The 69,008-nt window shown below is 46.4% G+C and overlaps 6 protein-coding genes across 6 annotated transcripts in view; 3 read left to right on the top strand and 3 right to left on the bottom strand.

The window, feature by feature from the left end:
• Positions 1–4,804: 4,804 nt before the first annotated feature.
• LOC103114355 (interferon lambda-1-like) lies at positions 4,805–7,961 on the bottom strand. The gene is made up of 5 exons (XM_007524026.1): positions 7,791–7,961; positions 7,468–7,545; positions 5,205–5,348; positions 5,019–5,102; positions 4,805–4,918 (listed from the first exon to the last, which is right to left on the bottom strand). The coding sequence occupies exons 1-5, from the start codon at positions 7,959–7,961 to the stop codon at positions 4,805–4,807; spliced, it is 591 nt and encodes a 196-aa protein (XP_007524088.1).
• Positions 7,962–33,354: 25,393 nt separating this feature from the next.
• LOC103114327 (interferon lambda-3-like) lies at positions 33,355–34,450 on the bottom strand. The gene is made up of 5 exons (XM_060186482.1): positions 34,265–34,450; positions 34,048–34,125; positions 33,727–33,870; positions 33,552–33,635; positions 33,355–33,450 (listed from the first exon to the last, which is right to left on the bottom strand). Exons 1-5 carry the CDS (start codon positions 34,448–34,450, stop codon positions 33,355–33,357), a joined length of 588 nt encoding a protein of 195 aa, XP_060042465.1.
• Positions 34,451–37,784: 3,334 nt separating this feature from the next.
• On the bottom strand, positions 37,785–39,675 carry LOC103114354 (interferon lambda-4-like). Its single transcript, XM_007524025.1, has 6 exons — positions 39,648–39,675; positions 39,115–39,302; positions 38,594–38,665; positions 38,373–38,516; positions 38,051–38,125; positions 37,785–37,883 (listed from the first exon to the last, which is right to left on the bottom strand). The coding sequence occupies exons 1-6, from the start codon at positions 39,673–39,675 to the stop codon at positions 37,785–37,787; spliced, it is 606 nt and encodes a 201-aa protein (XP_007524087.1).
• Positions 39,676–45,925: 6,250 nt separating this feature from the next.
• Positions 45,926–47,805, top strand: LOC103114353 (interferon lambda-4-like). The gene is made up of 6 exons (XM_007524024.1): positions 45,926–45,938; positions 46,284–46,471; positions 46,925–46,996; positions 47,074–47,217; positions 47,465–47,539; positions 47,707–47,805. The coding sequence occupies exons 1-6, from the start codon at positions 45,926–45,928 to the stop codon at positions 47,803–47,805; spliced, it is 591 nt and encodes a 196-aa protein (XP_007524086.1).
• Positions 47,806–49,714: 1,909 nt separating this feature from the next.
• Positions 49,715–50,808, top strand: LOC103114326 (interferon lambda-3-like). The gene is made up of 5 exons (XM_016188529.1): positions 49,715–49,900; positions 50,038–50,115; positions 50,293–50,436; positions 50,529–50,612; positions 50,713–50,808. The coding sequence occupies exons 1-5, from the start codon at positions 49,715–49,717 to the stop codon at positions 50,806–50,808; spliced, it is 588 nt and encodes a 195-aa protein (XP_016044015.1).
• A 15,705-nt stretch (positions 50,809–66,513) lies between these two features.
• SYCN (syncollin) overlaps positions 66,514–69,008 on the top strand; it is a 3,065-nt gene continuing 570 nt past the window's right edge. The window contains exon 1 of the mRNA XM_007523976.2: positions 66,514–67,259. Coding sequence (XP_007524038.2) covers positions 66,865–67,259 — 395 coding nt within the window. The 5' untranslated portion in view covers positions 66,514–66,864. The remainder of the gene's footprint in view (positions 67,260–69,008) is intronic.

The following is a 69,008-nucleotide window of genomic DNA, read 5'->3' as shown; positions in this document are numbered from 1 at the left end:
AATAAAGTGATAATAGTTGACATGTAGTGAGTGCTTACTATGTGCCAAGCACTTGTCACTGAACCTCACAGCTACTCTAGGGCATCTGCACTGTTGGCACATTTTTACAGATGATAAATTTAGGTGGTTTTTAAAGCAGAGCCCTGCTCAGCTCTGGCTTGTGCTGCTGGGGCTTGAACCTGGGACCTCAGAGCCCCAGGCATCCAGTTGTTGCAGAACGCACAGATGAAGGCATTTGATGCTGAGAAAAATAACTTGCCCAAGGGCACAGAAGTAGAAGGTGACAAAAGCAGGCGGGGAGCCCAACTTCAGAGACTTCAAAATGCTTTATTTGTTTATTGTGCATAGAGACAGAAATTGAGAGGAAAAGGGGAGACAGGGAGGGAGACTTGGAACACTGATTCACCACTTGTGAAGCTCCCCTCCTTGTTGGTGGGGGCCAGGGAGAGGCTTGAACCCTGGTTCTTGGGGATTGTGACCTGTGTGCTCTACCAGTTGTGCCACCGCCTGACCCCTCAACTTCTGAATCTTAAGTGCTGCATCCACTGCTGAGCAGTGAGTGAATGTGGGTCCACATGCAGGGGTGCTAAGCCAGCAGCTCATCTCTCTCATCAAACAGCTGTGCCAGGGAGCTGTCCAAGGTCCTCAATTAATAGAAAACAAGCAGGGAGAAATGAATTGTTACTTGCTCACCGCCCCTCCTCCCACCCTCCCCCCCCCCCCCGAAGACATAGTGGAGGTGGCAATTTGGCCTAAGTATCTGTCTTAGTTGCTCTAGTGCCTGAGGTGGAGATGGGGTCTGCTGGGGAACAGAAGGTGCGGGCCAGAAGCGTCTCGGGTGAGGCTGGTGGGGAAGTTGATGTCTATGTGGGGTGCCCTGGTCATGTTGGCGATGGGGGGCGGGGGGTGAGGGGTGGGGGAGAAGTGCAGTGAAAACTCCTTCCTGATCTTAGGGAAGAAGGAAGAAGGCTTCATGCCAGTTAGGGGCCCCCTGAGGCCTGGGGAGGAGGAGAGGAGGACTGAAATAGAAACAGAGCAGGAGGGAGGGGGATAGATCTGGGCAGACAAGGTGGGAGGCAGCAAGGACAGAAGCAATGGAGAATCACAGGCCAGGAGGCTCCCTCACCCAGTGGCCCAGCCTCACTTTGCTGTCTCAGCCATCACGACTCCTTCCTGCTCACCAAGGGCTTCCCACACAGGGCCCCAGTGCTTATGAGCCCTCCGCGGTGCATGAACAGAAAGCAGGCAGCCCCACGCCTGGCACACAACACTTACAAAATGGAGTTACTCAGAAAAGGAGCAGGATTGCATATCTGTCTTAGCTGCAGTAGACACGAGCAATGTGGGCATTCTCTAGTCTAGATGAGGGAGTGTAAGTTCAGGAGGTTAAGGAGTTTGGATCATATGACCAGGATGGAAAGTTTACTCCTCACAGCCTCCTGATCCCATCTATGTCCCCATCTGATTGCACTATCTTTGGTTCAGTCCATAAAACTTACTCTTTCCTCCCTCCCTTCCATCCTTTATGTTGGTGTGAGATTGGGGTGGGGGTTGAACCAGAGACTTTGAAGCCTCAGACATAAGAGTCTCTGCATAACCATTTATGCTATACAGAAACCCCCCCCCAAAAAAAAACAAAACCAAAATTTCCTTTTTTTCTTTTTACCAGAGCATTGTTCAGCTCTGGCTTATGGTGGTGCAGGGGGTTGAACCTGGGACTTTGGAGCTTATATCCTAGAGGTGAAGAGAACAAAGAAACCAGTAATGAGTGTCTGGTGGGTAAAAAAGTGCCATGTAAAGAATGAAAATGGTAAAAAAAAAGAATGAACATGGTGGGCCCTGGGATGTGGCACAGTGGATAGTGTTGGACTCTTGGGCCTGCAGTCCTGAGTTCTATCCTCAGCAGTGCATGTACCAGAGTGGTGTTCTGGTGTACTCTCTCTCCCTCCTCTCTCAGTTAATGCTTTAATTTAATTTAATTAATTAATTAATTTGATACAGAGAGAGTGATAACAGAGCACTGTCCAGTTCTGGCTAATGGTAGTGCTGAGGATTGAACCTGGGGCCTTGGAACTTTAGGCATGAGAGTCTTTTGCAGAAGCATTTTACTATCTCCCTAGCGCCCCCCCTTTTTTTTTTTTTAAAAAAAGAGAGCATGGGTGGAGGGTAGATAGCATAATGGTTATGCAAACGGACTCTTATGCCTGAGGCTCCAACATCCCAGGTTCAAACCCCCACACCACCATAAGCCAGAACTGAACAGTGTTCTGGTCAAAAGCAAAAAAAAGAGGGCTTGATACAGAGAAAGAGAGGAGAGACACCATAGCAACGCCTCACTGCTTATGAATTGGGATGCATGCTGAGCACATGCTGGAGCAGATTCTAGAATAACTCCTTCCATCATCAGTTACTATTTCTTTTTTACCTCCCACTTCTTTACCACTCATGAAGCGTCCCGCTTCAGGTGGGGAGCAGGGGCTTGAACCCCGCTCCTTGCATGTAGTACTATGTGTGCTTAACCAGGTGTTCCAATACCCCCCCAACCCCCCCTCTTTACTAATTAGTTTGATTTTGAATTATGGAAACTTCTAGATGTGAGGGTTGGGGTGCTGAACTCAAGTTCTGGCCCCCAAAATCTGGATGTGTAACAAGACTTTTTTCGTTCATCAGGGTTATTGCTATCAGTGTTATTATTGCTATCAGTGTTATTATTGCTATCAGTGGGACTAGGGCAATAAGAATTGGGTAAGTTTGCTAAAAGGGACCTTGGGGAAAAAATTCTTTGCTACTGATTTGGGGGAAAAACTGTTCTGATGATTTTCATTACATGTCATGATAAACAATTTACTTCATTTATTTAAAAATATTTATTTTGGAGACCGGGCAGTAGCACACTGGTTTAAGCACACATATTATCATGTGCAAGGACCCAGGTTGGAGTCCCCACTCCCCACCTACAGGGAGAAGCTTCAGGAGTGGTGAAGCAGACCTGTAGGTGTCTTTCTCTCTCTCTCTCCCTCTCTCTCTCTCTCCCTAGATCTCTCAATTTTTCTCTCTGTCCTGTCAAATATAATAGAAAGGAAAAGAAAAAAAAAGGTTGCCAGGAGCAGTGGATTTATAGTACCAACACCAAGCCCCATCAATAACCCTGCTGGCAATAATTTTTTATTAATTTTTAATTTTTATTTTTTTCTTAAATATTTATTTTTATTTATTCCTTTTTTTGCCCTTGTTGTGTTATTGTTGTAGTTATTATTGTTGTCATTGGATAGGACAGAGAGAAATGGAAAGAGGAGGGGAGGACAGAGAGGGGGAGAGAAAGAGAGACACCTGCGGACCTGCTTCACCGCCCGTGAAGTGACCTCCCCTGTAGGTGGGGAGCTGAGGGCTTGAACTAGGATCCTTATGCTGGTCCTTGGGCTTTGCGCCTCCTGCACTTAACCTGCTGCGCTACCGCCCAACTCCCTATTTTTAAAGATTTATTTATGGGGCTGGGCAGTGGAATACCCAGTAGAGCATACACTTTATGTGTGAGGACCCAGGTTCAAGCCCCTGACCCCCACCTCCAGGGGGGAAGCTTCAAGAGTAGAGTAACAGTGCTGGAAATGTCTCTCTTTCTTCCCCCTTCCCCTCTCAATACTTCTCTGTCCTTCCAGATAAAGTAAAGGAAAGGGGGAGGCAAAAAAGTGGCTGTTGGGAATGGTGGATCATTGTGTAGGCATTGCATCCCAGAGATAACCCTGGTGGCAAGAAGAGAGAAGAGAGTGAGGGAGAGAGAGAGAGAAGGGAGAGAGAATCAATGGATGCAGTGAGCCTTGCAGTCAGGAAGCCCCAGCAAAGCCACTGTGGAAAAACAACAGAGCTGGCAAAATAGCTCACCAAGACCTTGCTATGTACAGGTCCCAGGTTCCAGCTTGGTCCCCACTGGCTTGGAGGAAACTTTGGTGTCAAGGTCTTTTCTCTCTCCAGATCTGAAAAAGTCAGCCCAGAGCAGTGCAAACCCGGTGACAAATAGAAAGAAAATAATCTATCCCCTAATCATTAAGTGATGCAGAACCGTCCGTGGAGAAATAGAGATGTTGTTCACAGAGGTTGAGAGATAAGCCCATGTATGAATGGACATACACGTGCAGCTGTATTGCAGTTGAGTCAGGCTGTGAGCATGCCAACACCCACCTCTGCAGTTCATCTAAGTTCTGGGCGGATGCTCCCTCGGATACACACACACACACACACACACACACACACACACACGATCACGAGAGAACAGGTACCACCCGTCCAGGCTCCTGCCCGCACCCACAGATGTCCCCTCTCAGACTCAGACCTGTGACCACGTGCTCACGCAAGAATTCATGTACTATAGGCGGCTCCCACTCTTTACTGTTTATTTGTGCATAGAAAAAGGTAGAAAAATAAACATTTCTTTGGGGCTGCAGTTCCATAAATAGAGGGTGAGGGGAAAATAACTTAAGGTTGGGAGTTGTACGGTAGCGCAGCAGGTTAAGCGCAGGTGGCGCAGGGCGCAAGGACTGGTGTAAGGATCCCGGTTCGAGCCCCTCCCATCTCCACCTGCATGGGGGGTCGCTTCACAACTGGTGAAGCAGGTCTGCAGGTGTCTATTTTTCTCTCCCCCTCTCTGTCTTCCCCTTCCTCTCTATTTCTCTCTGTCGACATCAATAACAATAATAACTATAACAATAAAAACAAGGGCAACAAAAAAGGAATAAATAAATATTAAAACAATAACTTAAGGTTATTTGACTTGGTGCATAAATAAGGTGGGTTGGAAGCTGGGGCTAGGTCAGGGTCGGGGTCTCAAGACACACTGGTCCCCAGATGCGACACATTTCAGGTCCTGTAACAGGAGGTGGAAGAGGTGGAATGTAACCGAGGCCAGGATACAGTCTGCGGTCTCCTGTGAGAGAAGAGGAAGTGAGGGAGAGGCTTCCAGGGCTGGCAACCCCCCCAGATCCCCTGATGGGCCCTGATGTCCCACCTCTGTCAGGGTCACTCACCTTCTTTGGAGCCTCCTGGAGCCTGTGCAGCCAGTGGTGGAGGCGTCCCCGGGGCCTGATGCCTGCTTTGGGCTGAGCAGGGAGCTGTGGGCACAAGAGAGGGTGTGATACAGGGTCCAGGGGGGAGTGGGGAGGCCACACATGCCCAGACCCCACAGACCCAGGACCCGGGCACCTGGGACTCACACAGGCCTGCAGCTGGGAGTGAATCTGGCTCAGGGTGCTCAGAGGCTGGTCCAGTACGGGCCCTAGGGGGGACTCAGTCAGGTTCTCCAGTACCTTCAGGACCAAAGTCAGCTCTGCTTCCAAGGCCACGGGGCGCTCCCATACCTGGGGAGAGGTGAGAATGAACAGGTGAGATGTCAGGTGAGGGGGCCAGGTGGTGGCACACCTGGTTAAGCTATCACAAAAGGACCCAGGTTCAAGCCTCTGGTCTACCTGCAGGGGGAACGCTTCACGAGTGGTGAAGTAGAGCAGTAGATGTCTCTCTCCCTCTCTATCACCCCCACCCCTCTCAATTTCTCTCTGACTCCAACTAATGATAGATAAAAATTAAAAATTAGAGAAACTAAAAAAAATCAAAAAAAGAGAGAAAGTCCAGTTGATGGAGACAGGGGGTGGGGACAGGAGTGGGATGGGATAGGAGGGACAGAGGAAGGACAGAGATGAGGATAGAGAGGAGGCTGAAAGCGGGCATAATGGTTATACAAAGAGACTCTCATGCCTGAGTCTCTGAAATTCCAGGTTCAGTCCCCTACAACACCACAAGCCAGAACTAGTAAAATAAATAAATAAATAAACAAACAAATAAATAAATAAATATAGAGACAGGAGGCCAAAAGATAAGAGGACAGACAGGTCAGAGGATTGGTGAAAGGTGGCTTATGGGGGTTACAGAGATATGAAGAGACAGGCAGGGGCTGGGCTGAAAGAGAACGGGTTTCAGGAGGTGGGTGGGAAGAGCATGTGAGGAATGTGGGTGAAAGGGGGGGCAGACAGCAGTACAAGATCAGTAGAGAAAAAGCTGAGGAGGGACCTGGGCCCATTGAGTGATGGGAAGTCAGGTGACAGGGAGGAGTGTGTTCCAGCAGACAGTGGCAAGTTAGGACAAGGGGCAGCACAGAAGGCAGGCTGACCAGGGAGGGAACTAAGGCAGGACTAGGGAAGACTATGGATGAGAGAGCTGAGGAGAGGACTCACCATGCCTGGGGCCCCAGAGGTCCCGGGTTAAATCCCCAGCACCACCACTAGCCACAGCTGAGCAGTGCTCTGGTCACCCTCTGCCTTTCCCGTATGCTAAAATAACTCCATCTTCAAAAAGAAAAAGATCAAGTACTTGTTAAGTGATTTTTAACAAGCACTTGAAAAGGAGGAGAGAGAGTGAAAAGAGAAGAGGAGAAGAGAGGAGAGGAGTAAGGGAGATGATAAAGGACCCAGGAGGACCCAGAGGTGGTGCTGTAAACAAAGCATGAGGTTCCAAGTTCAATCCCTGGCATCATATGTGCCACAGTGATGTTTTGATGCCTACTCTCTCTCTTATAAAGTTTAAATCTGGGTGGGAATACCTAGTTAAGTGCATGTATCAGCATGACCAAGGACCCAGGTTCTATTCCCCAGAAGTCTGCAGGTGTCTCTCTTTCTCTCTCTCTCTCTTCTTTATCTTTTATCTATCCCCTCTCAATCTCTGTCTTTTCCAAAAAAAAAAAAAAATCTTAAATGGGGCTGAGGAGATAGCATAATGGTTCTGCCTGAGGTCCCAAGGTCCCAGGTTCAATTCCCAGCACCATCACTTCTCGGCCTTTTGGCTAAGATCAAGTGCAATTCCCAGCACCACCATAAGCCAGAGCTGAGCAGTGCTCTGAAGTCTCCCCCCACCTCCTCTCTGTATTTCTCACTGAAATAAAATAAGTAAAATATTTAAAAACACACACTGAGCTAAGCCAAGGAGATAGCACAGTGGCTATACAGAGGACATATGCTAGTGGCTCCAGGGTCCCAGGTTCAATCCCTGGCATCACCATAAATCAGAGCTGAGGAATGCCCTGGGATTTCTCTTTGTATCTCTTGCATTTCTGTATTTCTCTCTCATTAAAGTAAATTAGTAAATTAAATATTTACAAAGAAGCTTTACAAAAAAGAGGGGTCATGCGGTGGTGTACCTTGTGCACAATAGTACACAAGGGTCCAGGTTCAAGCCCTGGTCCCTGCCTGGAAGGGAGAAACTTCACAAGTGGTGAAACAGTGCTGCAGCGGTCTCTCTCTCTCTCTCTCCTTTGAGGGGGAGAAAAAGAAACCCAGGGGGAGACAAGGATAAGGGAGAAGTTGAGGAAAGTCAGAGGCATAGGACAGGCAAGGAGAGATAAGAGAAGAACTGGCAGGTGTAATAAAGAAGGAGAGGGACCACACAAGGGGACAGGTAAGGACAAGCACAACCTTGCTTCCAACTCACCTGTAGCAGCCTCAGGTTCCAGTCCTTGGGGAAGAGGGAGGTGTTACAGTTCCATCTGTTCCGCATGAGCCGTTCTTCCTAGAGAGCAAGGGCGAAAGTTAGTGCCCACTAGGGGTGCTGGAGGCTGGCTCAGGGCAGCAAGGTTGTAGGCTGGCCTGGCAGGTGGGCTTGAGTTTAACCTACAATAGAAAAGCTGGAAGGTAATCAGAGCTCAGAAAGGAGAGGCAGCTCAAGACAAGAGCAGAGAGACTAACTCACGGCAGAAGGACAGGGGGACGGGCTGGCCCATGGCAGGAAAGAGACGTCGCCTACAAGAGACTCACCAAAGCATCCTTGGCTTTCTTGAATGCCTCCAGCTCCCTCGGAGGCAGAGATCGGAATCTGTGAATGTAACAGCCCCTTTTGGTTGTGATGGGCTTGGATGTGGGGACCAGGCTGGTTGTGGCCAAGCCCAGGCCCAGGGTCAGAAGCATCAGAAACCAGGTTGTCGCCATGGCCAAATGTAGACTGCTTCACAAGCTGCATGGCTGGGCTTTTAAACCAGATACACTGGGGAATCCTGGCTGATGTATGTAAAGTGAGAGGGGAGAAAAAAACCCAAACAAAAAACAAAACGGCAAATGGAAAGCACAATCTCTTCTTCTGACAGGGTGGGGCCACCTGCTGAGCCAGGTGAGTTCATATATATGGGCGGAGCCAGGTAAACCCAGTGCTATGGAAACAAAAAGGAAAGTAAAACCAAAATTCCACCAGGATGGACTAAAACAGTCCTGGAGCCCAGTTTTAGACTGTCTGGGACCTGGACAGCCCCCTGATGGAGGCCAGTGGGCAGATCGGGGAGAAACCCACCCAGGATTGTACTGACATGGCAGAGGGGACACTCCTTGCTGGTTCCAGCATGTCCCATGAACTTTCATTCTATTCTCCAAACAGTCTCATGAGTAGTGGTTTGTTCCCCTCCACTGCACACTGCCCCCCCCATCCTGGCTGATGTATGTCAAGCAGGGAAGACCAGGGTTTTCCTTCCTTCCTTCCTTCCTTCCTTTCTTCCTTCCTTCCTTCCTTCCTCCTCCACTTCCCTCTACTCCTCCTCCTCTTCCCCCACTCCTCCTCCCTTTTTCTTTCTCTTCCTATGTATCTCTTTCATTAAAAATATATAAGAGTAAAAATAAGACTAGAGACCTCATTGCTCACAAAAACAAAAGAGAAGATGGGGCCCTCTGCTGCCCACACATCCAGATCTCCTTTCTCTCCCCCTGGACAGTGGAAAGGGTAGGAGGCTTCTCACTGACTGAGCCAGAGCACCTGCAGGGACCTTGGGGCAGCCTGAAGAGAAGATGGTGAGGAGGATTTCTAGAAGGCTGGCAGAGTTTGGGGCGGCAGTTCTCGTTACCCCCTGCAATAATAATAATTGAGTAGCCAGAAAGAAATTGCTCTGATGTTACAGGCACTTCATATTTTTGTAGGTGGGGAGCTGGGGGCTCAAACCGTGATCCTTACGCCGGTCCTTGCACTTTGCGCCACGTGTGCTTAACCTGTTGCAGCTACCTCCCTGCTCCCGGCCCCAGAACCATTCTTAAAATAGCTCAAAGTATACCTATGCCACACAACTCAGCAATTACACTCCTGGCATGCATCCTTGAGAAATAGAGATGTATGTTCACACAAAAATTGGACACGTGTTCATAAAAGTTTGAATAGGCCATTAAAAATTATTCAAGACTACCTGACTACCTAGTGTGATTACTTTGTAATAGCCACAAACTAGAAGCAATCCATACTTTCTTCAGTGGGTGAATGGTGAACTCTTCCATTGTTGACACATCTGCACAAACAAATGCTCCTTGGCAACAAATAGGAATGAAGTAGTAGTGATACACACAACCTGGATGGATTTTTAAGGGCATTGTGCTGAATGAAGAACATTCATCTTAGAGGTTACATGCTATATGATTCCATTTCTATAACATTGTTAAAATGACAAAATTATAGAGTCAGAGAGCAGATTAGTAGTTGTCAAGGGTAACGGAAGAAGAGGGAGGGCACTTGGGCGTTTCTTTGTGGCGAGGAAACAATTCTGTGTCTCGATTGTGGTGTTTATACGTGTGATAAAATGTCACCAAATGAGACACAAAGACATGCAAAAAGAATGAGTGCAAGTGAGCGCTGGAGAAGTCCCAGGAAGATCTGTAGTCTAGCTAATTGTATTGTGACAATGTCAATTTCCTAGTTTTGAGAGTGTGATAATTATGCAATAGGGGGTACAGGGAATCTCTCTGGAGTATTTTTGCAACTTCTAGTAAGTCTGTAGTAATTTTAAATGAAAAAAATAATTTAAGTTGTTAAAAAATGGGCTGAGAGAAATAGAAAAAATTCCCTGTGTATTTTTCTATTCAGCTGATAGTCCTTCCTAGCTTTTTGACCTTTCCTGCCACCTCTCCCTTTCTTTCTCCATTCCTCTTAGATAACCTTTGTGAACTCACAGCTTTCTTTGTTTAATGCGGATTCCCCCACACATATTCTTCTTTCTGATTTTACAAAAGTGATCTCGGGCTGTCAATCATCTGGGATCCATTTGCCTGCAATTTGTTTTTCTCGCTTTGTAGTGCTCCCTGGAAACCAGATCAGGGACCAGATCATGGGGAAGGGATGCATGACACAGGCTGCCAGCTTGGAATGGAAGGAGTAAAGTCAGGGGTCTGTGAGCTGGGTCTCAGCCCCTATTTTGATGCTCAGTGGTCCCGGAGGTGCAGGTGTGAGTCCTTGAATTCTCTGAGTCTCTCCCACTGCCAGGAGGGGCTTGGGTCCTAGGAGGCAAGCACAGGGCTGCATCCTCATGGACAGAAGGTGGGAGATGAGCAGAAAGTGGCACTTGGGCTGACCAGGGGGTGGAGGGGATAAACTGACTCCACCTGCCTGTCTCACAATCAGATCCCACCTCCACTGACTTCCCATATTTCTTAGATTTCTGCTGACATGACCCATCCTGGTTCATTTTTTCTCTGTCTCTATCCAATAAATGAATAAATTAAAAAAATTGGGCTGTCAGAAAAGTTATGACATTTTTATGCTTGTATTTAAAATTTTTTTATTATCTTTATTTATGTACAGAGACAGCCAGAAATTGAGAGGAAAGAGGGAGATAGAGAGGGAGAGAGACAGACACCCGCAGCACTGCTTCATCACTCACAAAGGTTTCCCCTGCAGGTGGGGACTGGGGGCTTGAACCTGGGTCCTTGTGCACTGTAATGTGTGCACTCAACCAGTTGCACCACCACCCAGCCCCACTATGTTTTTCTATATAAAAATGCATCACGACGGGAGTCAGGCGGTAGCGCAGTGGGTTAAGCGCACATGGTGCAAAGTACAAGGACTGGCTCAAGGATCCCGGTTCCAGGCCCCAAATCCCCACCTGTAGGGTAGTTGCTTCACAGGTGGTGAAACAGGTCTACAGGTATCTATCTTTCCCCCTCTCTGTCTTCCCCTCCTCTCTCCATTTCTCTCTGTCCTATCTAACAATGACGACATCAATAACAACAACAATAAAACAACAAGGACAACAAAAAGGAATGAATGAATAAATAAATATTTAAAAAATGCATCACGACACACCAGTGTTAAAAAAAAAGTAAAAAAGGAAAGAAAGAAGGAAGGAAGGAAGGAAAAAAGAAAGGAGTTGGAACATGGGAGAGAGTTTACTGGAATTTTAGAGGACAGATGTATGGCCCTAGGGTGCCAGAAAAAAGATAATGGATTTGAATGAGTGTTTCAAACATACCCATGATATTTCATGGCAGTGGTGCATGAACTCTGCCAAGTGCTTTTGCCTATAATTACATAGGTTCCCCATTATGATCCTAAGTGGTGAATATTCTTTTTTCTCTTCCTGGCAATGAAATTGGGATTTTACTGTAAGTATCAAGTCATCCTTGAGCTCTTTCACTTTCTCCGATTCTGTCTCATACACACATCTCTTTCTTTACAGTTCATCAGAAACTACTTTCAGAATGTGTCCAAACTCATCTATTATCTGGTATTGGGGAAGATTATGCTTAGTGAAGTAAGTAAGGAGGTAAAGGACAACTATAGAATGTTTTTTTTTTTTTAATTTTGTTTTTCCTTAAAATTTTTTTTTTCCTTTATTGGGGGATTAATGTTTTGCAAAGAATGGTTTCTCTCATATGCGGAACATAGAGAATTGAACACACAAATGTGAAAGAAAAAAAATCAATTCATAACTAAGACTGTGAGAGAACTGTGGTAGTTATCTAAGGGGGTGGGGGTTGGGACAGAGACTGTTGGGGGCCAGAGCAGTGAGAAATTAGACTCCTAATAGAAAACAAATGACAACAAACACAAGCAAGAAAAGGTTCTTCAGTAGGGACCAAAAAGAAGTTTGGACAACAACAAAAAGCCGTAGTCTACATGTGGATAATCCAAATCCCATTTAGGATTGGGGGGGATCTAGGACGGGGGTGGTGTGGGCTGGAGTGGGACTGAGAAAGGGAGTGAGGAAAGAGGAATCCTCACAGGATGCACCATAGCAGTGAAGGGCTTTAGGGGAATGGTGTGTGTGGGGGTGTGCAGCTCACCTGAGACTCTGGGGTGAGCCTGGGAGCTACCATTGCATCTTCTCTCTCTCTCTCTCCCTCTGTCCCTCCCTCCCTTTCTCCTTCTCTCTCTCTTTTTAAGATGTGATTTGTTTATTAATGAGAAAGATAGGAAGAGAGAGAGAGTGCCAGACATCAGTCTGGTACATGTGTTGCTGAGGATTGAACTCAAGATCTCATGCCTGAGAATCTAATGCTTTGGCCACTGCGCCAACTCCCGGACCACCATTGCATCCCAAGGTAAACCCAGGAACCTGGAGAACACAGAAGGAAAACAGCTCTGGGTGAGATCTACCCTAGCATTTAGTCTCCCTGACTGTGGATTTTAAGTTCAAAAACTAGATTCATAAATTTCTGCCAAGAGTTAAAGGTACATAAATAAAAACAAACTCACCCATTGTCTCCCCTGGCACCTTCCCATCCTGGTACTGTCTCTGGTCACCTGTTGCCTGAACTATTACAGTGTCTTCCTCCCTGGTCATCCACCCCTCCACCCCATCTCAATCAAGAGATTATACCCCCCCTAGCCCCACCCCAACTGAGACCACGAACTCTGCTGGCTTCATTTCACTCAGAATCAAATCCAAGTTCCTTCCTGTGCCTTACAAAACGCTCTGAGGTCTATCCCCTCCAGACTTTGTAACCGCATCTCCTTTTCTCCCCATCCTCTCCCACATGGCCTCTTTGCTCTTGAACTAGCGTCTTTCCTGCCTGTATCTTTCAGTGTTCTTAGTTGCAAACGGCAGAATCCACACTGGTTGGTTTAGCACTAAAGGCATGCAGTTAAGCAGCCTGGGAGTTGGCACAATGGATAAAATGTTGGACTCTAACAACAGATGAGTGGCTGAGCAAGTTGTGGTCTATATACACAATGGAATACTACTCAGCTGTAAAAAATGGTGACTTCACCATTTTCAGCCCATCTTGGATGGACCTTGAAAAAATCATGTTGAGTGAAATAAGTCAGAAACAGAAGGATGAATATGGGATGATATCACTCTCAGGCAGAAGTTGAAAAACAAGATCAGAAAAGAAAACACAAGTAGAACCTGAAATAGAATTGGCATATTGCACCCAAGTAAAAGACTCTGGGGTGGGTGGGTGGGGAGCATATAGGTCCATGAAGGATGATAAATGACATAGTGGGGGTTGTATTGTTAAATGGGAAACTGAGGAATGTTATGCATGTACAAACTATTGTATTTACTGTTGAATGTAAAACATTAATTCCTCAATAAAGAAATAATTTAAAAAAAATGTTGGACTCTCAAGCATGAGGTTCCAGGTTCAATCCCTCACAACACCATCAGCCAACTGACCAGGGCTCCGGTAAACAAAACCCAACAAACAAACAAAACAACAACAACCCAGAGACTTCTGGTTTGGTGACAATCACCTGACAAGCTTTTTTGCTAACAGTTTTTTTTTCTTTTAAGAGAAAAGTATTGGGGGCGGCAGGCTACAGCACACCTAGTTAAGTGCACACACTACAGTGTGTAAGTTCAAGCCCCTGGTCCCCACCTGAAGGTGGAAAGCTACATGAGTATTGAAGCAGGGCTGCAGGTATCTCTCTATCTCTCCATCTCCCTATACCCTTTCAATTTCTCTCTGTCTCTGTCCAACAATAAATAAATTAAATAAAAAAGTAATCACAATCATTAAAAAGAATGAATAGTATTATAGAAAACAGGATATCAATGAGTACAATGAAGCTATTATCAATCTGGAATCACAACTATACATAAGATCAAAAGTAAAGGAAAAAGGGTTTCAATACAGTTAATAAGTCCTTGTCAGGTCTATGGTGTCAGCTTCAAATGGTATACAGCTGAGCTTCCTTCTTTTCTTTCCTTCCTCCCTCCCTCCCTTCTTCCCTTCCTTCCTTCCTTCCTTCCTTCCTTCTTTGATAAAGACAGAAATTGAGAGGGAAGGGGGAGCAAACAAGGAGAGAGCCACCTACAGCACTGTTTCACCTCTAGTGAAGCTTCCCCTCCCCCAGATGGGGACCAGGGGTTTGAACCCAGGTCCTTGAACATGATAATGTATGCACTTTACTGAGTCAAGCACAGCCTGACTCTGAGTATACAGCTTTAACCATCAAAAATCACTACAGTTGCTAACAGGTTTATCACGCTATAGTTCACACATGTGAAGTGTAACCTTTTATGGACTTTTAATGTATTCACAGAGTTTGAAGCTATCCACATTATTAATTTTAGAACATGCTTTTATCACCCCCACCCTAAAAGAAACACTTTGGTGGAAAGTGTGTTGACTTAGACACACTATATATGGGTATAAAATTATGCCCATGAAATCTTATAATTTAAAAAAATACAGTTAGATCACTAATTAAAAAAATGTCTTCTGGGGGCTGGGTGGTAGCGCAGCGGGTTAAGCGCACGTGGCACAAAGCTCAAGGACTGGCTAAGGATCCCGGTTCCAGTCCCTGGCTCCCCACCTGCAGGAGGGTCGCTTCGCAGGTGGTGAAGCAGGTCTGCAGGTGTCCCACATTCTATTTGATTCACCAGCTGGTGGTCCTTTGGGTTTTTTCCACTCAGTGACTATTATGAGCAGCACTACTCTGAACATTCATGTATATTTAAAATACATTATTTATTTATTTTAATGGGAGAGATACAGAGAGAAAGGAACAGAGAAATACCAGAGCACTGCTCAGCTCATGCTTAAGGTGCTTCTAGGAATTGAACCTGGGACCTTTGAGCTCAGAGAGTCTTGCAGAACCACTTGGCTGTCTCCCCAGCTCTTGTGTACATTGTGTGTGTGTATGTGGTTGTATTTTCATTTTTCTTTCTTTTTTAAAAAAATTTTTATAAGAAGGAAACATTGACTAAGCCATAGGATAAAGGGGTACAACTCCACACAATTCCCACCACCAGAACTCTGTATCCTGTCCCCTCCCCTGATAGCTTTCCTATTCTTTAACCCTCTGGGAGTATGGACCTAAGGTCACTGTGGGATGCAGAAGGTTGAAGGTTTGGCTTCTGTAATTGCTTCCCCGCTGAACATGGGCGTTGACAGCCTGCCTCTCTCTTTCCATAGTGGGGAAGGGCTCTGGGGGAATCAGAGCTCCAGGACATATTGGTGGGGTTGTCTGTCCAGGGAAGTCTGGTTGGCATCATACTAGCATCTGGAACCTGGTGGTTGAAAAGAGAGTTAACATACAAAGCCAAACAAATTGTTGACCAATCGTGGAACTAAAGGCTGGAATAGTGCAGATGAAGAGTGGGGGGCTCTCCATTCTGTAGATTGCTCGTAGGCATATTTTAATTATATTTCAAAGGGCCTGTGGATATACTAGTGTTTTTTTTTTTTTTTGCCTGAGCCTGAAATCTGATATGCAGGTGGATCCTATTTATTGTTTGGGGATGTGATGTCATGGCTGTCAGAAGGACCAGAAAGCTGCATCAGGGAAGAGAATAGCACCCAAATATGGGAAAGATATATAAATATTGTTGACTGTAAACCCCATTTGATGTGATCTGGGGCCCATATTCAGCTTAGGAGCCTATGTGACCTCTGCATCCCTCTAGATCTGAGCTCACATTCTGTGGTCATGAGTAGGAACATTCCAAGCTGCCCCAATATCAGGACCCATCTACCTCAGGTGTAGCACAGAGTATGTTGTCCATCCTCCCTTCAGAGGATGGAATATTTTCTATCATTGTTGATCCAAGTTGAGGGCAAGGTCCTATGGGGGCCCACAAAGGAGTCTATTGTGTTGTTCCTGATAGGAATGACTGGTAACAATGGAGAGAGGGATTTATTCGAGGTTTAGGCCTGTTTGGGAATCTCAGGACTCCCCGAATAGGGCCCCAGCTGGTGGAATGGCCTGATAGTAACTAAAGAGTCATCATTAAAGTGTGCCAGTCTCTTGCGCTTATTCAGCTTTTGCAGTCCTTGCTTTGATGAGGTTAGCTTCAGAGTGAGTGAGAGAACTGTAATAGGAAGTAGGTGAGGAGAGTATCTAAGTCTAAGTAAACACTGTTTCATTATGAACTTTATACTGACTCACTACAGACTATTGTGTATTTTTGCTTTCAGGTATATATTTTGCCCAAATTTATGGATGTGAACATATGCTCTATCTTACAGGACCTGGTCTATATTTAGGTTTTGGGATTTTGTTAGGAAGTTAACCTCCTGGAATAGAATTTGAGAATACTGTGAAAGAAAAGGTCTTACCCAAGTAATGAGGGTGAAGGGTTGGTATTCCATGCCTGACATCTCTGGACACAGTCTGAAGTGAAGCATGCCGAGGTGGTACTCATTGTGTTGATTAGGTTGGGATCGGTGAATGAAGTATCATTTGGTATGAATTGAGAGAAGCATGCAGGAAAGTGAGCCCCACCCTAGAGGTTCCAGGACTGGGGGAAATATAGGCTCTAAAGAGGAAGTGGGAGGTTCCTGCTATCTTAGGGTTTAAGAAGACAATAGATAGTTATGGGTATAATCACATTATTTGGCAATTGGGCTAACTTTGAAATATCCCTTTGTTAGGATTTGCTGTACCATACACACCATCACCATAATTTATGTCCTTTGACATTATTTGTATATAGCTGTGGTATTTTCATTTTTCTTGGGTATTGTAGCTCACTGTGTTGTCCCCCCCCACCCCAGGGGGTTAAGAAAGTAAGGATGACTTGCTGGTTTCTATGGGAAATAATAAACAAATAATAAATTTCACAGAAATATTTTCCCTCTCATATAAGAATCATCTATCCCTAAGTTTAACTGATTGTAAACAACTTCATGTGCAAAATACCTCCACAGAAACACTTAGATTGTGGTGAATTGGATAATCTGAAACTATACTCTGGCCAAGTTGATATTTAATGGTAGTCATCCATCAAGGTATAATTTACATGCCATGAACTGTACTACCATATTTAAAATGCACCAGTGATGAGACTAGACATCTGTGTACACTTGCATATTTCTTCCCCTAGGCTCTTTGTCATTGGAAATTACTTTACATTTTCTAGGATTTCTTAGTCCTTCCTTGTGGCTGAGTGGCTGATGCTCAATGAAGTGAAACAACTTGCCAAAGGTCACACAACTAGGAGGTGTGGATGCCATGAGTCCACTAATCAATCTATTCAAGTCTCCCTGGTGAAGAATCTGGAACCAGAGACTGTTAGTTCTTTTTTTTTTTTTTAAATCCCTTTTAAAAATTAATTAATTAATTAATTCCCTTTTGTTGCCCTTGTTGTTTTGTTGTTGTAGTTATTGATGTCATTATTGTTGGATAGGACAGAGAGAAATGGAGAGAGGAAGGGAAGACAGAGAGGGGGAGAGAAAGATAGACACCTGCAGATCTGCTTCACTCCCTGTGAAGCGACTCCCCTGCAGGTGAGGAGCGGGGAGGGGGGGGGGGCTTGAACCCGGATCCTTAAGCCAGTCGTTGCCTTTGGCGCCACCTGTGCTTTACCTGCTGCGCTACCGCCCGACTCCCGACTGTTAGTTCTCTGAGGCCTAAGTTGCCTGGATCCTGTAGGATTTTTTAAAAAATTGTTTGCTAATTTATTTATTTTATTTAAAATTTTTACATTTCTTTACTTTCAGTTAAGAGACCGAGAGACATCGAGGGGGAGGGGAAGATAGAGAGGAAGGGAAGAAAGAGATACCAGCATCAATGCTTCATCATTTTTTAAAAATAATTATTTATTCCCTTTTGTTGCCCTTGTTGTTTTATTGTTGTAGTTATTATTGTTGTTGTCGTTGTTGGATAGGACAGAGAAAAAATGGAGAGAGGAGGGGAAGACAGAGAGGAGGAGAGAAAGATAGACACCTGCAGACCTGCTTCGCCACCTGTGAAGCGACTCCCCTGCAGGTGGGGAGCCGGGGTTGGAACCGGGATCCTTATGCCGGTCCTTGTGCTTTGCGCCACATTCACTTAACCCGCTGCGCTACAGCCCGACTCCCGCTTCATCATTTTAAAGCTTCCTCCAGTGCAGGTATGGACCGAGGGCTTGAATCCAGGTCTTTGTGCATTGTAACATGTGCGCTTAACCAGGGGCATTTATTTATTTATTTATTTATTTATTTATTTATTCATTCATTCATTCATTCATTCATTCACTTTATTGGATAGAGACAGAGAGAACACCTGCAGTACTGCTTAAGCACTCAAGCCTCTCCTCGGCAGGTGGAGAGAGGGGTGGTGGTGGTGGGGGTCTTTGCTCATGATACCATGTGCTATACCAGATGTGCCAATGCCTGGCGGGATCCTGTAGGAATCCTGATTTCATTCTTAGTTTTTCCTGGGGACCTACCTTCAGGACAAGGAACTTCAATAAGTGAATAAGGAATATGTCTCTTTGTGTGTTTCCCCAAGTCACTTCCTTTATCTTTGCTTCCCTGCTTCACTTATCTGTAACAAATGGGAGATGGAAGCAACAGTGATTTATTATTTCTCAAGATTCTGAGAGTTGGCAGAACTGTTCTTCTCCTGTGCTTACTCAGGAGTCTGTAGCGAGCTGGTGGGCTAGTCTGGAGCTGAGATCTTTTTCCTGGTGGCTTTTCATCAGTTCAACAGTCAAGGCTGGGATCCTTGCATTCCCAAAAACTTATGTCTGACATAAAGGCACTTCCTCCCCAGCTTCTGTGTCAACACCCTATTGGTCAAAGCTAATCACGTGACCAAAGTCCCAATTCGTATGGGGTTTCCAGGTGGTGTAATTTATGTGGATTGCCTGGGTGATTCCACCCCACTGGCCCAGGGCTCTCTTTGTCAGATGAGCCGACACATAGCCTGTGACCTTCTGGTGACTCAATTACTTTATGCCTCAGTGTCCTCCTCTGCAAAATGGGAGAATTATTAATCTAGTTCCTAGTATCGTCATGATGATTACATAAAGCAACACGTGCGAAATGTTTAAATCAGTGCCTGGCGTATCAATAATACTCAATAAAAGTCATTGTCATCCCCCCATATCGCTCTCCACCCCCCACTCCCCCCTTCAACTCTATCTGATATGCTGCTGTTCCTGACTGCTCTCATGTCCTTTGTGAGTTACATTTGATTGCTAGGACAGAGATAGCTGCAAGACTGAGGTTTATTCTCCACCCCACTGACCCCACTGCCTCGCCCCACTCAAATCTAGAATGATGGGTTTGACAGGGTCAGCACCCCGGAAAACTCTCTTCAAGGAAGAAGAATTCTGGGAGTGGGTCTTGGCATCCTGGGCAGATCTAAATTGGAAACTCTGATTATTGTTTTCATTATGTACATGGTAATGATGCCGTGTAATCGGAGATGAACAGTCCCTGTTCCCAGATTAGATACAGATGAACAGGAAATGAGGTGGACAAAGTTATGGGTCATCAAATACATAAAGTTTTAGGAAAAATTCTTAATAATACTTACCTCCTCTTATGAAATATGTTAAAACTCTACGTAAAATACTATCTGCTAAGCCTATTACTCAGAAATGCATCACCCCATAAAGTACATTACTGCGTAAAACCGCAAGGCCATCTAATCAAGAAATGAGTTTTACTTTCTGTTTCAGATATTGTTTATGTAAGGCTGAAAGATATATAAGTTCTCACAGGCTGAATAAAAATTGAGCTCAGATTCATCCACCAACAGTGTGGTGTATTCTGTTCTCCCCTGTGCCGACTCCTGACCCACCTGGTGGTCACCTTCGGAGTTCCCTGATCCTTCCTGCTGCTCTTCTGCTTGAGTGGTCCGTCGCACCCCACCTCTCCTCCCATGCAGCTGGTACTGCAGCTCCTCAGGGTCATCAGGGATAACCAGGCGTCTTTTGGCCTTCTGCTCTGTCAATCCAAGCCTGTGGATTCCGTTCTCAAGATCCTATCTTGACTCACTGTGGCTGCTGGAGCCCAATTCACATTTAAAGCAGAGATTAGATGAAAGCAGGAAAGGGTAGAGAGGACACACGCCGGCTCCACTGACTGTACCCCTCCCCCCATTTTCTTGAGTTGAAGCCATCCTTGCTCATGTGAAATTCCTCTGCTCCAGGGCTGGCTTTCTCATTCATATAGAGAAGCAGAGAGAGGGGGAGAGACACCACAGTATGGGAGCTTCCTTTCTTGCCCTGGCACCTCCCATGCTGGGCTAGCATTTCAAGCTGTGCTCTGTGCATGTCCAGGCACAAGTGAAGACTCTTTGGATCCTCTGCCTGTTCTCTTTAAGAAACCCTCTTGGAGAGGGCTGGGCGGTAGTGCAGCAGGTTAAGCACGCATAGTGCTAAGCTCAAGGACTGGTATAAGGATCCCAGTTCGATCCCCGGCTCCACACCTGCAGGGGCATTGCTTCACAGGTGGTGAAGCAGGTCTGCAGGTGTCTATCTTTCTCTCTCCCTCTCTGTCTTCCCCTCCTCTCTCTATTTCTCTCTGTCCTACCAAACAACAGTAATGGCAACAAAATGGGAAAATCCAGGAGCAGTGGATTCATAGTGCAGGCACTGAGCAATAACCCTGGAGGCAAAAAAAAAAAAAAAAAAAGAAAAAAGAAACCCTCCTGGATGGCATGGTGGCTAAAGTACTGAACTTGTAAGCCTGAACTCCCAAGTTTGATCCCACCACATATACCAAAGTGCTTTCTTTTCTTTTCTTTTCTTTTCTTTTCTTTTCTTTCTTTTTCTCCATCATATTCTTCTGGCAACTTCCACTCAGTGACTTCAGGCTTTTTGTTGTTGTTGTTGTTTGTTTGTTTGTTTTAGTTATCCTAAGAGACTGGTAAATATATCTCTTAACTAAGTACATTGACACCTGTAGTTCAATCAAGGTTCGTTTTTCATGTATTTTTATTGTCACCAGAGTTATTGCTGAGGCCTGAAGCCAGCACAGTGAATTTACTACTCCTGGTGGATATATAGGTTTTTTAAAAATTATTTATTTATTTATCCCCTTTTACTGCCCTTGTTGTTTTCTTGTTGTAGTTATTGTTGTTGATGATGTCGTTGTTGTTGGATAGGACAGAGAGAAATGGAGAGAGGAGGGGAAGACAGAGAGGAGGAGAGAAAGATAGACACCTGCGGACTTGCTTCACCGCCTGTGAAGCGACTCCCCTGCAGGTGGGGAGCTGGGGGCTTGAACCTGGATCCTTAGGCTGGTCCTTGCACTTAGCGCCACGTGCACTTGGCCCACTGCACTACCGCCCAACTCCTGGATATATAGTTTTTTTTGATAGAGACACAGAGAGAAATTGAGAGGGAAGGAGGGGATAAAGAGGGAGAGAGCTAGAGAGAGAGACAGAGAGACAGGGGGCAGGGGCTGAGTGGTAGTGTACTTGGCTGAGCGCGCATATTACAGGTTCAAGCTCCTGATCCCATCTGGGGGGTGCTTCATGAGCTATGAAGCAGTGCTGCAGGTCAATCTTTTTTCTCTCTCACTCTCTTGTCATCTCTATTGTCCATTTCCCTCTCAAACTTTCCCATGTGTCTATCCAAAATAAAAAAAATAATAAAAATAAATAAAAAGGAAAGAAAGACACCCGCAGTAGTACTTCACCATTTGTGAAGCTTCCTTCCTGCAGGTGGGGAGTAGGGGCTCGAACCTGGGTCCATGAGCATGGTAACTTGTGTGCTCCACTAGGTACTATATCCTGCTCCTTAGTTCTGTTATTAAAGAAGTGGAGAATGGATACAGTCTGGGTCACTATCTGACTTTTCCACACACCTAGGGTCAGATGATGAGGGTGCCTGTGTGGAGAATAACAGAAATGTCAGGTTGAGAAACATTTTCCACAAGAATGTCAGTTCTGAGTGCAAAGATGTTGGGTGCTTTGTTTATCGTTAGAACAAAATGCTCTGTTTATAATAGGCAGTCCACAAGTGTTGAATAAATATATTTCTGACCAGCACTCTTAAGGAACAGGAAAAAGGAAAAAAAAAAATCTTAAAACTGTTTGGAACATGGGAGAAATACTTGTTGATTTCATCCACTTTTTTTTTTTTAATTTTGAAGAATTGTACTTCTCAAGAAAAGTCGTACAATGGCCACTCATCTGCCCTTCATCTAGATTCACCAGTGTTAACATTTGGCCTCTCTTTCTTTTCCTCTCCCACTTGAAAGGAAGTTGCAGATGTGACGGTTCTCAACAAATTGAGTCCCTAAGTCTCTGAAGAGTTTCTCTGAATCACCTGAAGACAAGGTCACTCTCCTACCAAATTGCAAACTTCCAACTTGTAGCTTGAAGTTAGCACTATCAGTGTTAATGCTATGTAAAATGTACTCTGCAGTCAAATGGACTCACTTGTATTTAATAGCTTTGATAATTAGAAATTATTTTTAAAGCCAGGATCCAATCCAATGAAGGATTGTGCATTACATTTAGATGTCAATGTTCTATCTTTAGTTTGAGGAGGGCGCAGTTTCAGTTGGTGGAATCTTTAGGGCATCAACTCAAAAGGAAGATAATGGGGAGTCCGCGGTAGCGCAATGGGTTGGGTGCAGGTGGCGCAAAGCACAAGGACTGGCTGAAGGATCCCGGTTCGAGCCCCCGGATCCCCACCTGCAGGGGAATCGCTTCACAAGCGGTGAAGCAGGTCTGCAGGTGTCTATCTTTCTCTCCTCCTCTTTGTCTTCCCCTCCTCTCTCCATTTCTCTCTGTCCTATCCAACAACAACGACATCAATCATAACTACAACAATAAAATGACGAGGGCAACAAAAGGGAATAAATAATAAATAAAAAATATTTTTAAAAATTTTTTAAAAAAAGGAAGATAATGTTGGGTTACCTCCTTTTGGGTAGCTGGGTTAGGACAGTCTGCCAGATTTCTCCATTGCAAATGTTTCTTTCTTTCTTTCTTTCTTTCTTTCTTTCTTTCTTTCTTTCTTTCTTTCTTTTTTTTTTTTTTTAACCAGAGCACTGTTCAGCTCTGGCTTATGGTGGTGGTGGTGGGGGGATTGAATTTGGGACTTTGGAGCCTCAGGCATGAGTCTGTTTGCATAACCATGATGCTATCTACCCTACTCCCTCTTTCCTCCCTTCTAATGATTACATTTATGGGGTGATATTAGAGCCTGTATGAATATCATCTTTTCCAACAATTTTATAAAAATTTATTTATTTATTTATTTATTTTTGCCTCTAGGGTTATTGCTGGGGCATGGTGTCTGCACCACGAATCCACTGCTCCTGTAGGCCATTTTTCCCTTCCCCCTTGTTGTCGTTGTTTATCATTTTTGTTGTTATTGCTGTCGTTGCTGGATAGGACCGAGAGAAATTGAGAGAGGAGGGGAAGACAGAGATGGGAAGAGAAAGAGAGACACCTAAAGACCTGCTTCACCACTCGTGAAGCAACTCCTCTGCAGGTGGGGGTCTGGGGGCTCAAACCAGGATCTTTAAGCCATGTTTTTTAAATTTTTTAAAGTTTAATTAATTAATTCCCTTTTGTTGCCCTTGTTGTTTTTTATTGTTGTAGTTATTATTATTGTTGTAGTCGTTGTTGGATAGGACAGAGAGAAATGGAGAGTGGAGGGGAAGACAGAGAGGGGGAGAGAAAGATAGACACCTGCAGACCTGCTTCACCACCTGTGAAGCGACTCCCCTGCAGGTGGGGAGCCGGGGCTCAAACCAGGATCCTTACACCGGGTCTTTGTGCTTTGCACCACCTGTGCTTACCCACTGCGCTACAGCCTGACTCCCCATGTTTTTATATTTTTAAAGATTTTATTTATTTATTCATTCATGAGAATGATAGGAGGAGAGAAAGAACCAGACATCACTTTGGTACATGTGCTGGGGATTGAACTGGGGACCTCAGTGCTTTATCCACTGTGCCACCTCCTGGACCACAAAAATATTTTTATCTATTTATTGGATAAAGACAGAGAGAAACTGGGCAAGAAAGATAGTAATAGTTATGCAAAAAGACTTTCATGCCTGAGGCTACAAAGTCCCAGGTTCCATCTCCTATACCACCACAAGCCAGAGCTGACCAGTGCACTAGTAAAAGAAAAAAATAAAATAAAAAAGACAGAAATTGAGAGGGAGGGGAAGTTACAGAAGCAGAGAGAGACATCTGCAGCACAGCTTCACCAATTTTTAATCCCCTCCCCTCTCTTAATAGATAGGGACTGGGGGCTTGAGCTGGGGTTCTTGCTTCACTACAACATGCGCACTCAAGCGGGTGTGCTACTGTCTGACCTCTCTCCAACAACTTTTTACACAAAAGTATTATCACCCATTGATGATCCTAATCTGAGTCAACTGTTCCACTGGTGATTACAAAAATGCCTCAAAGGTTTTTAAAAGGATTACTTTATTTTATATGAGCTAGAGAGAGAGTTTTATATGAGAGAGGGAGAAAAAAAGAAGAGAAAGATGTCAGAGCACCACTTCAGTACATCCAATGCCAGGGCTCGAACTGGGAGCCTCAGGCATGCACATCTTGTGCTCTATCAGCTGATGTATCTCCTCAGCTGCAAAGCTTTTGGAATGTCAACTATGGATCTTGTACAAACAACTCAGATTTTTCATTAAGACAGAAATATTTTCAATACTCTGGTATCATTTAACATCAATATAGAAATAACCTCTCTTTTTTCTTGAATTATTTTTGTAGCTAGATTTTTCCACAGTTTGATTCTATTTATTTGCCTGTTTCTTTCCTTGTTCCAGTTGGCTTTTCCTTCTCTTGATTCAGAAGCCCTTGGAAAGACTGACCAAGAGTTCCTATTCTCTCGTGTTTGGAGAAATCTTGAAGCTCTAGTGGGCTATGAAATTTGAGAACCATGGACAGGAGGTGCTGATGATGATAACCATCATTTGAGGGGTAGACATTCTTCTAAGTGACTTATGTGTATTAGATAAGTTTGTATTTTTTACATCCTTATGAGCTGGGTGCTATTTTTGTTCTTATCTCAGAGGGAAATGAGGTACAATGATGTTAGATGATTTGATCAAAGTCACTTACATAGTAAGTGAAGATCTGGGGCCTGAATGAGCCCAGTAATCTCACTCCAGGTTACCTATCTGATTCCCCTCTCCTTTAACAAAGAAGCTTCACAAAGAGGAAGGCTTTGAAGTGGCTGACAGATATCTTGCAAAACGACAGATATTCATATCAGCCTAGGTTCATTTGTTGAAGAAACCTCCCTGTAGTCATTCGAAATAGCAAGGAGTTTAACAGTAAAAATTAGACACTAACTGTGATGGTTAATTTTATGTCAACTAGATTGGGTCATTTTGTGTGGTTCTTTTTTGTCAGACGTTATACTAAATGTTTCTAGAAATGTGTTTTTGGATTATATTAGCATTTAAATCAGTGCAAGCTGAGTAAAGCAGATTGCCATTGTGGTTGGACTTCATCCAGTGACTTGAAGACCTGAGTAGAATAATAGACGACTTCTGCTGAACCAGAGGAAATTCTGCCAGCAGTCTTCGGGCTTGAACTGTAACATTGCTGGCCCATCCTATGGATTCCACAGTCTTTCTTTCTTTTTATAGTTTTTTTTAAAAAAGATTTATTTATTTATTCCCTTTTGTTGCCCTTGTTGTTTTATTGTTGTTGTTATTGATGTCATTGTTGTTGGATAGGACAGAGAGAAATGGAGAGAGGAGGAGAAGACAGAGAGGGGGAGAGAAAGAACAGATACCTGCAGACCTGCTTCACCGCCTGTGAAGCGACTCCCCTGCAGGTGGGGAACTGGGGGGCTGGAAACGGGATCCTTAAGCCAGTCCTTGCGCTTTGCGTCACGTGCACTTAACCTAATGAATGAGCTACTGCCCGACTCTTGGAATCCACAACCTTAAGATGCTATGCATTAGAATTTAATCTCTCTCACTCTACAATAGATCCTCAGATAAGGTTATTAATGAGTTCTTAAAAAAATTTTATTATGTTAGTGACAGAGAGAAATAGGGCAAGAGAAGGTGTGTGAGTGTGTGTGTGTGTGTGAGAGAGAGAGAGAGAGATATTTGCAACACTGCTCCACTGTTTATGAAGCTTCCCCCCCTGCAGGTGGGGAAGGGGCTTAACTCTGGGTCCTCATATAACGTAACATATATGTGCTCAACTGGGTGTACCACCACCTGACCCCCAGTAATGAGTTAATTAATTAATTTTAATGAAAATGATAGATATATAGATAGATTGGAGCACTGATCAGCACTGGCTTATGCTGGTGTTGGGGACTGGATTTGGGACCTCAGAGCCTCAGGCATGAGTCTTTTGCATAACCACTATGCTGTCTCCCCAGGCTATTTCTTATTTATGACGTTATTTATTTAATTAATTTTTTTTAACCGGAGCAGTGCTCATCTTTGGCTTAAAGTGGTGTTGGGAATTAAATAGGTTCTTGAAAAACTATAATATTAAAGGAAATGATGTATTTTGGAACCTTTTTTTTTTTTAAACCGGAGAACTGCTCAGCTTTGGCTTAAAGCAGTGCTGGAAATTGAACCTGGACTTTGGTGCCTCAGGCATGAAAGCACTTTTGCATAACCATTATGCTGCTCTTACCCATTCTACTGAAACCAATTTTGCCACAGACTAAGCCGATAAAAACAGAGTTAGGTTTCTGCAGCATATTTCTGGTGTCAAATCGTCACCAATGTGGGTATGGAGTGTAACTATATCCCTGTACTTTATAAACCACTATTACACCACCAATAACAGTTTTTTAAATGTTACCAATTTTTTTTTTTGGTCTCCGGGGTTATCTGTGCTGGCACTAAGAATCCATGAATACTGGTAGCCATCCCCTCCTTTTTTGTCTTTTCTATTTTATTTGACAAGACAGAGAGAAATTGAGAGGGAAGGGGAGACAGAGAGGGAGAGAAGGAGAGAGAAAGATAGACATCTGCTGAACTGCTTCATTGCTTGCGAAGTGTCCCTCCTGCAGGTGGGGAACTGGGGACTCAAACTTGGATCCTTGCCAGGGTCCTTGTGCTGAGTACTACGTGTGCTTAACATGGTGCACTACTGCTCTGCCTCCATGTCACCAAACTTGTAAACAAAGATTCAAAACTCCCTTAATATTAAACAGTGATTTGTTTATTTATCATCCATTTGACTTATTTGAGTAGGGTTCCAGGCAGCTGGGACTATCCCAGCACTCAGGGTTCCAGGTAGGAACCTAGCATGGACAGGACACCACCCTTCCATCACTGGGAGTCCACACCACATGTTCCCACACTCAGACTGGGACAGTTGAGACACAACGATGAACCTAATGTGCAGATGTTTCAGTGGAAAGAGACTCAAGTGTCTCCCCCAAAGTGTTTGTTTCACTCCACAAAGAACTGGGGAGTCCATGATGAGGCATCACATACTTTATTTAGGAAAATGAAACCGCGTATACAGACACATATGGGTCATCTAGAAACAATGGTGACTAGTTGATTTGTCTTCTGGGTTTTTTTTTTTTTTTTTTTACCAGAGCACTGATCAGCTCTGGTTTATGGTGGTACAGGGTGCCTCGGCCTCACGTGAGCTTAATGTGCAGCTTGGCAATACGAGAATCCGGCATGAAGCCCAGCCAGTCTATCTTGGCGTTACTCTCGATCGCACCCTGTCATTTCACAAACATCTCATAAAAACTGCAGCAAAGGTGGGCGCGAGGAATCACATCATTGCAAGACTGGCCAGCTCCTCATGGGGCGCGAGCGCTTCCACACTACGATCATCATCTCTGGCATTATGCTATTCCACTGCAGAATACTGTGCCCCAGTATGGTTCTGTAGTCCCCATGTCCACTTGGTCGATTCCAAATTATATTCCTCCATGAGGATCATTTCTGGAACCATCCGTTCCACCCCGGTTCCATGGCTGCCAGTTCTTAGCAACATCGCCCCGCCAGATATTCGTCGGGATGCGGCATCATCTAAGTTCATTTCCCACGTCTATGCTCGACCGGACCTGCCAATATACGCGGATATCTTCGCCCACGCTGTCCAACGCTTGACGTCTAGTCACCCAATCTGGTCCCCTACGCCTACACTGAACTTCTCTGTTCCAGTCTCTTGGAAACAGAGCTGGCAGTCAGCTGAGGTAAAGAACAAACACCTCATCACAGACCCCTGCAAGTGTCAACCCGGCTTTGACCTAGCACGTTATGATTGGGCCCTCCTCAATCGCTATCGAACAGGCCATGGCCGGTGCGCCGCTATGTTCCATCGCTGGGGAGCCAGAGACGACCCGAACTGCCCCTGCGGCTACAGACAGACTATGACCCACATAGTCAACGACTGCCACCTCTCCAGATTCAAAGGAGGTCTCGAAACTTTACATCAGGCTCAACCTGACGCTGTTGACTGGCTACGGAAGAAGGGCAAACGCTAGAAGAAGAAGGGGATTAAACCTGGGACTTTGGAGCCTCAGGCACGAGAGTCTCTTTGCATAACCATTATACTATCTACCCCTCACCCTCTTTTATTAATTTTCTTTTTTTTTAAGATTTAAAAAAATATTCATTTATTCCCTTTTGGTGCCCTTGTTTAGTTATTATTGTTGTGGTTATTATTATAGGTCATTGTTGTTGATGTTGTTGTTGGCTAGGACAGAGAGAAATGGAGAGAGGAGGGGAAGACAGAGAGAGGGAGAGAATGATAGACACCTGCAGACCTGCTTCACCGCCTGTGAAGGGCCTCCCCTGCAGGTGGGGAGCCTTATGTCGGTCCTTGAGCTTTGCGCCATGTGCGCTTAACCCACTGCGCTAACGCCCGACTCCCAATTTTCTTTTTTTAAATATTTTATTTATTTACTCCCTTTTGTTGCCCTTGCTGTTTTATTGTTGTAATTATTGTTGTTGTTGTTGTCATCGTTGTTGGTTAAGACAGAGAGAAATGGAGAGAGGAAGGGAAGACAGAGAGGGGGAGAGAAAGATAGATACCTGCAGACCTGCTTCACCGCTTATGAAGCAACTCCCCTGCAAGTGGGGAGCCAGGGGCTCGAACCGGGATCCTTATGCCGGTTTTTGTGCTTTGCGCCACATGCGCTTAACCCGCTGTGCTACCGCCCAATTCTCCCTTTTATTAATTTTCTATCAACATTTTTATTAATATTTTTAAAACCAGAGCATTGATTAGCTCTGGCTTATGATGATAGAAACTAGGGCTTTGGATTCTTAGACATAAAAGCCTTTTTGCATATGTACTATACTATCTCCCCACCAATATATATATAATTTTATATTATTTTTTCTACCAGGGTTATTGCTCAGGTGCCAGCATTTTGAATGCACTGCTTCTAGGACCATTTTTTATTTTTTAAAATGTTTATTTATTTTATTTTTTGAGAGAGATGCAGAGAGAGAAAGACACAGAGAGAAACACCAGAGCACAACTCAGAACAATGAAACAACTCTGGCTTATGGTGGTGCGGGGGATTGAACCTGGGTCTTTGGACTCTCAGGCATGACAGTCTCTTTGCATAACCATTATCCTATCTACCCCTGCCCTGGCCATTTTTTTTCAATTGGATAGGACAGAGAGAAATAAAGAGAGGAGGGGGAGGTAGAGAGGGAGAGAGACAGACACCTGGAGATCTGTTTCAATGCTTGTGAAACATATGCCCTGCAGGTGGGGAACCAGGGGCTTGAAACTGGATCCTTGTGCAGGTCTTTGCACCCAGTACTATGTGCGCTTAACTGAGTATACCACTGCCTGGCATATATATATAATATTTATTTATTTATTTATTTTTCCAACCAGAACACAACCAACTCTGGCTGTTGGTGGTGCCACGGATCAAACCTGGAACCTCTCTCACTCGAGTCCTGTGTAAAACTACTGTGATAGCTTCCAAGCTCAAGAAACATTACAGGATCACTTTGCTCTCTGAGCCAACATTTTAAGAATTCTTTATTTATTAATGAGAAAGAGGGAACAAAAGAGGATGAGAGAGAGAGAGAGAGAGAGAGAGAGAGAGAGAACCAGGACACACTACTCTGGTCTATGCAAGGCAGGGAATGAAACTCTAGACCTCACACCTGCAAACCCATCACACTTGGCACCCCCCAAAGACACCAGCTTTTCTCTCCTCTTCAAAGCCCTTCCTGGGATCATGATTTCTGTAAACATCGATCAGTATGTACACCTCTTTTCTTGGCTCAGCCACAGCAGAGCTATAGAACACTGCAGCCTTGGGATACAATGAGAGCTCCGACAATAGGAACTCACAGGTGCTTGGCCAGAAGGCCCTGCATCTGAGGTCTGGCCACAGATCTGGAAGCCGTGGTGGTTTTTCTCCTCGACACCAACATCCTGCCAGACTGAAGGTGAAAAGACGGGTGGGGGAAGTGGAGCCAGAGCTCACATCTGTAACTATCCACAACCACACAGTGTCCTCGATCGGCTATCAGTTTATACGCTAATTGCAGAACAGGAATTGTTTCTAATCCACAAAAGAAGTCCTTGGTAGAAATGCATATCAGCATCTTCTCTTCTTCCTCTACCCTGTGCAGGTTACCAAGACTTGAGGTGAGTTTCCTTCATCATTCCCAGACACTCCAGTCCTCTCCTCTGATACACTGCTGGAACTTTCCAAAACAAGAACTGGAGCAGTTACATTCCCATTTTAAATCCTGCAATGAATCCTCCAGAAAAATCCGAGTGCTTTTAAGATCTCATAGGATAGCCTGGGAGGTAGCACAGAAGATAAATCACTGGACTCTCAAGCATGGTGTCCTGAATTAGATTCCTAGTATTGAGTATACCAGACTGATACTCTGGTTTTCTCTCATAAGTTAATAAATCTTAAAATAATAATAATAATAATAATAAATAATAATAATAATAATAGATCTGGGGCTAGGCAGTGGTGAGCCCAGTTAAGTGCACACATCACCACAGGCAAGGACCCAGGTTTGAGCTCTCACTCTCTGCCTATAGGGGTGATATCCCACAAGCTGTGAAGCAGGTCTGCAGGTGTCTCTCTCCCCTCCACTCTCAATTTCTTTGTCATACCCGATAAACTAGAAAGAAAAAAAAGAAAAAATGGGAAAAATGCTCGCGGAGAGTGGTGGCTTTGTAATGCCAGCACTAAGCACCAGCAATAACCCTGGTGACAATACAACAAACAAAAGTCTCATAGGCATCACTTCAGTCTAACCAGTCACTCCTCTATGGATCTCTGGTCTCCAATATATTCCCCACTTTCAGCTCCTCAGACTTTAATTAAATTTGTTTTGTCTTTATACCAGATCACTGCTCAACTCTGGCTTATAGTGGTGCTGAAGATTTATGTTATTTATTACATAGGGGATAGAGAGAGCTCCACATGAGAGAGAGAACACAGGACCATAGCAATACATGAGGTCCTGGGGATTGAACCAGAGACCTCAGGCATGAAAGTCCAAGGCTCCACTGGTTGAGATATCTCCCTGGCCAACTCAAAACATTTATGATCAATTTCCTCCCAAGTCTGAAGCATCTTGCAAATTGGTGCCTATGACTCAGCATCCCCAGTAATTGGCAAATCGCAGTCAATTAAGCAATTCCATATAATGTAAAATGAGTGGGTGGTTAAATGGATGGAAGGAAGGAAGTTTGGATGGATGGATAAATGTACCTTTCAAAGAGAGATTATCATGAAGTGACTTTCAGATACAGAAAACTAAAGCCCAGAAGGGCAAGTTTTCTATTAGAAGTCACTATACAGATAAACATCCCATCCATGTATCAACTTCAGGATCTGAGTTCAAAGCTGGGCTTCCTCTACTTCACACTAGCTCAAAATGATTGCTCACACCGGTAAGTGTAACACCATTTAATAAATAAAATGAATTAGCACCAGGGGAAACTGAATAACACCACAGACACACAGCTTACAAATCAGAAGGTGCAAGAATAACGGGATCCAAAAATAACACAATGACCGGGAACCTTGGCATCCCTGATCCACAGATCCCTCTTGAGGTGAGACCTGCTCAGATGTGGACCTCAAGTCACAGATGAGTAGACTCTCGAAGAAGATTTGAGGGTTGAAATCATAGACCCAGCCCTATAATGGCTGAAGAACCCAGATAATGGAATAAATTAGATGTCCTGTGGTGCAGGAGTGAGTGGGATGCTATATCCAAGGGCTTAAAATATGAAAGCTGCCAGTTGGGCATATTTTACACTGCAAGACTATCATTCAGATATGAAGGAACAATAAATACAGTATCAGATATACATAAACTAAAGAAGCTTGTCATTACCAGACCTGCCTTACAAGTCTGTGTTCCCTTTCTCTGGGGGGAAGCTTCATGGAGTGACAGAGAAGCACTACAGGTGTCTCTCCCTCCCTATCCCCCTTTTCTGTCTCCCTCTTACTCTCTCTTCCTTTTCTTTCCTTTTTTTCCCAAATATTTTTATTTATTTATTAGTGGATAGAGACAGAGAAAAATTGAGAAGGGAGGGGAGATAGAGAGGGCAAGACACAGAGAGACACTTGCAGCCCTGATTCACCACTCGCAAAGCTTTCCCTCTGCAGGTGGGGGCTGGAGGCTTGAACCTGGGTCTTTGAGCACTATAATGTGTGTGCTTAGCCAGGTGTACCACTGCCTGGTCCTCTCCTTTCCTCTCTTTTACCCTCTCCTCCTCTCCTTTCCTTTCCCAGAGAACTGATCACTTCTGGCATAATGTTACTGGTTATTGGCATATTGTTGTTAATGGTGCTGAGGATTAAATCATAGACTCTGGAGCTCCATGCATCTTATACTCGATTTCTCTGTCTTTATGAGAAAAAGAAAGAAAGAAAGAGAAAGGAAGAAATGGCCACTGCGAATGGTGGGGTCATACAGGCACAGAGCCCCAGCAATAACACTGATGGCAAAAAAGTAAAAATCCAGAATGGTAAAGAAGGGACCCTCACAGCCAGCAGTGAAATGGGGACCTGAATCTTACCTTTGTGTGAGATGAAATTCTGCCAGCAACTTCATGAACTTGAAAACAAAATGATCCCAGAGCTTCTTGTTAAGAACCCAGTGAACAAACTTGAAGTCAGATTTGTGAGACCTCCACCCCATCCCCAGCAGAAAAACTTGATGAGTCCACCTGGATTGGTATAGAAAGAAGAGGGAAAGAGATTTTAAGACCCAGTGTTGTGATAATCATTAAGGTTGCAAAAGAAAACGGATTTACACAAATAAACACAGCCTTACACCATAGACAAGATCTTTTATAAATTCTTTACTTGTGCATTTGTATAAAAAGTAGAAAAATAAACATATTAAGGTGAACATCATATGAATAAATATATTGATAATGACTTGAAGGTAATAAAATAAAAATTTTGGAGCTTAAATAATATTTTCGACGGAGGGGCGGGAGGTAGGTGGGCGTCAGGGTTCAGACACACAGGTCTCCACTGGCGACACAGCTCAGGTCCCAGGTGAGGAGGCGAAAGAGGTTGAAGGTGACAGAGGCTTCCAGGCAGCCCTGGGACTCCTGAGGGGTGGGGGTGGGGGGGTCAGAGGCTTCCACTGAGTGGACCCCAGGCAACCGGCCCTCTGCCCACAACATCTGGGCCCTCCCTGACTCCTGACCTTCTTGGGGGCCTCCTGAAGCCTGTGCAGCCAGTGTTGGAGGCGGCCCCGGGGCCTGGGTCCCACGGTGGGTTGAGCAGGCACCTGTGGGCACAGCAGGTGTGAGGCAGGCCCGGCACCCAGGGCAGCTCTTGGGACAGAACCCACAGCCAGGGCCCGGGCGCCCCACACTCACACAGGCCTGCAGCTGAGAGTGGGCGTGGTGCAGCGTGCGCAGGGGCTGCTCCAGGACGCGCCCCATGGGCGACTCTGCCAGGGCCCCCAGCACCTTCAGGCTCACTGCCAGCTCAGCCTCCAAGGCCACGGGGCGCTCCCACACCTGGGGAAGGGGCACAGAGACAGGTGAGGGCCAGGCCACAGCAGAGAGGGCTCAGCCAATGTGGTGAGGAGGAGAGAGAAGCAGGGAGCAGGGCTGGCTGGTGGCCCTGGGAGCAGGGAGCAGGGAGCAGGGAGCAGGGAGCAGGCAGGGGGCACAGGGCAGGGCTGGCCAGCTCACCTGCAGCTGCCTCAGGTCCTGGGTCCTGGGGAAGAGGCGCGAGCTGCAGCTCCAGTCCTTCAGCAAGAGCCAGTCTTCCTGGAGAGCCAGGGCAGAGCTCAGCACAGCAGCGTGGGAGGTGTGTGTGTATGTGTGTGGGGGGGGACCGTTCACCCTGGGGCCAGGGACCACAGAAGGTGCAGGGGACCCCAGGCAGCTTGGCAGCAGGCAGACTCACCAGGGCATCCTTGGCCCTCTTGAAGGACTGCAGCTCTTGCGGGGACAGGGACTTGAACTGGTCCAGATGGCAGCCCCTGGCATCAGGGGGGCCCCTGTGGGACTTGGGGGCAGGAGCTGCCCCAGTGCTGGTCAGCACCATGCTCAGCAGTAGGGGCAGCAGCAGCAGCCTGGGACCCAAGGCCATGTCTGCCATGGAGGAGAGAGAGGTGAGAGGCAGAGAGAGGGTGGGACAGTGGGCGTGGGGCGAGGCCTGATGGGAGTCCTGGTGATGGGGTCCTGGTCTCTGTCAGCAGGTGTCAGTGCTCCTGTCCACTCTGGGTGTCACTTGAGTCTCCCACTCGAGTAGTCTTCTCTGGGGTCTCAGGCTCAGACTCTTCCTCTGGAGTCTCAGATGCAGCTGTTGTGTTGTGTGTGTGAAGTTGAGGTTGGTGTGGGGTCCAGTGCTGAACCCCATGGTTTTATCCTGCAGAGATGGGCAACCCAGGCTGATGTAGGAAAAGTGGAACCCAGTCAGTCAGTGCAGAGGTGTCCCCAGCCAGTAGGGGAGCCCCAGGCTGGGAGAGGCCAGAGTGGGTGTGGCTTGGGCTCAGGGAGCAGCAGGTGAGAGAGAAACTGACAGGCCTGTGCTCACCTGCAGGAGGGGCTGGGCAGAGGAGTCCTTAGGCTGGGTTTGCAGTGTCCCTATGGTATAGATTCAGAGTTGGTAAGGGGAGACTGAGGGACTCCCCTTTGTGCAGGATGAGCTAGTGCAATGAGATATGAAAAAAGGCACCGTAGGTACCTCCATGAAGATCAACATAGATGGAGTTTGTTGATAGGTGGGAAATAACCCTGAGGGAAAGTTTGGTACTTCAAAAAAAATGAACAGGGAATCTTCCAGGTTTTAGAGAAGGAGTTCACTCTTCTTTGCCTGTATCAGAGGAAAGAATGAGGGAGAAGACAGCCTGACCTTTCATCTTCAGTTGTCCACACACATAAGCACACAGGTGTAAAGCTATCTTGCTAAGTAACTGGGGTATGTATGGCTAGGAATCCAATGCATAAAATATCATTTTGTCTTTGACACACTCCACTCATTCTCCATCTGTTTTCTTTTCTTTTCTTTTTTAAAAAGATTTTATTTATTAATGAGAAAGATAGGAGGAGAGAGAAAGAACCAGACATCACTCTGGTACATGTGCTGCCGGGGATAGAACTAGGGCCTTGTGCTTGAGAGTCCGATGCTTTATCCACTGTGCCACCTCCTGGACCACTGTTTTTTTTTCTTAATGAATTATGTTGAGCACTGCTCAGGGTGCCAGGAATAGGAAATTACAAATGAATCCAGAGGGGCTGGACCGTGGTGCACCTGGCTGACCACACATGTTACCTTCCACAAAAACCCAGGTTCAAGTCCCTGGCAACTACCTGCATGGGGTAAGTTTCACCAGCATTGCTATAGGCATCTCTATTTCTTTCTATAGCTCCTTCCCCTTTCAATTTCTCTCTGTTCTATCAAAATAAATGAACAAACAAAGAAAATAAAATCTTCACAAAACTGAAGCCATGAGATGACTTAGTAGCTAGAATACTAGACTTGCAAGCATGTATTTCCAAGTTTGGCAAAGTGTTGCATGTGCCGGAATGATGGATGTTTCCCTCCCCCATATAAATAATGAAAAATCTTATAAATGAAACCAGTAAATAATACTTCTTGGAGAAGTTAACTATAGAAGAATAACAGGAATGGGGGTGAAGGTGATAAATATTTCGTGTGTAATCATTCAGGCAAGTAACAAGGGTCAACGCCAAGCATCAATGACAACTGACAGCAGCAGGAAATTTGCGTTAAATGAAGGCTCCAAGGGATGACATTGGATCCAAGTCCTCAAGGGTTTGAGGGAAGGAGCAGATGAACATCTGAGGAGGAACCTTCTAAGCAAAGGAAAAGTCCCTGAAAAGGCAAAGACACCCCCCCCCCCCAGTTGTGGGAAAGTTTGTATCAAGCCCAGGTATGTAGACTTGTCCCTGGTCTGCTATAGGACTTCTGTGGTGAAACCAGTGTATGCTGTGTTTTGAGTACACTTCAAATAAACAGTAAACTGTTGGGTGGTAGCTCAGTTAAGAGGTCTGCCCAAGGTCACAGCTCAAGTAAGTGGTGAGGGGAGGACTGTTTTAAGTTGTGCCTGATGCCCTGAGAATGATCCCTTTATTCACCAGTCTCTTCTCCTGAACCCAGAGAATTAATTTTCAGGAGTAAGAATTGATCTGTTGTTTGGTCCTCCTCCCCTCCCCACCACTATCATTCCAGAAAGCCAGTGGACACAAGTCCTCAGTTGGAAAATCTTTGAGCTCTGATCCATCAAGATGTCTCAAAACCAGGAAGAGCTGTGTCCCCAAGTCATCTGCCATTGCACTGGCCTGTTTGAATCCCTTGAATAGACCTGAACTGGGGAAGAGACATTGCACCAGCTGTAACTTTTGGAAACAGATGTACAATATCACACATATGCTGGCCACACCTGATCTTCCCACCAAGGCAGTTCAATGGAAGAGCTGAGAGTGCAGGCTCTGAAGCTAAAGGGGGGAAGGTTCAAACCTAGTGCTGATCCATACTCTGTGCTTTTGGGAAAGAGAGGGAGCAATCAGATACAAAGATGTTCAACACAGAGATTTTTTTTTTTTGGGGGGGGCTGTAACTATTTGTGTGTTCATGTGTGTGTCACCACTTAGCGGAATTCATTTATCACGATCCAACTGTGACTCACTTGATGGGCATTTTCAGTTTCATTCTTCATTTGCATGAGAAGTATAATAAAACCACTAAAGGAAGAAGAAAAGTGAGGCTCAGAGAGAAGTAATCTGCCTGGAGTTACAGCATAACTAAGTGCAAGGAAGAGAACTGACACCTAGGTCAGTGGTTTCCCTAGCATTCTATTTATATGATGACCAGTGCACTTCAAATTGATCACACGGCAAACCATGGATGTAGAGGTGATTATATTTAATAATTTACATAAATGAGCACGAGGATACAATATGCACAAGGAACACACACACACACACACACACACACACACGATTTAAGTAACAGAATCCAAAAATATTGTAGCAACAACTTTCACATCTTCTAATACAAAGTCCCTCAGAAAGAAGAATCCAAGAGTCACTGCTTCATAGACTCTCCAAGCTGCTAGAAGTTCCAGTCAGGGTATGGGACTTGTCAGGGGGAGGCATCTTGGATAGAAGTAGACACTGGTCCATGGCCGCCCATGGGGACAGCAAGAGGGGCCTGGCATCATGTGACTTTATACCAGCTGGCTTCTGGGAGATTTGGGGCAATGTACCCCATGGAACCTCACTCCTTCTCAGGGCTCCTTCTGCTCCTGGGAGGTTGGCAGGAGTTTGGCATCCAGCAGAAGTCAGTGTCAGCTGTGTCCAGGACCCTTGGTGCCCACGGACTGAGACACCCTCAGTTCACTTGGGGCAGTGATGTTCCCACCTCAGAGCTCTGGGTCCCCGTGGGAGCTGCAGTCTCCTCAGAGACAAGGTCCCAGCTGAGCCACCAGCCTCAGGTCCCACGTGAGCAGGCGCAGGAGGCTGAAGATGACCTTGGCTTCATGGCACCTGGGTGAGTCCTGGCAGCAGGGAGGACAGGGAGCCAGGCTGAGCCAGCTAATTCCTCCTGAGGAACTCCCCTCTGCCCCCTCAGCTGCAGGGGCCTCCACTCCTCTTACTCTCAGGGCACCACCCTCCTCACCCCAGGCATCCCACAGTTTGGCCTGCTGCCTGGGGCTGCATTCACCTGCCTCTTTGTTTTCTGACTTCTCCTCCTTGGCCCAAGGAGCCTCCTGGAGGAGCCTGGCCTGACCAGCTCCAGCTGCAGGGGGAGCAGGAGGAGGGTAAGGAAGGTGGTGACCCCACTGTACCCTCTGACTTGGCTAGACCCTGCCAGCCACCCACCAAAGTGGGGGTGGGGTGGGGGGCGGTAAGAGGGAGTGTTAGGGCCCCAAGAAGACTTGGTTGATTGATGTCTGTCTAGCTTGCCTGTGGGTGTGCACTGCTCAAGGCCCCCAGGGCACTGAGCTGGGAAGAGGTGCAGGACTCCAGGGAAAGGGGACACTCACACAGGCTGCCAGGTCCCTCCCAGCAGCAACCAGCAGGTCCAGGGTGGGGCCAGCACCAGGGACAGGCCCCAAGCTCCTCAGGCTGCTGATCACGGCCTGGGTGTCCACGATGTCTCGGGCCACCAGGAGCAGACGTGCACAGGACTGAGGACACAGCAGGGTCAGGACCCCAGTCCAGGCCCAGTGCCCTTTCCTCTGCCCCTGCCAGGGGCTGGGCTCACCGAGGGTGGCGGAGGCATCCTCCTGGGCCTGAAGGAGCAGTTCTGGGGCCTCCAGCTCAGAGTCTCTTCCTCCTGGGGAAAGGGGTCTGGCTGGTGAGGGGGTGCTCTACACACACACACACACACACACACACACACACACACACCCTGAATTGCAGGCAAATCTGGGAGCTGGAGGGGGTGTGGCTGGCAGGAGGCTGAGTGCAGGCCGTGTCCTGAACCCAGAGCCTGCCCACATCAGGGGGCAGGTGCACCTGTGCACATGAGGTGCACCTGTGCTCATCCTGCCAGGCCCTGTGCCTCCCCGACATGGGGCCAGCCTGCCTAGAGGGGGCGCCCTTCATGAAGGCAGCTGAGGTGGATGGTGGGGTGTCCTGGTCAGCATTCTGACCCAGGGAGAGACAGAGAGATTCCCAGCTGGATGCTGGCACTCAGGGCTCCTGGGGGAGGAGCAGAGGCCCCCACACCCAGCTGTCCAGGATCCCAGGTGGCTGTGGGCAGGTGGTCTGAGCCGCACTCACATAGTGGTCCCTCAGAGCCTTGACCTCCAGCAGCACCGTGGGGTCCAGAGAGCTGTAGTGAGACAGCAGGCAGTGCCTGGGAGGCTGCTGGCCAGGCTGGGCCACAGCGTCCACTGCCACCAGGACCCACAGTCCTGCAGCGGCCACCACTGCTCTGCTCCTCGCACCCAGGACACCCATCTCTGTTCCTGTGAGAGACCAGGGGGTCAGAGAGGTCAGACCAGGCCCCCCCACACACTGCAGCCCTGCTTCTGCAGAGACTCCATGGGGTCTGCTGACAGGAGCTGGCACTGAGCTCCCCCCCCACTGGCCCAAAGTGGGAGTGGGTGGGGGTGGGGGAGGGGTAAGAGGGAGTTTTAGGGCCCCAAGGAGACTTGGTTGATGTCTGTCACTGGCCCAGAGCCCCCCTCCCTCTCCAGGTGCCCCCTTCCTCCTCACCTGCAGTGTGACCCCCAGGGCTCTCTCTGCAGCAGGCCCAGCTCCCTCTGTCCCCTGCCAGGTGCCCTGAGTGGAGTCCTGGTGCCCAGTGCTACCTAAAGCTCCCATGACACTTTTATCCATGCCGGGCTAGGGGGATACAGATGGGGAGCTGCCCACTCCGGGGATACTTTCCCAACGTCAGTGCTGGACAGCAGCCACTGGGTCAGCAGGTGAGGACTTTACCCAATGTGGACACTGCTGACCTGGCCCTCACCCAGCACTCTGTTTCCAGCCAGTAGCTCCTGTCTGTTTTCCCTTCATTTGTTTGTCTTTTCTGATGCACTGGGCTCCCCCCTTTGCTCTCTAGGAATGGATGGAAGCCACCTTTTCCTTCTCTTGGAAGCAACAGGTGCCAGAGAGGGCTTCCCAGGGGGGTTTCCTTGCTCTATTACTCATCCTTCAGACATGCCTGTCCATTTCTTAGCTTTCCTTTTGTCTCATTTTCCATTTCTCTCACCCAGATCCTTAACAAACTGTCTCTCTGATTTTCTTAGTCTGTTATAATAGGTGCTGTTTCTCTGATGGTTATAAAGATGTTACTTATTTAGCATTTTCTTCACATCCAGTGAGTTTGTTGCCTTTTAATCACTCTGGTACTAGGGTTTCCTGTTAAAATTAAGTTGACAGGGAGTCTGGTGGTAGTGCAGCAGGTTAAGCGCATGTGGCGCAAAGCTCAAGGACCGGTGTAAGGATCCCTGTTGGAGCCCTGGCTCCCCACCTGCAGGGGAGTTGCTTCACAGGTCTGCAGGTGTCTATCTTTCTCTCCCCTTCTCTGTCTTCACCTCCTCTCTCCATTTCTCTCTGTCCTATCCAACAACAATGACACAATAATAACTACAACAATAAAACAATAAGGGCAACAAAAGGAAATAAGTAAATAAATTTTTAAAAAATTAAGTTGCTATAGCTACATATAATAATGATAATTCTCTCAGTTCTTTTGTCCTCTCCATAGATACTCCCTTCACTTATTATTTATTTTTATGGGAGAGATACAGAGAGAAAGATACACACAGAGAAAAGAGAGAGCAGAGCACTGCTCAGCTCTGGCTTATGGTGGTGCTGGGGATTAAACTTGTGACATTAGAGTCTCCGGCAAAAGTCATTTGCATAACCATTATGCTACCTCCCTAGCCTGATACTATATTATTGATATATGTACCTAGATAGAGCCCACTCCTCCAAGAAAAAAGTGTTTGTATTATATGTGTAACATGTATATATATTTAATTTTGCAATAGTTGATGATTCTCATACAGTTGAAAAAAATAATACAAAGAGAGTTTGTGTATCTGGTACCCAGTTTTCACCTATGGTAACATCTTGCAAAAATGATATTACAGTATCATAGTCTTGATATTGGATGATACTGTTAAGAACTAGAAACTTCTGGTGTAGTGCACCAAAGTAAAAGACTCTGGGGTGGGTGGGTGGGGAGAATACAGATCCAAGAAGGATGACAGAGGACCTAGCAGTGGTTGTATTGTTATATAGAAAACTGAGAAATGTTACTCATGTACAAACTATTGTATTTACTGTTGAATGTAAAACATTAATTCCCCAATAAAGAAATAAATAATAAATAAATAAAATCTGTAAATAAATAAATAAAATCTTTAATAAAAAAATAAATAGGGAGTCGGGCAGTAGCGCAGTGGGTTAAGCGCAGGTGGCGCAAAGCGCAAGGACTGGCGTAAGGATCTGGGTTCCAGCCCCCAGCTCCCCACCTGCAGGGGAGTCGCTTCACAGGCGGTGAAGCAGGTCTGCAGGTGTCTATCTTTCTCTCCCCCCTCTGTCTTCCCCTCCTCTCTCCATTTCTCTCTGTCCTATCCAATAACAACCACATCAATAACGACAACAATAATAACCACAACAACAATAAAAAAAGACAAGGCAACAAAAGGGAAAATAAATAAATAAAATTTATAAATAAATAAATAAATAAATAAAAACATTAATTCCCCAATAAAGAAATGTTAAAAAAAGAAGTAGAAACTTCCATCACCACAGACATTCATTCAGTTGCCCTTTCATTTATTTATTTACTGACTTACTTATTTGTTAGTTGCCATTTTCACAGCCACACAGTTCCACTCTGGTTCCCTCCTTAACTCCTGGCACCACTAATCTCTTCTTATGTCTACTAGTCTGTCATTTCGAGAGCATTGTATACATAGAATCATACAATCTGCAAACTTAGGCAACAGTCATTTTCATTTTCTTTTTTTTAGCAACAGTCTTTTTCTACTCAGCAAATTCTCTGAAAAATTAACCAGAGAGTTGTGTGTACCAGGAGTTCAATATTATTACTATTTTAAAATATTTATTTATTTATTCCCTTTTGTTGCCCTTGTTTTGTTTTTGTTTGTGTTGTTGTTGTAGTTATTGATGTCGTCATTGTCAGATAGGACAGAGAGAAATAGAGAGAGGAGGAGAAGACAGAGAGGGGGAGAGAAAGATAGACACCTGCAGACCTGCTTCACCGCCTGTGAAGCGACTCCCCTGCAGGTGGGGGTCCAGGGGGCTCGAACCAGAATCCTTACACCGGTCCTTGCACTTTGCACCACCTGACTCCCCATTATTATCATTTTTAACTGTTATATGTTATTCCATGATATTATGCTCCACAGTTGAACTGTCACTTGTTAAAGGACATGTGGGTTGTTGGCAGGCTTTGACTCTGTACTAAATAAACACTGACAAAGATGATTTTGTATTGACATGGGTCTTTATTTCTCTGGGAAAAAATGCTTAGTTGTACACTTGCTAGAACACATTACAGTTGCATGCTTAGCTTTTGTTTTTTCCTTAAGAAACTGAAAAAGCATTTTCCAAAGGCAGGCCATTTTACATTCATACCAGCAGTGCATGAGTGATCCAATTTCTCTGCATCCACATAAACATTTGATGTTGTCACTTTTTTTTATCTTAGCCATTCTGGTATCTCATTGTGTATGTGTTCTGGTTTTTTGTTTGTTTGTTTGTTTGTTAAGATTTATTTTATTGACTGCATAAAAGAATCTCAGATGAGATAGATAAAGAATCCAGAACACATTCCAGTCCATGTGGTGCTGGGAATTGGACTGGGAACCTCAAACATACAAACCGAACACTCTCCCAGTTGAGCCATTTCTCTAGTCACTCTCATAGAAGTTTTAATTTGCACTTTCTGTTTTGTCTATAATGGAAGATGTTGTGAAACATCTTTCCATGGGCTGACTTCTCATCTGTGCATTCTTTTTTGGTGACATGTCTTTTGCCCATTTTCCAGTGGTGTTGAGATTTTACTGTTGCGTTTTGAAGGTTTTATATTCTAGATATCAGTTTTTTGTCAGATAAGTAACTTCTTTTACTGTGCAAAAAAAAAATTTTTGTTGTTGTTGTTTGTTTTCAATCAAGTTCACTTGTTCCACTTTTTTCTGATGGGTTGAATACTAGGTGTCACATTGTTAGAACTCTGCCTAGCCCTAGATCTCAGGAACTGTTTCCATACTTTTCTCTAAAGACTTCATAGCTTTATAATATTACAAATGAAAAGTTAAGTTCATGACATGTTTCAAGGTGATTTTTATTTTAGACATGAGAGTTTGTTCAAGGATCATGTTTTTGCCTCTGGCTATCCAGTTGCTCTAGCATTATTTGTTGAACCATGGTATTTTTCTTCTCCACTGAATCACTTTTGCATGTGTGAGTACCCTCAACATGTGTATTAATATATTTTCCCATGTTGATACATATAAATCAACTTCACTCTGCAGGTCTAGTTTAACTTGATGAGTTGAATGTTCAACATTTTAATATTTAATAATTTATTTCAATGAAAAAGAGATACAAAGAGGAAGAGACCCACAAAGAAAGAGACCAGAGCACCAACCAGGTTTAGCTGAGGACTGAACCTGCTGCCTCAGAGCCTCTGGCATGAAAGTCTTTTGCATTCACAATTGTGCTGTCTCCTAAGCCTGCCATTGTTCACATCAAAAGCTTAAGAATGTAAAGAGAATGGGAAAACAGCTCCCTTCCTCTCCCCAGGCTTGAGAACCACACTGAATAAAACACTGAAATTAACATCACTGCCCACCAGCCCAGGGATGGTCATTAAATGACCTTTTTAGAATGGAAGTCTTAGCAGAATATGTGGGATACTCTCCCAGGTCTACTCTTCCTGTTTCTCCACTCGCATAAGGCCCCAGGAGAGCGACCTTTGAACTCTATGGAAAGTCTAGGAGCAAGGCCTAGGAGAGGGGAGGAGACTGGGGTCAGAGTATTTATTCAGACTTCCTCCCTGCAAGGCTACTGCTTCTTGTTAATGTCCTCAGCCCCTGTGGAGGACTCTGGTAACCACTTCTTTCCCTCTCTCCTTCCTTCGAATTCAAGATTAACAGACCTTTCTCTCCATCCCAGACCTAGCGCTGTTCCTTCTCTTCCCCCTTCACCAAAAGGTCCCTTTGGAAACACTCCTGGTATTAAGCCAACCTTTTAATTACTTGAACAGACAGCTGTTATGCAATAGTTATCCTCGACAGACTGGTCATCTCTTTCCTATTGAGGCATTAATTGATACAATATATATAAAGATGGTGGGAAATTCAAGTGAGAGATAATGACAAGACAGAAAAAGAAGGCAATCAAAAGGAACACGATCTGGCTCTACCTTGGGAGGAATCACTATTAACATGAAAAACTAAAAGCAAAAAGATTGCATCTAAATTGCCAAAAAGAATCACATCTAGGAAGTGGGATTTAAGACTTAATAACTGTGGTCCGGGAGGTGGCGTAGTGGATAAAGCATTGGATTCTCAACCATGAGGTCCCAAGTTCAATCCCTGGCAATACATGTACCAGAGTGATGTCTGGCTCTTTCTCTGTCTCCTTTCTCATGAATAAATACATTCTTAAAATAAAAAGAAAGTGTTTTTTTTAAAAAAAAAAGACTTAATAACTGTATGCTTAGGAATTAACTCAACTTAACAATGATTGTGGACTTGGGACATCAGAAAACATAAACTTAAAAATTTTCTAAAAATTGCAAGAATTGTTTCAGAAGTGGAATTGGAGGGGTGGAGAGATGGTAGTGACATTATAAGTGCATTTTTGATTCCTCCTTCATGTTTTTGTGTATTTTTCAAGCTTTGTTCAAGGAGCCTGCATTGATAATTTTGTGAGGTAACAATAAGTTGATTTTATTTTAAATTTTAAAACAGAATGACGAAGCTAGAGGAACTCTGACTTTGACATTTGGAAGAAAGAAGAATGGCACATGGTATTAGACAGAGGTAGGGAAAGAAACAGAAACAGAAGGCGAGAAAGAAAAGAAAGATACAGGGAGTCGGGTGGTAGCTCAGCAGGTTAAGTGCGAGGACCACATAAGGATCCTGGTTCGAGCCCCGGCTCCCCACCTGCAGGCAGTAAAGCAGGTCTGCAGGTGTCTATCTTTCCCTCCCCCTCTCTGTCTTCCCTTCCTCTCTCCATTTCTCTCTGTCCTATCTAACAATGAAGATATCAATAACAGTAACAATGATAACTATAACAACAATAAAAAACAAGGGCAACAAAAGGGAAAATAAATTTAAAAATTTTAAAAAGGAAAAAAAAAAGAAAGATACACACACACACACACGAAAGCATATATAGAGGGAAGAGGAAATTAGATGAAGACAGATGAGGAGATGTTAAATCAGAAATTGAGAAGCATGCTGGACAAGGGCTAAATTCAAATACTTCCTCTGCCACCTCTTGGGCCTCTATTGTATTATAGTCCATTCACTTTTACTGTATCTCCAGTTTCCACAATAAAGTGAAAGTAAATATTAGAACATCCCTTGTAATTTCTTTATAAAAATTAAATGAAGGCCCAGTGAAATGGCTCATACACTTTTCACAGGTTCAAACCCAACACTGCATCAAAATGAAGGAAGAAAGATGTGGCAGTCTCTCTCTCTCTGCCACTAAGGCTTTCTCTATCAAAAATGATTTTTTAAATTAAATAGAATGGTAGATATGCACTGATTACTTAGACAAACCCCATCCAAACTGAGCTCACTGTAAGACCACTTATTATTATATAGCACAGATAAGGAAACTGGGAAGAATATAAGAAAGACAGGAGGAAGACTGGGAAGAGATCAGAAAAAGACTGGGAACAGAGTGCTGGGTGTTGGGCTGGGTGCCCAACCAGCAGTGTCCACAGTGGGTAAAGTCCTCACTTGCTGACCTGGTGGCCGCTGTCCAGCGCTGACGTTGGGAAAGGATCCCTGGAGTGGGCAGCCTCCCAGCCCACTGCCCCGCAGCCTCATAACCCAAGCCCTCACAGCCCCACACAGATAAAAGCACCATGGAGGCTGCAGGTAGCACTGGGCACCAGGACTCCACTCAGGGCACCTGGCAGGGGACAGAGGGAGCAGAGCCTGCTGCAGAGAGAGCCCTGGGGGTCACACTGCAGGTGAGGAGGAAGGGGGCACCTGGAGAGGGAGGGGGGCTCTGGGCCAGTGACAGACATCAATCAAGTCTCCTTGGGGCCCTAAAACTCCCTCTTACCCCTCCCCCACCCCCACCCACTCCCACTTTGGGCCAGTGGGGGGGGAGCTCAGTGCCAGCTCCTGTCAGCAGACCCCATGGAGTCTCTGCAGAAGCAGGGCTGCAGTGTGTGGGGGGGCCTGGTCTGACCTCTCTGACCCCCTGGTCTCTCACAGGAACAGAGATGGGTGTCCTGGGTGCGAGGAGCAGAGCAGTGGTGGCCGCTGCAGGACTGTGGGTCCTGGTGGCAGTGGACGCTGTGGCCCAGCCTGGCCAGCAGCCTCCCAGGCACTGCCTGCTGTCTCACTACAGCTCTCTGGACCCCACGGTGCTGCTGGAGGTCAAGGCTCTGAGGGACCACTATGTGAGTGCGGCTCAGACCACCTGCCCACAGCCACCTGGGATCCTGGACAGCTGGGTGTGGGGGCCTCTGCTCCTCCCCCAGGAGCCCTGAGTGCCAGCATCCAGCTGGGAATCTCTCTGTCTCTCCCTGGGTCAGAATGCTGACCAGGACACCCCACCATCCACCTCAGCTGCCTTCATGAAGGGCGCCCCCTCTAGGCAGGCTGGCCCCATGTCGGGGAGGCACAGGGCCTGGCAGGATGAGCACAGGTGCACCTCATGTGCACAGGTGCACCTGCCCCCTGATGTGGGCAGGCTCTGGGTTCAGGACACGGCCTGCACTCAGCCTCCTGCCAGCCACACCCCCTCCAGCTCCCAGATTTGCCTGCAATTCAGGGTGTGTGTGTGTGTGTGTGTGTGTGTGTGTGTGTGTGTGTGTAGAGCACCCCCTCACCAGCCAGACCCCTTTCCCCAGGAGGAAGAGACTCTGAGCTGGAGGCCCCAGAACTGCTCCTTCAGGCCCAGGAGGATGCCTCCGCCACCCTCGGTGAGCCCAGCCCCTGGCAGGGGCAGAGGAGAGGGCACTGGGCCTGGACTGGGGTCCTGACCCTGCTGTGTCCTCAGTCCTGTGCACGTCTGCTCCTGGTGGCCCGAGACATCGTGGACACCCAGGCCGTGATCAGCAGCCTGAGGAGCTTGGGGCCTGTCCCTGGTGCTGGCCCCACCCTGGACCTGCTGGTTGCTGCTGGGAGGGACCTGGCAGCCTGTGTGAGTGTCCCCTTTCCCTGGAGTCCTGCACCTCTTCCCAGCTCAGTGCCCTGGGGGCCTTGAGCAGTGCACACCCACAGGCAAGCTAGACAGACATCAATCAACCAAGTCTTCTTGGGGCCCTAACACTCCCTCTTACCGCCCCCCACCCCACCCCCACTTTGGTGGGTGGCTGGCAGGGTCTAGCCAAGTCAGAGGGTACAGTGGGGTCACCACCTTCCTTACCCTCCTCCTGCTCCCCCTGCAGCTGGAGCTGGTCAGGCCAGGCTCCTCCAGGAGGCTCCTTGGGCCAAGGAGGAGAAGTCAGAAAACAAAGAGGCAGGTGAATGCAGCCCCAGGCAGCAGGCCAAACTGTGGGATGCCTGGGGTGAGGAGGGTGGTGCCCTGAGAGTAAGAGGAGTGGAGGCCCCTGCAGCTGAGGGGGCAGAGGGGAGTTCCTCAGGAGGGATTAGCTGGCTCAGCCTGGCTCCCTGTCCTCCCTGCTGCCAGGACTCACCCAGGTGCCATGAAGCCAAGGTCATCTTCAGCCTCCTGCGCCTGCTCACGTGGGACCTGAGGCTGGTGGCTCAGCTGGGACCTTGTCTCTGAGGAGACTGCAGCTCCCACGGGGACCCAGAGCTCTGAGGTGGGAACATCACTGCCCCAAGTGAACTGAGGGTGTCTCAGTCCGTGGGCACCAAGGGTCCTGGACACAGCTGACACTGACTTCTGCTGGATGCCAAACTCCTGCCAACCTCCCAGGAGCAGAAGGAGCCCTGAGAAGGAGTGAGGTTCCATGGGGTACATTGCCCCAAATCTCCCAGAAGCCAGCTGGTATAAAGTCACATGATGCCAGGCCCCTCTTGCTGTCCCCATGGCGGCCATGGACCAGTGTCTACTTCTATCCAAGTCCTTTCCTCCCCTCCCCACCCACCAGCATGTCCCACATTGGAACCTTTAACAGCTTTGAGATTCTGTGAATCGGTGACTCTTGTATCTCCCCACTGGGGAGCCCTGAAGGATTGGGTAATAAAAGGGTCATAATTCTTTAATTACTGCAGAATTTGCTTTCTATTACTTATCTTGCTTGTACTTTTGTGTGTGTGTGTGTGACATTCCTGTGTTCATTTGTCTTCTGATGGTAATTTATTGCTGTTATTAAATATTATTGCATTATCACTGGCTGTTGATTATGTGGTGATTTAGAGGTACATTGTTCAGTAGATAAAACTGTTGGGTGTGGGGTGTACTCAGTATACCCCAGTCCCTTTTGAGACTCCTACTCAATTATGATTGTATCCAGGCAAATGCCTTCTCCTGGAGCCTCAGCTGCCTGGGCTGTACAATCACAGTGTTGCACTTCTCCTGCAAGTGAGGTGTGTATTTGAGATAGTGTTTATAAAGCTCCGTCTGAGTCAGTTTGTTATTTATTTTTTTTTAAAAAAAGTCATTTATTTATCTTTAATGAGAATGAGAGCTAGAGATCGATGATAACTAGGTAGATAACAGACAGACAGTTATGTAGATAGATATGCAAGACCAGAGCACTGCTCCGTTTTGGCTTATGGTGGTGCTAAGGATTGAACCTGAGACCACAGAGCCTCAGAAATGAAAGTTTTACATAACCTTTATGCTGTCTCCCCAGCTCACAGATTGGCCATAACAAATGGTTTGTGTCTAATAGTCACACACATAGATTTTTTTTTAAAAAAAGTTTTTTTTTTCCCCAGTCAACATACTGGCAATTTTTGAATCTAAGTGCTCGCCTCTTTCCTAACTGAACCTTTAGCTTCAGAATCTATGCTTTATTTATTTATTGATAAGTAAAAATGTTATTAGATTTAATATTGATTTATAAAATTACCGTTCCCACCACCAGAGTTCTGTGTCCCCATTTGCTCCACTGGAAACTCTAGTAGTTCTCCTAAGGTTACAGATATAGATATGCTTTTTTTTTTTTTTTAATAAAGACTCTTTTAAAATATCTATTTATTTAATTATTTGAAGAGAGAAACTGAGATGGAAGGGAGAGAGAGAGAAAAAAAAGCCTCTGCCCAGCCCCCTCCTGCAGGTGAGCACAGGCCTGTCAGTTTCTCTCTCACCTGCTGCTCCCTGAGCCCAAGCCACACCCACTCTGGCCTCTCCCAGCCTGGGGCTCCCCTGCTGGCTGGGGACACCTCTGCACTGACTGACTGGGTTCCACTTTTCCTACATCAGCCTGGGTTGCCCATCTCTGCAGGATAAAACCATGGGGTTCAGCACTGGACCCCACACCAACCTCAACTTCACACACACAACACAACAGCTGCATCTGAGACTCCAGAGGAAGAGTCTGAGCCTGAGACCCCAGAGAAGACTACTCGAGTGGGAGACTCAAGTGACACCCAGAGTGGACAGGAGCACTGACACCTGCTGACAGAGACCAGGACCCCATCACCAGGACTCCCATCAGGCCTCGCCCCACGCCCACTGTCCCACCCTCTCTCTGCCTCTCACCTCTCTCTCCTCCATGGCAGACATGGCCTTGGGTCCCAGGCTGCTGCTGCTGCCCCTACTGCTGAGCATGGTGCTGACCAGCACTGGGGCAGCTCCTGCCCCCAAGTCCCACAGGGGCCCCCCTGATGCCAGGGGCTGCCATCTGGACCAGTTCAAGTCCCTGTCCCCGCAAGAGCTGCAGTCCTTCAAGAGGGCCAAGGATGCCCTGGTGAGTCTGCCTGCTGCCAAGCTGCCTGGGGTCCCCTGCACCTTCTGTGGTCCCTGGCCCCAGGGTGAACGGGTCCCCCCCCCACATACACACACACCTCCCACGCTGCTGTGCTGAGCTCTGCCCTGGCTCTCCAGGAAGACTGGCTCTTGCTGAAGGACTGGAGCTGCAGCTCGCGCCTCTTCCCCAGGACCCAGGACCTGAGGCAGCTGCAGGTGAGCTGGCCAGCCCTGCCCTGTGCCCCCTGCCTGCTCCCTGCTCCCTGCTCCCTGCTCCCTGCTCCCAGGGCGACCAGCCAGCCCTGCTCCCTGCTTCTCTCTCCTCCTCACCACATTGGCTGAGCCCTCTCTGCTGTGGCCTGGCCCTCACCTGTCTCTGTGCCCCTTCCCCAGGTGTGGGAGCGCCCCGTGGCCTTGGAGGCTGAGCTGGCAGTGAGCCTGAAGGTGCTGGGGGCCCTGGCAGAGTCGCCCATGGGGCGCGTCCTGGAGCAGCCCCTGCGCACGCTGCGCCACGCCCACTCTCAGCTGCAGGCCTGTGTGAGTGTGGGGCGCCCGCGTCCTGGCTGTGGGCTCTGTCCCCCAGAGCTGCCCTGGGTGCCGGGCCTGCCTCACACCTGCTGTGCCCACAGGTGCCTGCTCAACCCACCGTGGGACCCAGGCCCCGGGGCCGCCTCCAACACTGGCTGCACAGGCTTCAGGAGGTCCCCAAGAAGGTCAGGAGTCAGGGAGGGCCCAGATGTTGTGGGCAGAGGGCCGGTTGTCTGGGGTCCACTCAGTGGAAGCCTCTGACCCCCCACCCCCACCCCTCAGGAGTCCCAGGACTGCCTGGAAGCCTCTGTCACCTTCAACCTCTTTCGCCTCCTCACCTGGGACCTGAGCTGTGTCGCCAGTGGAGACCTGTGTGTCTGAACCCTGACGCCCACCTGCTTCCCGCCCCTCCATCGAAAAATCTTATTTATACGCCATGACCTTAGTATTTATTGGTCTAATCACTATTTATGTATTTTTGTATGTGGCTTTCATCCTAAAGCTCAGCAAAATGTCTTTTCCACTTTCATAAAAGTGTTCAAATAGGGAGTCGGGCTGTAGCGCAGCGGGTTAAGCGCAGGTGGTGCAAAGCACAAGGACCGGCATAAGGATCCCGGTTCGAACCCCGGCTCCCCACCTGCAGGGGAGTTGCTTCACAGGCAGTGAAGCAGGTCTGCAGGTGTCTTTCGCTCCTCCTCTCTGTCTCCCCCTCCTCTCTCCATTTCTCTCTGTCCTATCCAACAATGACAACAACAATAATAACTACAACAATAAAACAACAAGGGCAACAAAAGGGAATAAATAAATAAAATAAATATTTAAAAAAAGTGTTCAAATAAACAATTTGAAAAAGATGTTTGTGGAGTGTAGCAAGTGTCTGTGCCTATTCATGTTTTTTGGTTCACGAAGAAATGATTGACAGCTAAGCGCCTTTGCACGCTACAGAGGAAGGGTCACAGTCTGTGGGCTAGTGGTCCATTGGGTCCAGGGAGTTTCTCTGTTGTGGCCTCCCAATAATAATAATAATAATAATTATCATCATCATTGTTATCATTATTTTATTCCAGGACACCTGATAAGAAGTCTAAAACAATTGGGTTCATTAAACCTTTGGTTATTTGCAACAGGAATAAGATTACCCACAAATGGGGGAGGGGTCAGGGAGTGTAGGGAGGCGGGAAATATAAAATAAGTAAATAAAATGGTAGGGGTCCAGGAGCTAGATCAGTGGTTGAGCACAGGACAAGCAAGCCTGAAGTCCTAGACTGGACTTCTGACACTGAATAAGCCAGAAGTGAGTAGTGCCCTAGTGTTTTACCCTCCATGCAAATAAATCAATCCATTGTGTAAGCTGGAGCCCCTCTAGTTCTGAATCTGGTTTCACATGTGACAACAACTAGTTCAACCAGGATCAACTGAGTTCAAATAGAAACAGATCTGTTACTGTGGTCTGGGAAGTGGTGCAGTGGATAAGGCATTAAACTCTCAAGCAGGAGGTCTTGAGTTCAATCCCTGGCATCCTATGTGGTAGAGTGGTCCTCTGTCTTTCTTCCTCTCATAAACAAACAAACAAACAAATGGGCCAGGTGGTGGTGCATCCTGTTGAATTCACACACTACCATGCACAAAGACCTGGGTTCAACTCCTTGGTCCCCACTTACAGAGGGGAGAGCTTTACAAGTGGTGAAGCAGGTCTCTCTCTATCTCTCTTCCTCTTTACCTCTCCCTCCCCTCTTAATCTCTCTCTGTCCTATCAAATAAATAAAAGAAAGAAAAAGAAAGATAAAAGAAATGGTCACTGGGAGTGGTGGATTTGTAGGCACTAAGCCCCAACTATAAACCTGGTGGCAAAATATAATAATCATAATAGGTGCTGCTGTCACAAAAAGACTTTAAAAACAGTGTAGCTGGGGAGGTGGATGAATAGGTAGAGCCCAGGACTTGCATGCCTGAGGCCCCAGGCTCCATCCCTGACACTACATATACTATCATGGGGCTTTGACCTTTCAGTCTTTCTTTCTCTTTTTCCCTCTCCCTCTCCCTCTCCCTCTCCCCCCTCTATCACTCTCTCTCTCTCTCCTTATTTTTCATTGCTACCAAGGCTATCACTGGGACTCAATGCCAGTACTATGAATCCATTACTCCTGGTGGTCATTCCCTCCTTTTCTCCCCCGTCCCCCCCTTTTCTTCTACTTTATTTGACAGAACTGAGAGAAATTGAGAGGGAAGAGGGAGATAGAGAAAGAAAGACACTTGTAGGCCTGCTTCGTCATCCATGTAGTGTCCCCCATACAGATGAGGGAAGTGAGGGCTAAAACTCTGATCCTTGTGCATGGTAACATGTGCACTTAACCAGGTACATTATTGCCCAGCTCCAGCTTGTGTCCTCTCCCTCTCCCCCCCCCTCCTCTCAACAGACTGATTTATGACAGAGAATAAAAAGAGAATCAGAACATCATTGTGACACATGTGATGTCTGGGACTCAACTTGAGATCTCTCTAACCATTGCACTACCTCCCCAGGCCACCAACCAACCAAACAAACAAACAAACAAATGAACACCACAGCCAGACCTTCCATCTTTTGCACCCCATAAAGAAGTTTGGTCCATACTCCCAGAGAGGTAAGCATTAGGGGAAGATGACCAGAGGACTCTGAATCCCAATTCCATCAATACCCAGAGAGATGAGAGGGGGGGGGAGAAAAGGGGGTGGGTAGGAATGACATGTAGATGTGATTTAAGATGGGAGAAAAGGTAGAACCCTTAAAAAAAATATTGGGTGGTCCGGGAGGTGGCACAGTGGATTAAGCATTGGATTCTCAAGCATGAATTTCTGAGTTCAATCCCCGGTAGCACATGTACCAGAGTGATGTCTGGTTCTTTCTCTCTCTCCTCCTATGTTTCTCATAAATAAATAAATAAAATATTTTTAAACATTGGGCAGATGTATATAAATATAGACAGATAGTCATAGAAATAATAGTCAGCCCTTGGGGCCGGGTAGTGGTGCATGTGGTTGAGCACACATGTTACAGTGCACAAGGAACCAGGTTCGAGTCCCCAGCTCCCCACTTGCAGGGAGGTCACCTCACAAACGGTGGAGGTCTTCAGGTATCTATCATTCTCTCCCCCTATCTTCCTTTCCCCTCTTAATTTCTTTTTTTTTTAAATCTTTTTTTATATTTATTTTATTTATTCCCTTTTTTTGCCCTTGTTGTTTTATTGTTGTAGTTATTATTGTTATTGTCGTTGTTGGATAGGACAGAGAGAAATGGAGAGAGGAGGGGAAGACAGAGAGGAGGAGATAAAGATAGACACCTGCGGACCTGCTTCACTGCCTGTGAAGCAACTCCCCTGCAGGTGGGGAGCCGGGGTTCGAACCGGGATCCTTATGCTGGTCTTTGTGCTTTGCGCCACCAGCGCTTAACCCGCTGCGCTACAGCCCGACTCCCCCCCTCTTAATTTCTTTCTGTCTTATTCATTAAAATGGGAAAAAAATGGCCACCAGGAGCAGTGGATTCATTGTGATGGCACTGAACCTCAGTGATAACCCTGGAGGCAAAATAAATAAATAAATAAGAAAAAAAAGTGTGCAAACCCAAACCAAAACAAAACCCCCGACCATAGAGTACTCTTGTACTATGAACCATAGTGCTCTGCTTCCTTATACCTGGGGGGGGGGGGGTGACTCTGCTTAGTCATCCAAGGACCCAGCTTTTCACTCTGCACTGCCTTGGTGCAGGAGTGTTCCCGACTATTTTTCATGGTAGTTTTGCAAACCTTCTTGGAATAAAAGAAACTACCCAGGACAAAGGACTCTTAATTTTTATGGTAATGTGGTTATCACAATATTTGTAAAGACTGTGATATAGTCATCGGTGTGCTCCTTCATTAATGCATTAAAGAAAAAGTCAGCCGTGGCAGCTGTAATAGCTATTGTGAGCTAAAAGCAGAGATGAGCATAAATGATATTTCCAGATGCTTGCCAGAGCCCAACATGTTGAGAAAATATCTGTGACTTCTTTCAGAGATGAAGTCACAGGTTCTGCTGACACTGGTATGGCTGATAGCTTTCATTGGTAACGGTTGTGTAGCAGACTAAAAACAACTTCTAGAGATGTTCCTGATACCCGGGACCTGTGAATCTGCTCCCTCACGTGGGTAAAAGAGACTTGTCGGGGCCAGGTGGTGGTGCACCCATTGGAGCACACACATTATCATCTTCAAGGATCCGGGTTCAAGCTCTCAGTCCCCATTTTCAGGGGGTGAGGGAGGGACGCTTCACAAGTGGTGAAGCAGGTCTGCAGGTGTCTTTGTTTCTCCTTCTCTATCTCCTCTCCTCCCTTCTTAATTTCTCTCTATCCTAGCAAATAAAAATTTTTAAAAAAGAGAGAGACTTTGCCAGATAAAAGAAAATCCATCTGGGGGGCTGGGGAGACAACATAGTGGTTATTAAAAAAATGGAAAAAAATCTGTGTTAACTCAAAGGGACATACGTACCCCTGTGTTCATAGCTGCATTATTCATAATAGCCAAAAAGTAGAAGCAGTCTAAATGCCCATCAACAGATGACTGGCTAAAGAAATTATGGAATAAGGGCCAGGTGGTGGCACACCTGATTAAGCATATACATTATAGTGTGCAAAGACCTGGCCAGGTTTAAGTACTCGGTCCCCACCTGCAGGGGGAAAGCTTCATGAGTGTCTCTCGGTCTTTCTCCCTCTCTACCTCCCCCTCCTCTCAATTTCTCTCTGTCTCTAATAATTAATTAATAATATTTACAAGGGAAGTTATGGAATATATATTCTATGGAATACTACTCTGCAAACAAAGAAGATGATACTGTGTTCTTTGGGACGAAGTGGATGGAACTGGAGGTGATTATGCTTAGCCAAATAAGTAAAGAGATGAAAGACCAGATGGTCTCACTCATATGTGGAATCTAGAGATCTGATACACATGAATTTAAGAAGGAGGAGGAGGAGGAGAAGGAGGAGGAGGAAGAGGAGGAGGAGGAGGAAGAGGAGGAGGAGGAGGAAGAGGAGGAGGAGGAGGAGGAGGAGGAGGAGGAGGAGGAGGAGGAAGCAAACTGTTTCTAAGACTTGTGAGAAGTATGGTGGCTCTCTTTGGGAGGTGGGAGGTGAGAACACAGAACTTTGTTAGTGGGTCTGTAATCTTATAATCTTGTAAATTACTACTAATCACAAATTCAAATATTAAAAAGAAAAAAATCTGGGTTGTTTTAAACACACTGTACTTGCAATCTTTTGCAATAACAGCAATAGAAAACACACACATAACTGATCTGGGTTTCTTCCCCCAAATTTTTCTCTGACTTTCTGGCCCCTGGCTAATAACGGTAATAATCATCACAACCAGCCCCAACATAAAAGAGTTCACATACTGAGCCATTTCTGCATCCCTGGTACACTTTCAGCACATGATACTGATTTCTTATGTAAGCCACACAGCAATCCTACAAAGGAAGTGGGAAGCTTTAAATACAAACGTGGGAAAAGAGAAAATGCTGACAATTAGCAAAGTAAACATCTATCTCAAGTGTTAGGACAAAAACAGAACGATAAACTCAAAGGAAGCAGAAAGAAAGAACAAAAGCCAAATGCACAACAGAAACGAATGCATTTATGATGACTGATGTGATAAGATCAAATTAAAGGAAAAAGCCCGAAGATGCAATACAAAGTTTCTACAAAGCGAACTGTTGGCTATCACCGGCAATTTGAGATGACTAATAAAAACAGTTGCAATTATATTGGAAAGCTGACTTTAAAGAAGATTCAGCCATAATAAAAAAGGAAACAAAAAAAAAAAGGAAACTCTGCTATGTTTTAAAAATTTGTTTTATTGAAAGGGGGTGGGGGGAGATAGGTCAACACACACTCTGGTACATGTGATGCTGGGATTTGAACCAGGAAGCTTGGGTATTCAAGCTTAGCATTTGAACAACTGGACCATTTCTCCAGTTGCAAATTCTGCCATTTGTGACAACAAGGATGGAACTTGTAGGTCACATGCTTAATAAAATAAGTCAGACATAGAAAGACAAACACTGTGTTGTTTCACTTACAAGTAGAATCTGAAAATAACCAAGATCATAGAAACAGATAACAGACTAGTATTTGGGAAGATGGAAGTGGAGGAGGCAAAGGAAGGGTGAGGGGGTGGGGGGGCAGGCACCTGGTGCACCTGGTTAAACACACACATTATAGTGCACAAGGACCCAGGTTCAAGCCCCTGGTCCCAACCTACAGGAGGAAAGCTCCATGAGTGGTGAAGCAGGGCTGCAGGCATCTCTCTGTCTTTCTCCCTATCTCTCCTTCTCTCAATTTCTCTCTTTCTCTACCCAATAATAAATAAAAAATATTAAAAAAAAAAAGGTGAGGGGTGGGAGTGGGGACAAAAATGGGTGAAGGGGGTTTAAAGTTACTGCCATCCAAAATAGGCCCCAGGTTCAATTCCCAGCACCACCATAAAACCATGGAAGTCTTTTTGCTTAAGCATTATGTTATCTCCCCAGCCCAATATCATATCAATTCTACATTAAAAAACAAACAAACCTGGAGGCAGTCAGGCGGTAGCGCAGCGGGTTAAGCGCATGTCGCGCAAAGCGCAGGGACCAGTGTAATGATCCCGGTTCGAGCCCCCGATCCCCACCTGCAGGGACGTCGCTTCACAAGCGGTGAAGCAAGTCTGCAGGTGTCTTTCTCTCACTCTCTCTGTCTTCCCCCCCTCCATTTCTCTCTGTCCTATCTAACAACGACATCAATTATAACAACAATAATAACTACAACAATAAAAAAACCCAAGGGCAATAAAAGGGAAAATAAATAAATACAAATTTTAAAAAACATGGAAAAAAGAAAAATATAAAAGACTAACATAAAATAAAAACCAATATAAATAATAATCTCCTTACAAGATTTAAAACTACAAAGCACAATGTTGTGTTTTTTTTTTAAAGAGATGTATGTGTGTATTTGTGTATGAGAGAAAGGAGAGAGAACCAGTGTGTCACTCTGGCACATGCAATGCCAGGCTCAGAATCTCATGCTTTTAAGTCCAAAGCCACTGTGCCATCTCCCGGAACACAGCAGAACTAGTTTTTATGTATGTTAGCCCCACTTCACCCAGGAAGCTGAAGCTGACTGAGTTTAGGCACCTTGCCTAAATCCACAGCCTTTAATTGAGTGGCAAGAGTTGGGATTGGAAACCTGGTCCCAGGACTCCCTACCTGGCTTGATGACGCTCTGCGCTGTGGCGCCACCATGCGGTGGCTCCCAGCCTCCCTTGGTGCGCCCTTCCCCTGGCCTAGTGCTGGGTTACCACGATGCACCTTGGCGGGGGGACTCTAGGGGTAGCTGCCTCCATTCGCAAAGCCCGCCTCCCAGTTCCCTTCGTGCCCTGTCCTGGAGGCAAGTTGCCTATTTGGAAGTGTTTTCTTGCTATGACGTGTCAACTGGGAGGATCAAGTCTGTGGAAGGTGTGGGAAAAGGGGGCATAGCAAAACCTAAGTCTCACCCCAGCCCCAAATCCTGAGCTTTATTTTAAGGAGTTCCTCCCTCCTACCACCACCACTACCACCACCACCAACGATAACTCTCAGGTGATTTGTGTTCTAGTGAAGGTTTATTAATTCTGACTGACAAGGTGCCTCACGTGGAGCAGGTGTATCTGAGAACATGGTCTTCAGCTGTGTCCTGAAGCTCAGGAATGACTGGCCGCCACCTCCTCCTCCCCCTCCTCTTCCTCCTCCTCCTCCTCCTTCTCCCCCTCCTCTTCCTCCTCCTCCTCCTCCTTCTCCCCCTCCTCCCCCTCCCCCTCCTCCTCCCCCTCCCCCTCCCCCTCCTCCTTTTCCTCCTCCTTCTCCTCCTCCTTCTCCTTTTTTTTTTTTTCAGTAGAGGTTCAAGTTGATTTCCGGCATTTGGCTCCCAAACACTTTTTATGAAGCTCTGCTTGTGACTCCAACAAAAGAAACAAAACCTTTTGTTATCGTTAATGGATTGTTTTGTGCATGGAACCAGCATCTCCTGCAAGTATGATTCCACCATGCCAGGTCACTTTTTTCCCCCCCATTCAGCTAGGGAAAGGGAGACACCACGGTACTGAACCTCCTCTGTTGCCATCATACTTCCCATGTAGTGCAGAGGGTCAAGCTTGGGTTGTGTAGACATGGCAAAGCATGAACCCTATGGGGTGAGCTATCTCTCCAACTACTGGTGGATTTCTTTGAGGATTTACTTATATATTTACATGAAAGAGAGGTGTGGGGGATATCAGATCATCACCCTGGTACATGCAATGGAGGGGATCAAACCCAGGACCACAAGCACATGAATTCACTGCTCTGCCCACTGTGCCACGTCCTGAGTTGCTGGCTCTTTTTTTTTTTTAATCAAGAAAACTATAGGAAAGGAATTTCATAATAACTGAGCAAATTGAAGTATTAACAGAGAAAGTTCTAGATGCCATAAACAACCAGTGGCATACGTATTCAATTTAAAGCAACCAAAGACCTAAAACAGTGACTGTTACACTCTAAGATGCATCAGGAAGATGTTTAAAATATCGACTGGTTGATGCCACTCCTAGAGTTTCTGACTCAGTAGGCCTGGGGTGGGACATGGAATTTCTGTCTTTTTTAAAAAATATATTTATTTATTTATTGAATAGAGACAGAGAGGAATTGAGAGGGGGTAGAAATAGGATAGGAGAGACAGAGAGAGAGGAGCTTCCCCCCTACAGATGGGGAATGGAAGCTTGAACCCTGGTTAAAATATGTGCTCAACGGGTGTGTCACCTTCCTTTTTAAATATTATTTATTTATTTATTCCCTTTTGTTGCCCTTGTTATTTTATTGTGGTAGTTATTATTGCTGTTGATGTTGTCATTGTTGGGTAGGACAGAGAGAAATGGAGAGAGGAGGGGAGACAGAGAGGGGGAGAGAAAGAGAGAGAGACACCTGTAGACCTGCTTCACTGTCTGTGAAGCGATTCCCCTGCTGATGGGTAGCCGGGGGCTTGAACCAGGATTCTTAGGCCGGTCCTTGCACTTCGTGCCACCTGCGCTTAATTCTGGAGGCCAACATAAAATCATTAAATTAAATTAAATGATATAGAGAGGCCAGAGAGATAGCTCACCAGGTAGGGTGTGTGCTGTACCCCAGCACTACTATAAAGCAGAGCTGAGAATTGCTCTGCTAAAGATTACTAATAGCAAGCCTGGGAGGTGGTGCAGTGTATAAAGTGTTGAATGGTGTCCTATACTTATGCAAGAGACATCACATTTTTCATTTGGATGGTGTGCTGCCTGTGTTATGAATAACCACCCCCGCCATGGCCATTTCACAAGGAAGATCTTTTTTCCCCTCTCTTACGAGACAAATCAAAATCTATGAGTAAATAGGGAAGGAAAAAAGAATCAACTCTGCTATTCTTCCCACTTCATTCTCACAGGCCCTGAGAGAACTCTTCCACATTGTGTTTGAATTATTGATTTACCGGCTGACTCTCTGCAGGGTTTGTGGGTTCCTCACGGGCAGGACATCTGGAAAAATAAATAAATAAATAGAAGGTGGCGATTTGAAGCAAGGAGGAAATTGTTAACAAGGTGATGTTTGTCTATGATTCTTCTGGTATTTGTGTTAATAAACTGTGAGGTGATTGTTTATGGATGAAGATTCTGAGCACACATATGTGTGCATATGTATGTGTGTGTGTTTTGCTCACGGTGGACACACCTGTGCTGTGTGTGGTTGAAGTTTGCATGTGAGAATCTGTGGTGTACGCTGGGGGTGGCTGAGGCCTGTGGGCTTGCGGGGACAGTGGGTGCATGACATTGTCTGGGAGTGTTTCTCTGGGGCTGTGGATCAAGCTTGTGTCCCCATACCATGCACGCAGCCTTTTCATTTTTCACTCCCAGTCTGAAGCTCAGGGTTTCTTGTTTTGGCAGGGCTCCGGGGAAACCTGGTCTGACCAGTCAGCACTTCCCTGCCTCCATCCTGGAGTCCATAGGCCCTTAGAGAGCTGGGAGCAGAGCCACATTGTCCTTAAAGTCAAGGAGACCCACTGGGAAGTTAGCGGCTGGAGATTAGATTTCATAGGGTCAGGAGAGGGGAAGGAGGGAGAAGGAACCGGGTCTGGGCTCGGTCAGGGCCAGGCCAGGAGCCAGGGAGATAAACAGGTGTGTGAAGTTCTAAGTTCAATCCCCTGCAGTGCATATGCCAGAGTTCTCTCTCTCCCCTTCCTTTTAATAAATAAATAAATAAATAAATAAATAAATAAATCTTTTTAAAAAAGAATCAGGGTGGTGGCACACCTGGTTGAGTGCAGTTACAGTGTGCAAAGACCCAGGTTCGAGTTCCCGGTCCTCACCTGCAGTGGGAAAACTTTGCGAGTGGTGAAGCAGGCTGCAGGTGTCTCTCTTTCTCTCTCCCTCTGTAGCTCCCCCTTCCTTCTCAAGTTCTAGCTGTCTCTATCCAATAAATAAAGAATGAAAAGTTAAAAAAAAAAAAAAAACAACAAAAACCAGAATCACTATAACTAGAGAAATGGTTCAACTGGTACAGCACTGGGCTCAAATGCCTGAGGTTCCCAGTTCAATCCTCAACACTGCATGGACCAGAGTGTGCTGGTTTCTTTCTCTCCTCTCTCTGTCTCATGTGAAACTCTCTCTCATATGTAATCAATCAGTCAGTCAATATATTTTAAACAAATCTTTATTTATTCCATTTTGTTTCCCTTGTCAATCAATATTTTTAAAAAGAGAGAGAAGGAGCCAGGTGGTGGCACACCTGGTTACAACGTGCCCAGGTTCAAGACCCTGTCCCCACCTGCAGGGGGAAGCTTCACAAGTGGTGAAACAGTGATGCAGTTGTCGCCCTCCCTCTCCCTTACCCTTCCCTCTTCATTTCTCTTTGCCTCTACAGTAAATAAATATTTCTTTAAAAAGAGTTACTATATGGTCCAAAAACATACCATGTGTTGGCTCTGGACTTCATACTTCCATGTAGCTATACATTTCTATTTATTCAATATTGTATACCAGGTATATTGTTAATACATTTTAACCAGGTGGATTGCATAATATGTTTATGGATAGTATTTTATAATGCTTGTTACAAAGCACTTTACATAGTAAGGAAGCTTGCTGTTACCCCCACTGAAGGGAGGAAGAAACTGAAGCTCAGAAAAGTGCATTCACTTGTCTGAGGTCACTCAGCAAGCAAAGTGACAGAGTAAATTTGGGCCAGGGGATAGCACAACAGACTTGTCTCAGCTTCAATCCCTGGCACCACCACAAGGGAGAGTTGAATTATACTCTGATCTCTCTCTCTCTTTCTCCAGTGAAAATAAAGAAGTATAAAAAAGGGTCCAGGAGGTAGTGCATCCAGTTGAGTATAAATATCACCATGTGCAAGGACCCAGGTTCAAGTCCCCAGTCCCCACCTGCGGGGGAAGTTTCAGGAGTGGTGAAGCAGGCTGCAGGGGTCTTGCTGTCCCTCTCCCTATTTCCCCTTTCTCTCTCAACTTTTCCCTGTCTCTATTTAATTAATAAACTGTTAAAAAAGAAAATATTAAAAAATAAATTTGAACCTGCTTTTATTTCCAGCCTGTTTTTATTATTATTATTTTAAATTTATTTTGGATAGAAACAGAGAGAAGTTGGGGGGGAAGGGGAGGTAAGAGGGAGAGAGACAGAGAGACACCTGCAGCTCAGTTTCACAGCTTGCAAAGCTTCTACCCTGTAGATGAAGGCCAGGGGACTGAACTGGGCTGCTTGTGGACTGTAATGTGTGCACTTAACCAGGTGCCCCACCACCCGGTCCCTCCAGCCTTTGGTTTTTCACCATCATATCTATCTGGCCACAGCAGAAGACAGTATCTGAGAAGAGCAGGAGGGAGTAGGGCTGGCTGGGTAGAAAACAGTGAATGGTGGTAAGTGTGCTGCTTTCTGTTTCTTTTGCACTTATTTTGCCAGACCCCAAGCTCAAGGCTTTCATCATAGTGAACACTCACAGGGCACTTAGTAAGGAGCCTGCTGTAAGTGCTACTAATGGACTAATTCACTTGCTCTTTAATACCTGACTTAAAAAATTAATTAATTTTGTAAAATACACACACACACACACACACACACACACACACACACACACATATATATGCTCCAGTACCCAGCACTGGTATATGATGGTGCTAGGGAATTGAACCTGGGACTTCAAAGCCTTAAGTATAATAGTTTTTGTATAACCAGAGATAAAGAGGGATTTATTTTTCAAAGATATACTTTTTTTTTATTAATGAGAGAGAGGCAGAGAGAACTAGAGCAGTACTCTGGCATATTTGATGCCAGAGATCAAACTCAGGGTCTTGTGTTTTCAGCTTGAGTGCCAACTCTCAGAGAGGGAAAGAGGAGAGAGAGATGGGGGGGGGGGAGAGGGGAGAGAGAGAGAGAACAGAGCACTATTCAGCTCTAATTTATAGTGGTATTGGGGATTCAACCTGGGACCCTCAGAGCCTCAGACATAAAGTCTTTTGTGTAATCATTAGCTATCTCTCTAGCCCAGTTCACCCACTCTTGTCTGGCAGGAATACAGGAACTCTGAAGAGTCCCTGTAGGGGCCCTTGGTCAGATTCCCAGACTTCCCTGCATGTAGGTCCCAGTTCCTCTGCCTTCTCCTTCCTTCTCCTTTATTTTTTACCTTTGGACTCTTATTTCTACATCATTAATTTTAAATCTTTTTTTATTGGATAGAGACAGCCAGAAATTGAGAGGGTAGTGGGAGACAGAGCAGGAGAGAGGAAGAGAGAAACCTGCAGCCCTGCTTTATTATCCCTGAAGCTTTCTTCCTGCAGGTGGGGACTGGGTGCTCAGACATGTGAGCTCAACCAGGTGCACCACCACCAGGCTCCTTTCTTCATTATATGTGATAGATTATTTCTTTTTACCCAGATTAGGTTTGTTAATATCATTTTCTTTTTATTTATTTAGTGGATAGAGATAGAGAGAAATCAACAGGGGGGCGGGGGTAGATAGCATAACGGTTATGCAAAGAGACTCTCATGCCTGAGGCTCCAAAGTCCCAGGTTCAATCCCCCCGCACCATAAGCCAGAGCTGAGCAGTGCTTTGGTTAAAAAGAAAGAGAGAGAGAGAGGGAGTCGGGCGATAGTGCAGTGGGTTAAGCGCACGTGGTGCAAAGCGCAAGGACTGGCATCAGGATCCCAGTTCAAGCCCGGGGCCCCCCACTTGCATGGGGGTTGCTTCACAGGCAGTGAAGCAAGTCTGCAGGTGTTTATCTTTCCTCCTCTCTGTCTTCCCTTCCTCTCTCCATTTCTCTCTGTTCTATCCAACAACAACGACACCAATCATAACAACAATAAAACAACAAGGGCAACAAAAGGGAATAAATAAATATTAAAAAGAAAAAAAAAACAAGGGCAACAAAAAGGAATAAATATTAAAAAAAAAAAAAGAGAAAGAAATCAACAGGGAAGAGAGAGACACGGAGGGAGAGAGACACCTGCAGACATGCTTCACCACTCATGAAGCTTCCTCCCTACAGGTGGGGACAGGGGCTTGAACCCAGGTCCTTATGCACTGTAACATCTGCACTCTATAGGTGGGCTGCCATCTGGCCTTGGTATTTATTTATTTATTTATTTATTTATTTATTTATTGTGTCTGGGTCTTTGTTTTGTTTTGGCTACACAGAGTTAAAGTTATATATAGTTCAATAGGTCTTTGGTGTGGTCCAGGAGGTGGCACAGTGGATAAGACATTGGATTCTCAAACATAAGGTCTTGGGTTTGATCCCTGGCAGCACATGTACCAACCAGAATGATGCCTGGTTCTTTCTCTCTCTCCACCTATCTTACTCATTAGTGAAATCTTAAAAAACAAAACAAACAAACACACAAACAAAAAAGTCCTTGGTTTACTTTACAGACTCAAGAGTCCAGTATTGGTTCAGAAAATTTGGTTCTCAGGGAGTGGGAGTGGGGCCAGCAGCCGCTTCTCCCTCCTCCTCTTCCTCCTCCTTCTCCCCCCCCCCCTCCTCCTCCACCGCTCACCTTTCCTTCTTTGGGGGCAGGCAGCATAGGAGTTCTTTGATAGCTTCTTGCCAGTTTGTAATGATATATATATATATATGCCTTAATTCTATGCTTTCCTCCCAAGCCTTTTGTATGCTGAATTATCCAGAGTTTTTATTTTAGTGTTATATAAATATATCTATCTCAAATACAAGTTTATTTTTTCCAACCTTGGTTCAGAAGATTTCCCGCTCTTGGGGAGGGAGGATTGGGGGTTGGCAGGTGATGGGAGTGGAGAAAGTAGGGGGTGTGTTTATCACCCCCAAGGTTATCTTTAGCTTCTGGGTTCCCAAGATCCTATCTTGCAGCTAGGGAACATGCCCAGCCTCTCCCTCCCCCCTCTCTCAGTTTTGGGGTGGGGGGTAGGAGGGGAATGGGTGCTGGGTTGTTCTATTCTTGGTCAGATGTTAAGAACATTTTCTACCCTCCCTATTAACCCTATGCAACTCTGTGTGTTGCAAACCACTCAGGCTCAAGTTTTGTTTGTTGTCTTTCTTTATAATATTTTTCACAATAAAGCTTTTTTTTTGGGGGGGGATGGGAGAGGCTGTGGGGAGATAACACAGATTTTTTGTGCCTATGACTGAGGTTCATACCCCAGCACCACTACAAGCCAGAGCTGTGCAGTTCCCTGGTAAGTACTTACTTACTTAAGAATATCTGTCTTTTAAAACTAAGCTGCAAATGGGGCTGGGGAGTCAGCATAATAGTTATGTAAAAGACTTTCTGCCTTAGGCTCTGAGGTCCCAGGTTCAACCCCCAGTACCATCATAAGCCAGAGCTGAGCAGTACTATGACCTCTCTCTCTCTGTACCTCTCTCTTATTGAGATAAATTAAAAAATTAAATCAAGCTACAAACAAACTGTCTCTAAGACTTGTGAGAAGTATAGAAGTTATAATTGGGAGGGGGCACAGAACTTTGGTGGTGAGTGTGGTGTGAAATTATACATTGTAATCTTACAATCTAGTATACCACTTTCATCACAAATTAGAAAAAGAAATAAATAATTGCTAAATTTTACATAAATCCATCCAATGGGTGGTCACCAGTTGTAATTTACACAAATAAAAGTAAGTGAATAATAAAAAGAAAAAGAAGCTACTAAACTTTATGCACAAGCTGAGTCCAGCAGGTGCAAACCATTACTAATTACCAGAAGCAAAAAAAGTAAGGGCCAGGTGGTGGCACAGCTGATTGAGAACACCTGTTACAATGCACAAAGACCCAGGTTCCAGCCCCCTGTTCCCACCTGCAGAGGTAAAGCTTCACTAATGGTGAAGCAGGTCTGCAGGTGTCTGTCTCTTTCTCTCCCCCCCCCCATTTCTCTCTTGTCTCTATCCAGTAATAAATTTTTTAAAAGGGGGGGAGAAAAAAGTGGGAGTAGTGCAGGGGAGGTAGCATTAGCGTGATGCAAAACACTTTTTATGCTTGAGGCTCTGAGGTCTCAAGTTCCATCTTGTACCACCATAAGATGGAGCTGAGTACTGCTCTGGTTAAAACATAATAATGGGGCTGGGAGATACTATAATGGTTCTGCAAAGAGACTTTCAGGTCTAAGGCTCCAAGGTCCTAGGTTCAATCCCCTATACCACCATAAGCCAGAGCTGAGCAAATATATTCTCACTCACTGAAATAAATAATAATTATAAGAATATAGGGGGCAGGGTGGTGGCACACTTGGTTGAGTACACCCATTCCAGTGTGCAAGGACCCTGGTTCAAACCCGCGGCCCCCATCTGTAGGGGGGGAAGTCTGTCTCCTCCTTATCTCTCCCTTCCCTCTTGATTTCTGCCTCTTTTCAAAATAAAATCAAATCTTTAAAAATAGATAAATAAGGGAGTCAGGCGGTAGCTCAGCGGGTTAAGCGCATGCGGTGCAAAGCGCAAGGATGGGCGGAAGGATCCCTGTTCGAGCCCGCGGCTCCCCACCTGCAGGGGGGTCGCTTCACAAGCGGTGAAGCAAGTCTGCAGGTGTCTGTCTTTTCCCCCCTCTGTCTTCCCCTCCTCTCTCCATTTCTCTCTGTCCTATCCAACAACGATGACATCAATAACAACAACACTAATAACTACAACAATAAAATGGGCAACAAAATGGAAAATAAATAAATGTAAAAAAAAAAAACAACCTTAAAAATACATAATAGAAGCTGCTGACTTGTCTGCGCATGGGGTCCAGCGCGGGTGGGTGGCGGTGGAGGCTGGAAGGTGTGGGGTTCCCCGGGGTGCGGTGCACCCTCCCCTACCCCCGCCTTATCTCGCCGCAGCTGCGGCTCCCACGGGTCCCCCCGGCTTAAAAGCGCGCGGGCAGCGAGCCCCGGCGTCATCATGTCCCCGCTGCGCCCGCTGCTGCTGGTCCTGGTCCTGGCGGCCGCGCCCCGCGCCCGCGCCGCCTGCCCCGCGCCCGCCGAGCTCAAGCACGCGGACGGCACGCGCACCTGCGCCATCCTGTACGACCTCAGCGACCCCTACTACGAGAACTGCTGCGCAGGCGCGGAGCTGGCGGTGCAGCCCGGCACCGACCTGCCCTTCCTGCCCGCCGACTGGCTCAACACGGCCTCGTCGCTGGTGGTGGCGCCGCGCTGCGAGCTCACCGTGTGGTCGCTCCGGGGCAAGGCCGGCAAGACGCGCAAGTTCTCGGCGGGCGCCTACCCGCGCCTGGAGGAGTTCCGCAAGGGCATCCTGGGCGACTGGGCCAACTCCATCTCCTCGCTCTACTGCAGGTGACCGCCCGCGGCGCACCCAAAGCCCCACCTGCCACCCAGCATCCTAGGTCCCTGCCACTCAGCACCCCAGGTCCTAGACACCAAGCATCCGGACTCCAGTCACTTAGCACCCTGGGTCCCAGCATCCAGCACCCGGACCCCAGACACCCAGCACCCCGGGCCCCAGGCACCCAGACACCCAGCACCCCGGGCCCCAGGCACCCAGACACCCAGCACCCCGGGCCCCAGGCACCCAGACACCCAGCACCCCGGGCCCCAGGCACCCAGACACCCAGCACCCCGGGCCCCAGGCACCCAGACACCCAGCACCCTGGGCCCCAGGCACCCAGACACCCAGACCCCAGACACCCAGCACCCTGGGCCCCAGGCACCCAGACCCCAGACACCCAGCACCCTGGGCCCCAGGCACCCAGACACCCAGCACCCTGGGGCCCCAACCACCCAGCATCTGGATCCTAAACATTCAGGCAGCCCTGTCACCTCTTGCCCACCTTGGGAGTTCCTGGAGCCAGTCTTGGATTGGGGGGGGTAGGGTGTTTTATTTAAATGTATTTTATTTATTCTTTATAGGCTAGAAACTGAGAGAAGTTGAGGGGAGATGGGGAGGGAAAGGGAGAGACAGCACCGCTTCCCCGCTAAAGAAAAAAAGTTTTCCTTCTGCAGGTGAGGGCAGGTGGGGCTTGAACCTGGATCCTTGCACATTGTAATGTGTCCTCAACCCGGCCACCACCACCTGATCCTTTATTTTTTTATTGTCATCAGGGGTGTCACTAGGACTCAGATCTACCACTCCAGTGAAGGGGGTTAGATAGAGAGAGAAAGAGACACCTGCCCTGCAGACCTGCTTCATCACTTGTGAAGCTTCCTTCTGAAGGTGGGAAGAGGGGTGAGCTGGACACCAGGTCAGTGCACATAATAATGTGTGTGCTCAACTGGTGCTCTACCACCCAACCCCATAAACCTTTGCTTCTTTGACCCTATTTTGTCATTCTCAGATTCAGAAGTTAACCCACCCATAGCCTCCATTCTGGAAGCACCTCCCTTCCTCCACCTTCTGGAAGCTTCCATCTTGCCTACCCATACCTAGCTGAGCTTCCCAAGGACAGCAGACTAACTCAGGTGGAACTTGGGAACCCATTCACCTTGTCCTCCTAGCCCCCAGAATAGAAGCCAGACTTGCTTTCTTTACTCCCTTGAGATCTGGGGTCCTTAGACCTGAAGGCCCCCTCCCAGGCCCCACCATGGGAAAACTGTGTGACCCTCATCCTTCCCAACTGTGCAGACCAGGTCCAGAGCCCCTGTTAAGGTTTTGAAGCCCCCAGACCCATCTTGGGATGCCCAAGTCCACCTGAAACTCACACACCCAAAGTCACAGACCCTAGAGCCCTACAATGAGCCAGAGTCATACACACACACACACACACACACACACACACACACACACACACACACACTCACCCTACCTGCTCTTTTCAACCAAGACTTCCCAGAACTTCCAGACCTAGACTCTCCCAGACACTAAGCTCCAGAACCAGCACCAGGACCCTCCCCCCATCCTAGGCTTCTAAATGTTCCACACCCTGAATCTCTGAGCCCCTGATAACTTTTTCAAAAAATTACTTATCTTGAGTAGAGACAGAGAGAAATGGAGAGGGAAGGGGAGATAGGGTGAGAGAAAGACAACAGCCCTGCTTCACCTCTGATGAAGCTTCCCCTCCATCCCCCAGCTCTAAGTGGGGACCAGGG

Source organism: Erinaceus europaeus, chromosome 2 (assembly GCF_950295315.1).
Source record: "Erinaceus europaeus chromosome 2, mEriEur2.1, whole genome shotgun sequence".
NCBI lineage: Eukaryota > Metazoa > Chordata > Mammalia > Eulipotyphla > Erinaceidae > Erinaceus > Erinaceus europaeus.
Note: the sequence above shows the minus strand (reverse complement) of the source record. Positions and strands in the feature narration are given on the sequence as shown.

Excerpts from the sequence above, each read along its gene's own strand:
- LOC103114327 (XM_060186482.1), bottom strand. The coding sequence starts at position 34,450 with ATGGCCTTGGGTCCCAGGCTGCTGCTGCTGCCCCTACTGCTGAGCATG. Across the intron at positions 33,871-34,047 it reads AGGACCTGAGGCAGCTGCAG|GTGTGGGAGCGCCCCGTGGC; the intron begins GTGAGCTGGCCA and ends CCCCTTCCCCAG. Across the intron at positions 33,451-33,551 it reads TTCAGGAGGCCCCCAAGAAG|TCCCAGGGCTGCCTGGAAGC; the intron begins GTCAGGAGTCAG and ends ACCCCTCAGGAG.
- LOC103114354 (XM_007524025.1), bottom strand. The coding sequence starts at position 39,675 with ATGGATAAAAGTGTCATGGGAGCTTTAG. Across the intron at positions 38,517-38,593 it reads GGATGCCTCCGCCACCCTCG|TCCTGTGCACGTCTGCTCCT; the intron begins GTGAGCCCAGCC and ends CTGTGTCCTCAG. Across the intron at positions 37,884-38,050 it reads GTCAGAAAACAAAGAGGCAG|GACTCACCCAGGTGCCATGA; the intron begins GTGAATGCAGCC and ends CCCTGCTGCCAG.
- LOC103114355 (XM_007524026.1), bottom strand. The coding sequence starts at position 7,961 with ATGGCGACAACCTGGTTTCTGATGCTTCTGACCCTGGGCCTGGGCTTG. Across the intron at positions 5,349-7,467 it reads GGAACCTGAGGCTGCTACAG|GTATGGGAGCGCCCCGTGGC; the intron begins GTGAGTTGGAAG and ends ACCTCTCCCCAG. Across the intron at positions 4,919-5,018 it reads TCCAGGAGGCTCCAAAGAAG|GAGACCGCAGACTGTATCCT; the intron begins GTGAGTGACCCT and ends CTTCTCTCACAG.
- LOC103114353 (XM_007524024.1), top strand. Across the intron at positions 46,472-46,924 it reads AGGCTCTGAGGGACCACTAT|GAGGAAGAGACTCTGAGCTG; the intron begins GTGAGTGCGGCT and ends CCCTTTCCCCAG. Across the intron at positions 47,540-47,706 it reads GTCAGAAAACAAAGAGGCAG|GACTCACCCAGGTGCCATGA; the intron begins GTGAATGCAGCC and ends CCCTGCTGCCAG.
- LOC103114326 (XM_016188529.1), top strand. The coding sequence starts at position 49,715 with ATGGCCTTGGGTCCCAGGCTGCTGCTGCTGCCCCTACTGCTGAGCATG. Across the intron at positions 49,901-50,037 it reads AGAGGGCCAAGGATGCCCTG|GAAGACTGGCTCTTGCTGAA; the intron begins GTGAGTCTGCCT and ends CTGGCTCTCCAG. Across the intron at positions 50,613-50,712 it reads TTCAGGAGGTCCCCAAGAAG|TCCCAGGACTGCCTGGAAGC; the intron begins GTCAGGAGTCAG and ends ACCCCTCAGGAG.